Source organism: the organism of the source record quoted next, unplaced genomic scaffold, assembly GCF_019419815.1.
Source record: "Pyrus x bretschneideri cultivar Hongxiangsu unplaced genomic scaffold, Pyrus_bretschneideri_v1 Contig61, whole genome shotgun sequence".
Classification (NCBI taxonomy): domain Eukaryota; kingdom Viridiplantae; phylum Streptophyta; class Magnoliopsida; order Rosales; family Rosaceae; genus Pyrus; species Pyrus x bretschneideri.
In genome coordinates this window covers 2,216,785-2,280,421 of record NW_025999800.1, presented here as the reverse complement: position 1 = coordinate 2,280,421, position 63,637 = coordinate 2,216,785, and the positions used below count along the sequence as shown (strand labels likewise).

The window sequence follows — 63,637 nt, the reverse complement described above, 5'->3', positions numbered from 1 at the left end:
TTGAATATCTCTTCGTGGCCTTCCACCGTGGTAGGCTCCAATCGTTTGTGACTTGTACACCGGCTTCACCCTATCATGGGGGAGTACAAAGTGCATGCTTACATTCAGGAGGAGTCTATACGCATATGATGAGGTGAGTGTAGGTAACGAGGATAGCCAACATCGTATCATCGTGAGGTTATTCTTGAACCCCTACACGAACTAAGCATGGTGGGAATAACTTAACTAAGTGCAATAGTGCCAACATCGTATCATCGTGAGGAAACATTCTCTAGAGGCCAAACAAGATGGGTAATTACAAACGTTGTAAATGAGTAAAGCGTTATTCTCTCATCATTATTTTTGCTAACCAACATCGTATCATCGTGAGGTGGGCTTGGTAATGGTGAGCCTCCCATACCCTACTAAGAGTTTCCTCCAAAACTCTCGAATTCCGATGAGGGATATGGAATTTGCCAAAAATAGTGGGTGGTGCTATTTGATTTAAAGACCCGAATCAAATGACTTAAAATCAATCAATTTATATTCGTTATGTATTTGTTTACCAATATATTTGCAAACGCTATCCAAAACTTGACAAAGAAAAACCGAACGCTTTAGTTTCCGAACTTGGTACCACAATCCCATAGATTGTCTTGAAAGGATTGTAAAAGTACCTAAGTAGTCTCATCCTCACAATCTTCCTATTGATAATGTATCAATAGAAGAACATGTTAGATAAGTCTACCATGAAGAGGACAATGCAAACTCTAGTGCTTGTCTCTTTGTTACACGAACAAGGAACTTGAGAAGTAAGCACAAGGGCATGGACACTTTATGTGCCATGATTCTTCACTTACAAGATGTTGTATGAAGAAATGAGAGTTGCCTTGAACAACTCTTGAAAGTTTGTTATTATGTTTAGAACATAATGGTTGGTTGACAAAAATAGTCCATTTATATGGACTTATGATGATTTTGAATCATTGAGTGTTGAAGTGTTAAACCACTTAACGAGACGGAAACTAGGCAAGGACTTCACCTTTGTGTCCCTATCCTAATGGTTCACTAAGTTTATTGTAAACTATATAGTGAACAATAACCGCACGCTCTCCAAATCGTTTGATGTGTATAACACATTTGAAATGAGTTTCAAGAGAGATAGTGGGAGTTTAGGGACCATGACTATTGTAATCAAAAGGGAAGTCAAATGAAGAAAGCAAAATAACTCCAAGGGAACAAACTTTCTTTATGAAAGGATAGACATTGGAAGGGGTATTTGCAAGAAATGTCTTGCAAGTGTCAAGAGCACACCTTTCGAAGGTGTTGAAAATGTTCTTGAAAAGTTCACAACAGTTGGTTCTTCTACTTGAATGCATGATTCTGTATTAGTAACTATGTTTTACAATTGATGTAAAAGTGTGCTAATAAGAAGTAGAAGATTAATGAGAGAAGAGAAAGTACTTCACATTCCAAACGCGAATCGAATATAGATCTCTGCGAAAGCGGATTGTACTTACTTCCTCATATGAACTACCAAAGAAATTGGAAAATACTAAAGATTGTCTTTACATTCCAATTTTAAGGAACTTAAATCTGTCTCTATAGTAGAGATGATGTGGTAGTTTAACTGTTTAGAATACGATGATGCTTAAAACCCAAAAGGTTGCAAGGTAGTGACTAATCCCAACTGAGTTGTGATACCTCTAAAACATAAGTTACGAGTTGGTCATAGATGGATGCTTTGGATCGTTAGATCCGGATCCAATACCTTCTTGTTAAAATTGTATAGAGGCGAAATGTTCGAATCTTTATTCTTTTGGAAAGAAGAAAGAATCACAAAGTTGTTGAGGTTTATTCACTTAGATGTTAGTGGCACTTGTCCACAACATAATACTACTCATGTTGTATGACATTCACCGAAGATCACTCTCGGTTGGACTATAGTTTATTTTGAATAAACACAAGTCCGAATACTTTGCAAAAGGTTTCAAAGAATTCAAGAAATGTAAGTAGATGAGTAAGACGTCTAAAGTATTTACCTCCTTAGATTTGATCCAAGGAAAAAGTAACACTTTAGATTAATTTCCTTGAAAAATATCAAGGAAAGTAGCATCGTAAGATAATGAATTTCTCCATTAGGAGAAGAATGAACATGAATAAGATTTAGTTCGTTGGACATTATCAATTACCCATATATATATGATATATACTTCTAAAACATGTTAGTTGTAGAGATCCATCCATCATGGATCTTAGCAAGCTAGCGGGAGCTATAAGCGTCTTATGAGAAAAGATCAATTGTTTGATTTCTCATAAAGATGTAAATGAATATTTTGTTTACTAGGTTTACAAAAGATTAGTGGGAGTTGATCATATTCCTAAATTAGAATATATATATATATATACATGATATATATTAATTTTGAAAATGAAAGGAATTCTTCATCGTTAAAGTTATGACTTTAAACATTCTATAATGATAGAATGTATATGGGAGACATAGTCTATATACATAGGATGGAAATCTATAATGATAGATTTCAAGATATAATTGGATTATATCAATCCCTAAAATAGACAAGAGATGCTACGAAGTTTCTCATATGATGATAAACTTCAATTAGAATGACAATTCTAGTGAGACTAGGAAGTTGTTCTTCTCAAAGGGAATGTACCCTTTGACTCCCAAAGAAATAATGCGTAAATAGAATCCTTTATGCATACGCAGAAAGGTGATTTATGTATTTCATATTGTATGAAAACATTGATATAAGTCGTACCTAGAACGGTACAAGATGATATCAGTGCAAGCCCAGGATCAGAACCATGGCAACTGTCAAGTGAATCCTTAGGTATTTAAGAAATACTAAGGATGGATTCCTCAAGAATGAGGAAGAATTAGAGTAACGTAATGGAAGCGTAAATGTATTAGATTATGAATCTAATCCATCATAGAATATCTCTTCATTATGAATGAAGTGATAAAGAGATATCTCTTTATTATGACTAAAGAGATATTTGGGTGGAAACGTTAAAAGTAAATGACTTTAATGTGTTCCATCATGTATGCAAAATATATTGCCATATAGAAGCTTACAACATTGTTGTTTGGATGGGAAAGTTCATTCATGAACTCTTCATTCGGTTCCAACCAGAAAGTGTATGACACTAATGCGGCGATAGCTCAAGCCAGGGAATCAAGGTCTCATCAAGGTCCGAACTCAAATGAGAGACTGAACCACATGATTGAGAATCATATATAATGGTGACGTCGTTATTCTCAAGGTTGCTTCTATGGATAACATATAGATATCCATTGTTTAGGCCTACTACTCAGCCATTTATGAAATGAATTACAGAAGAGGTATCATCAATGATGACTAAGCTGATTGGCTCTAGTGCAAGTGGGAGATTGTTGGAAATGTGCCCTAAAACCAATCATATGATGATACTTTACGGACATTTCAAACTAATGTAGTTCATTTCAAACTAATGTAGTTTAAATGTAAAGCGCAAAGATTATTGTTTGAGCCGTCTAATATAAATGTTATATGCTTAAACGATAAGTCCAAGGAATATGTGATTGGAAGAATGCGATCTAAAGAAGTTAGATTCATGAGACCATTCTTTCGTTGACACATCCTAAACGTTCCTGATCATAGGATTGTCAATTGGGCATTGACAGTCCGTTAAGATCAGTACGTGCTATGTCTTCTCTCAGGGAGAGTGACTAGTCTCGAGTCATTGGTGTGTGTGACATCAAGACAAGTACGTAGGTGCTCAATAGAGAATGAGTTCACTGAACACGATCAACGAAGAGTTCTCATATTCATGTCACATGAGAACTCATGGTTGGGATAATGCAAATTAGTCTTTTGACCTGAGGCATCACAGTTGCCTTGTGGTTAGGTCCTTAATCTTTGATTATGTCAACGTCACTCTATCAGGGTGTCCACGGCATCGTTGGGGTTAAGCCACTTAGCCATGGAGGCAAGTGAATGCGCAACAAGGGATCTCTAACCTTCAAACTGTTTGAGGGAGAATACTCTATGATATGATTTAGAATCTCTGGCCAGAGTATGAATGAGATGTTGGAATGCGTTCCAGATCACATTCAAGGTAATCATATAAGTACAAGATTCACATTGGATAGTAGACATGAATAAACTATCAAACCAAACAATGTGGTCAAGAGTATTGTATTAGAGAAAGACCGTATTGCATTTGTAATCCTAAACTGAATAGGTTCTCCACCTCTTCTGATTAGCTTGGGTAACCATGATATGCTGCTAGGTGTCACTCATGGTTTGTGGAAGCCCTAAAAGTGTATTATCACTAACGGGAGAATTGAAAGTAAGTTTCAATTCACAATCGATTTGAAAGAGTTTGAATCGCCCACTGCCTCGCTAAAAGGAACCTAATGGATCGTACACCGTGTAAGGTAGAGATTGAAGATTCAACGGAGATGAGTAAGAATAATTAAATGGTTTAATTATTTATCTAAGGCTAGGATTAATTAATATGTTAATTAATCAAACGAATAAGTTCGTTAAAGACCTCGGGTTAGTATTGGGCCGCAAGGCCCAATGAGATTTGAATGTCAAGCCCATTAACTCAAGTTGTATGACAACTTGAATAAAACAAAGGGCTTGAAAGCCCAATAAACCTATAGGCTAGCCATGTGTAAAAGAATAGGGCTTTTGGTCCATTAGGTCACTTATTTGAAGGGACTATATAAAGGACTTTATAGCCTAAAATTTACTAAGGGTTATTTTTGGGGGAAAGGATGAGAACACAAGCTCTCCTTTCTCTCTAAAATTTCGGCCAATCTAGAGGGGAATAGCTAGCAATCTTACTTCCTCTAGGTCACTCATTTCTTCTTCAATATACCTTGGTGTGGAGACTTAGAGGTTCTCAATTTTGGGAACTTGGAGAAACCTTTTCATCCATCCAAATCCATGGATCCAAGATGCAAGGAATGAAGGCCCTCTCTTTGGGTGATTAGTCTTTGCTTATGCAAAGAGGAATCTACAAAGGTATTGATTTCTCAACTCATTTTGTTTTGAGTTGAGTCTTGATTCACCTATCTACTAGGCTTTGAATTTCATGGGTAAATGTTTTGTTTTAAGTGCATACAAGCATGATTCCGCCTTTAATTGTTAATTGCATGCTATTGATGTTGCTTAAATGAACATGTTTTTCACAAATTTTCCTTCAGGTCATGCATTGTTACATATATATATATATATATATATGCATAAAAACATCTCTTAGACGACCTACATTTTGTGGCATTGACACCATTTTGATGTAAAATGGTAGCACAATGAATCAAAGGGGATGCTCCACACTTTCCATAAATGAACTCAAAAATAGGACATTGTCATGAACACTTCACAGAACATCACATGGGAGTCTCCTTCAATTACGTCACTACCCTGTTAGTAACTATATGTTCAAATACTGCAGGGGAGAGGGAGATAGAGAGAGAGAGAGAGAGAGAGAGAGAGATGAAAAACTTTGAACAGAAGTAGTACTCTTGGGGAGGTCAGAAAACAAATCTAGATAAAAGGGCAATTCAAAAATGCAAGAAGCAAAAACATGAGGGTCCTCTCATTTTGTTTTTTCTCTTCATAAAGACCATGACCTTCCTCTCCTTTTTCTTTTCTTTACATGAAAATAAAGCTCTTGAGTGCAACTTCTAGCATAAATGGATCCCGCTCAAAAACCTCCATTCATAAAAATAGGCCACTCTCCAAATACCCTTTTAACACCATCGCACACACACACCTTCCCTTTTTCCCATGCATGAAGAGATGGACGGTTAATGGAGCAAGAAAGCAACACACATCAATGAGAACAACCAATAAAAAATAAAAAAAAATAAAAAAATAAAAGCACAAAGAACAAAGAAGCTATGTAGACCATTGGATTCCCATCCGTTTTTTTTTTTTCAAAAAAGAAAAAAGAGAGGAAAGCCTTCACGTGGGTGAGGCTTTTGTCCCACACAAAATCAATTTCAGCCCCCATTTAAGAGTCCCTACGATGAGTCCCTATCTGTGGCGATTTTTGTGTGTACTCCAGCGAGACACTATACTATTGGGACAGCTACTCCACCCCATTAGAAGTCCTACAGTCCTTATATATAGGAACATATGGTGGTAAAGACGGCTTTGAGAACTCATATTGGAGATACTTTAAAACCTAAAAGAGAATCTTGTGTTCTAAAAAGAATATTGTCTCTAATAAAAAAAATATCTATAATGCATATCTTAAATTCGAGATATATATTATTACAAATTTCATATCAAATTTGGACCGTTGATTTGTAATAAAAAAAGAAAAAAAGAAAAAAAAAAGCAGCAAGTGATCGCGGGACTCATGCTGCAGCTGCGTCAACAGTTGTGCGAGACCGTTGATTTGTGTAGAAGAATATCATCATCTACTCCAAATGAAAATTTCCTAAATTTTAAAGAACATGGCACGAATTGGATGAAGTTGAATAATTAATTATTATTTATTTGTTTGGTAGGACAAGGGAAAGGCATCTATTTATTCATATGTTTCTCGCATCTGCGACTTTTGCGCTTAGCACAATTATTTGAAGGGTAGTGGACTCTTGGTTAGGGATTTCCTTCTGCGCTTGCGAGCGCGTAGACACGTTTTCAGAAATGAACTTCATCTCTAATTTCTTAGAACAATGATAAGTTCTTTGAATTTGTTTGGTGAATGTTCTTAATCTTGAGTTCTAGACACCTTGAAGACAATAATCTGGATGAATGGCTCGCAGAGGAATTGGACAATTGCCCAGGTATCCGCACTAGTCCACCTGTTTTGTTGAAATCATATTTTGTCATGCATTGTGGTTGAGATCTATTGATTGAAATGTGGACCACCGACCACAATAAGGTTAAAGTTTTTCATGAATGATATTATTGCTTCATTATGAGGGAAAAAAACTATATAGTACTTGCTAGGTGACATGTTTTCTAACTTGACAGTAGCAAGTCTCATACAAGTAAAAGCACAAATTATGTCGAGGCTCCTAGTTTAACGTCCCATTCGAAACAAGCCTCATGCTTCGGAACTTCGTGGAGTATCTGCAGCGTTAAAAAGAAAAATGATAACACGATATGAACATCTACGATGCAAAAGTAAAAGCTCTTGAAAAAACTCTACATAATTAAGGAAGCCTTTATTCAGAATCTGTTCGAAGAAAGTTAAAAAGCACCCACATGATTGTGAATTGGGTAAACATGTGATACTGATATGTTTTAGTAATCTAAAGTTATATACGATTATACATAATTTCATGCAAACTCGTTCAACATGGGTGTTGAATTGGTGTTGAATTACCTGTTTGATATAATTTTGGTGTTTTTTTTTTTTAAAAAAAAAAATTCAATGCTTGTCACAATCAGCTTTAGAGCCCTCCGGCTGTATACAATTTGACAATTTTGGGGATGAATGAATTTTGGAATCGCAAGCGGAAATTCAGCAATTTGTTTTCAAAGTTTGAATCTTTACCCAAGTTGGAATCGCAAGTTGAATAATTTTGCTACAAATTGAGAAATATCGATCATCTATTTTGAATGTGAAATTTGCTAAATGTTATACTGTTGTTACCAACTATTGCACTTAAACGTCACAAGTTGAATGATTAATTATTATTTATATGTTTTCTAGGATAAGGAAAAGATGTCAATTTATACATATGTTTATCGAATTACAACCCTTACACTTTAGTAGCACAATTATTCGAAGAACATCAGTGAACTCTCAGTTAAGGGTTTCCTTCTCAGAAATTCACTTCGTCTTAAATTCTGCTGAACAGTGGCAAGTCTCCTCGATGCATTTGCAGTGATAACCCAACTTGTTGCAATCCTTAGCGACTTTGCATGAAGGGTCGAACTGGAATTTTGCTTCGACCACAAATTGTACACCTGCATAATATTTAGGGTTCTATAGATATAAGTCCATGCAACACTTATTTCGTTGACCAAAACTCATCTCATTTTAAACATCCAAATAAAACCCAAATTTGAAATAAACTTCCATGTAAACAAATAAAATACCTATTATTTTCAAAATATTTACAATTGTGCCACAACACCCTAATTATGTTGATGAATTTAATTATTCACCTTAATTATAGCAAATAAGTGCTTTATTATTACAAAAGTATCTACTTTATACTTGTCTTACCATCATCTATTCCATTTCTTATATTTGTTTGACAATCATTGTAGGTGAATTATTTTGCATGTATACATTAGGCACATTTTGTTATTATTATATCTGTGTGAAATAAATTACCTTTATTTTAAAGTAGAATATAGGTAATAAATTAACTTTGAATCAATTGGCTAAAAACATCCTTTTATTTTGTAGGTAAATTATTTTGCAGATATTATTACATATACTAGGCACATTTGTTATTATTATGTGTTGCTTGCAATCAATCAACATTCATTTATTCTATAGGTAAATTATTTTGCATGTATTATTACATATGTTAGGCATGTTTTGATATTATTATATATATGTGTATGCAAATAACTTAATTAACTTTTGAATCAAACAATATTTATTTATTTATTTTGTAGGTAAATTATTTTGCATGTATTATTTTACTTGGAACTTATATTGTTATTTTACTTGGAGCTTATATTGTTATTTTATATATGTAAAATATTGGTAATTTTGAATAAAATAACATTTGTACATTTGTGAAAAATACTAATTTACCTGTTACAATTATTTGAAAAGGAAAAATAATGCTCATTTTTACATAAATGTGAAAACAACTATATAAGGAATCAAAACTCTAATATCATATCATTTTTGTTATTAATATGCATTGAAATCATGACACTAAAATTTTTCTTTTCCAAATCTGCATAAACATTTCAAAATGTTTAATTGAATGAAATAATATAAAATAAATGTAGATAAGAAGTAATAGACCAAAGTCAATGATATTAGGGGTAATTTAGACATCCAAAAATACCAATTTTGCCAAGTCATACTTAATTATGGATATTGCTTAGTTGGAGCCTAGTCATTGGGTTTTTATTAGAAAATTTTACAATTATGGGTTTTAGTTAAAGAAAATTGAATTCCAAGGGGTATACTCATATTTTCAGTAATATTTACTTGATTATTAACTAGAAAATATATGTGCATGTGGAAAAGATAAGAAAAAGATGGAGAAAAATTGTAAATAAATGTATGCATGGTTATCTACTATTTTATATTAGCAGAGAATTGATATTCTATTGTTCAATTGGATTCACCAAAGCGAATATATTTTTTAGAAACAAAGCCGTGAGAACAGTATCTAAAAACTAAAGAAAGTTGGTGAGAGAACCCATCAGCAACAAAGCCATCGAAGGCAACAAGGCCGTCGAAGCAAATCCATGAGAGGTGGTGGTGTGAACACCCGCACCAAAACTCTACATACTTCCCGCGTCAAAACGCGTTCATGGAAAGTGGCAACATATCCGAAATCATAAGGTTTTGAGGAAATCCATGGAGGTGGAGGGTGGGAAAAATGGGGAAGGGAGAATGGAATTGATGGCTGAGGATTTTGGAGGTTAAGGCACAGATCGGAGACGATGAACGAAAAAAATGCAGGGGAAACTAAACTTGGAAAAAAAAAAAAAGAAAAAAAAAACTCTCACAGGAGAAAGACTCTCACGAGGGAGAGAGTTAGAGAACTCTTAATTTTTTATGTTGTCATGGTTCTCCTCTAAAGAGAGATTGATGACCTAAGAATAATGATTATAATTCCCAGAATTTTGTCTAGAAAATTATTTTCATTTTGGTGTTGGATAATCCATGGGTACAAGAACAACAATTATTGTCTGCAGCTTGAAGCATGAGAACGAAATACTATGATTTGGTCTCAAAATAATTTAGAGGGAGAGGGAGAGGGAGGGAGAGAAAAAAGTGTCGTGGAGAAAAGCGATTTTGGATGGCAGCTTTTGCTTTTCACAGTTCGGCTTTTGAAAAAGTCTTCGGGAATAACTGTCTGCTGAAGGTGAGAAGAGGAGAGGATGTGTGAGATTGTTAGCAGATAGTGCCTTGTGGAATCTTAAAAAGCTCCCACCATTTCCAGCGCAAAAGCTACCAAAATTATGATTAAAAAAATTATTATTAGTATTTTAAAAAATATAATTGTACATTTTAAAATTTTTATATAAAAAAATACTTATATAAAGATTGCACAATTAAATTTTTGAAGTGTCGATAATAGTTTTTATGAAAAATATCCAACATATAGTAATATATTTAAATATATATACATATTGATCGTATTACCAAATGATTTTATAATAGAATATCAACTTTCTTCATAATATCAGAGCAGACTGTCATGCGTGATGCTCAACGTCTACACGTGCTCTATAACATCTTTGTGTTGTCCACATGTTCGGTACACTTAAGAGAGCATGTTGAGAGTATTAATCTCACATCGGAAAACAAAAGACTTTACATGTGCTTACAAATAAATATATTACTTTCTATATTTTCAATTAATTTTACGGAAAATCTGATTTTTTTTTTTGCATATATAAAAATACATATAATATAAATATTCGGCATGATGTAAACAAAAAATTCAAAACAAAATTGTAACAAAGATCCTATCATGGTGGTCATGGTGGTTGGTGACCAAATCCACCATTACTTTCATGTCCTCCTCGACATTCTCACATTCTCATATTTCTTGAAAAAAGAAGATGTTTTTGTAATTTTACTGAATGGCCAAGCGCAGGGAATGTTGGATTCCTTATGGTCTCAGACTCTCAAGCAAGGCATTTCCCTGTTCCACATACTGACCGTTTTGTGTCCAATATTTGAGAAAAATTCAATAAATATCACCGGATAAAATTTAAAAAAAAAAAATGAAATAACACCCGTCGCTAGGTAAATGATATGTATGACTCATAGAAATTTGGTTCTATTTGTAGGAAAGTTTATAATATTATTCAGCATTTTATCTTTTGTTTTCTTGATTACCCAATTAGCGCTCTTAATCGCAGAAGATACAAATTCATTGCTTTATTTTTAATTTTTTAATAATATTTGTCATTCAATGGGGATTATGAGATTATCTTTACAATAGAGAGATTATGTTATGTATCAATTTCAATCTCATTGTTTGTCTATCTTTTTTATCACGTAATTAAAAAAGTAAAATAGTTACGATAAAGATTTACCCTTAGAGTGCTAGAAACAACCAATTTTCTTGCAAGGATGCGAGCACCAAATGGTCCAGGAATGGACGGCCATAGTTAATCCTTGAGATCTAATGGCTGATGGAAATAGAGAATTTTTTTACTAATTTAAATCCATTGTAAAAACGAAAAAGTAGTGTGCATAGTTTCCAAAAAGAAAAAAAATAGTCTGCATTGTGATGAATGAGTGGAAGAGCCCTCAATAAACTTGTAAAGGCTGTAAAAGCAATATATAGGCCATGCATGTGGTATCGTGATGAATGACTCAGCATGGGGTCCTCTACGAATTTACAAATTTTTTTAGTGGTCTTTTTGGGACCGTCTTTGGATTGGTGTTTGTCAAGCTGACTGTAAGGGAAATGATCCAATAAGCTTGTATTTGGAAACCAAGTCCAAATACATACATGCGCTTGCCTTGGCCCTTGGGCTTAGTGTTGGTGTTCTGTTCTAGCATTTTTCTTTTGGATTTAAAAGTGCGAAAACTTAGTGATGTGTTATTACATTATAGTGATATTCATCTTTATTTTGTTATCGTCAAAATCGAATTTGAATCAAATTATTATGACTTGTCCATTATTAGATTTAGCTCACTCTCACACTCGTTAGTACAGGTAAAGTTAAATGTAGCAAAGAACATGAACACTCAAATTCGACTCACGTAAATAACAAAACAATCGACTTATATCTGTTTTAAGTTTGATACCTACCTGTCCCATTAGACAGCGTAGCCTAAATCTACCACTCACCATGTTTTCTTTATTTTGTGCAAGAACAAATAGAGAAAGAAAGCATATTTGGGCTCAAACAACTTTATCTAATTCAAGCAAGGAAGGAAGAGGACATTTATGAAAAACGGAGCCGAGGTTTGTGAGTATCTGCTCACCTCGGGCTTTCAGTTAGGTCCATGTGCAGAAAGAAATTCGTACAAGGAAAAAGTCAGTGGAATCTTTGCCATATATTTATTTTAATATTTCGCCGGGTTTTTATAGTAAGACTTGCTACTGCCTTGAAAGTCTCTACATGCCACCAAAAATAGTAGCTCCACCGATTTCTATCTGACTCGCTTCAACCTCTCTCTCTCTCTCTGTGAAAGAAGCAGAAGCATACAGTCACCGCCTCTCTCTATAAATTCGAGCAGAAGCTCCCCATTAATCACCACTAACCTTCTCAATCACCCTCCCCTCTCTCTCTCTCTCTCTCTCTCTCTCTCCCCCCCTCTCTCTCTCTCTGTGTAAAGAAAGCAGAAGCACAGTCACCTCTCTCTAAATTGGAAGCCGAAGCCCACTCACCTTTAGGCAATCACCCTTCCCTCTCCCTCTCCCTCCGACCCCTCCAGATGATACCACATGGCTTCACTTTTGGTGTTCATAACCTTCTTGTTGCTCCGGCTCTGCACTGTCCAAGCAGTGGTTCTAACGCTGCGGCCTGCAGTCTCCCCCATTTATCCGGTCGACTTACGCCAGGTTCGCCTACGGGATCACGTAAGACCAGTAGTAACTTTTTTTACCAAGTCTCTGTGTGTCCTTACCACTTCTTGAACTACTGAAATTTTGTTTTGTTATGTGTAGGTAAATATCGCCATTTTAAAATCTGTAACTACCGGTATTGGAGCAGGGAGACAAATCTATGAAGTCCCCAGTTTCATCAGGTTTGCCTCTCCCCCTCTCTCCCTCTCTTTCTATCCGTCTTAAATAAAAATCAGAGTAACAGTTATGTCGATTGTTTTTCAGCATGGCCAACGCATTTCCTCCAGTCAGTTTAAATTTTCCCGGTGGTGTGTCCATGTTGCTGAAACCGCAAGAGTATCTTCTGAACACCAGCTTTTTTGTAAGTTTTATCTCCCAGCTCCTGCTGTAAAAATTCTTTTTCAAAGGAGTTGCAATATACATAATTATATTAATTGAAATTGAAGGTTGTTTGAAGTTAATGTGATGAACTTTGTATCGTTTCAGAATGGTGTTACTACTTGGGAGACTGCATTTCAGAAATCTCAGGGACCGGTCACAATCTTTGGAGGTTAGATCCGAATTACTACCTGGTTGTTAAGTTTTAAGGGAAAACACACCTGCTGTTTGTGAAATCATATAGTATGATGTTTTTGCTTCTTCCATTGCAGATATTATTCTCAAAGATAAGATAATCGAATACGATTTAGCACGACAGCGCTTGGGATGGCCAACCCGAGATCGTACGTTTATGAATCTACATGAACTGTTTTTTGTTTTTCTGATTTACGCTGGACTTTACGCTGACCATGTTTTAAAATTAATCTTTCTCAGGTTCCTTGCCTATGGATGGATGTGAACGTAAGTTTTGGCAAAAATGAAGGCAGTAACTTGTTAAGGAACGGATGTACCAACTTGCTAGTTGGATTACTGGAGGTGCAATTGTATTGGATTTTATGTAAATAAACCTCAAAAGTTATAAAACTTCCACTTTCTGTTGTTGAATCTGTCTGTCTGCCTCTGCCCACTTCTGCTAATAATACTCATATACTGTCGATCTTATTAACCAAAATAAACTGAATTAGTTGGAATCAGGTGGGACTTATCTTCAAAACAGTTAGAGGTAGTTGGAGTTAAGTGTAAAGGGTCAAAATGTAAAACTGTGCAACATAGTCTCTATATAAGTATAGTCTTAGAGACTTAGAGACTGAAGATGTAATATTTCCTTTTACTCAGAATATATGATTGAAAGCTCTCTCTCCTCTTCTTCGATTCCTTTAGTTTCTTCTTCTTTAAGATTTCTGTAATTCAATAGCGTTAATAGATCTTGCCATCGATGTACACTTCACAGTCGCGGACCGAATCTTCATTTTCATCAAGAAAGTAATTTGAGGAAGAAAAGAAAAGATGATGAATATATCGATTGAAAAATCGGATTGGAGTGTTGATTGCAGTAAACACTCCAATGCGAATGTTATGGGATCAATAATCGTAAAGGAAGAAAAGAGGGAGAAGTAGAGAGAAAAGGGGAAAGGAGATGAACTAAAACATTTATATTTTCATTCATAATCCTCCAAAAGAGTAAAAGAGACTAAATACATAGAGCCTGAGCAATCTACAACCCGAAATATGTGAATGGGACAACTATACTAAATGGAATAGGCCCAATAGAATGAGGAACCTAACAACTCCATCCCGCCCCGAAAATAGGCTTGTATTCAAGCCTTAAGGGTAAGTACCTGAGAAGGACTGAAGCACCTGCCCCTGATGATTCCAATCTGTTTTTTCTGCTGCCCAGTTTGTGTAGAAAACCAGAATGATACCGGACTTAATTGAATCGCTCAATTCACCAAAGCTCAAGTGGCAAGGTAGCCAATGATTCCATAGCCCAAGCCAGAAGAATAATACCAATCCATTCATTAATGGTACCATGGAGTGTAGCTATCCACTCAATTTCCTCACCCCGCAAGCACTGGGAGTAAAGGAGGAGACTTGGGCTTGGTACCACTACCAAGCTTCTTTTGTAAAAGATAGAATGGATAGAAGGAGCAAGTAAATTCACCTTGGTGAGCAAGGTCAATTGACTGGGCAGTTTGTGGTTGCTCTTTTCAATGGTTTGTGTAATCTTCCTTATCCTCCTGCTCAACATTTTCTCAACATTGTCAATATTTCTCACAACCATGTATATTAGACGCAAACTCATTCCCCCAAAACCAACATGCTTTGAAAGTGTGTTATCAAGTGCTTCCATGGGTATAGCAACAGACTTTTTCCAAATTGATGCAATGAGCAACATTATGTGTTAATCTACTTGTGTGAGTGAGGTTAACCTGTTGACCTGAACGTATTGCCTCTAGGTTTCATATTGTGCTACTGATCAAGAAATATTGATCATCTATTTAGAATGAAATTTGTTAAATGTTGTACTGTTGTCACCAACTAGTACACTCAAACACTAAAAGTTGAATGATTAATTATTATTTATATGTTTGCTAGGATAAGGAAAATATGTCAATTTATTCATATGTTTATCGAATTACAACCCTTGCGCTTTAGTAGCACAATTATTCGAAGAACATCAGTGAACTATCAGTTAAGGGTTTCCTTCTTCAGAAATTGACTTCGTCTTAAATTCTGCTGAACAGTGGCAAGTCACCTTGATGCATTTGCAATGATAACCCAACTTGTTGCAATCCTTAGCAACTTTGCAAGAAGGGTCGAACTGGAATTTTGCTTCGACCCCAAATTTTACATCTATTTTGGATGGCAGCTTTTGCTTTTCACAGTTCGGCTTTTGAACAAGTCTTCGGGAATAATTGTCTGCTGAAGGTGAGAAGAGGAGAGCATGTGTGAGATTGTTAGCGGATGGTGCTTTGTGGAATCTTAAAAAGCTCCCAACATTTCCAGCACAAAAGCTACCAAAATTATGATTAAAAAAATTATTATTAGTATTTCAAAAAATATAATTGTGAATTTTAAAATTTTTATATTACAAAAAATACAAATATAAAGATTGCACAATTAAATCTTTGAAGTGTCGATAATAGTTTTTTTGAAAAATATCGTACATATAGTAATATATTTAAATATATACATATTGATCGTATTGCCAAATGATTTTATGGTAGAATATCAAGTTTCTTCATAATATCAGAGCAGACTGTCATGCGTGAAGCTCAATGGCTACACGTGCTATATAACATCTTTGTGTTGTCCACATGTTCGGTACACTTAAGAGGGCATGTTGAGAGTATTAGTCTCACATCGGAAAACAAATGACCTTACATGTACTTACAAATAAATAGATTACTTTTCATATTTTCAATTAATTTTACGGATAATCTGATTTTTTTTTTGGCATATATAAAAATACATATAATATAAATATTCTGCATGATGTAAACAAAAAATTCAAAACAAAATTGTAACAAAGATCCTCTTATGGTGGTCATGGTGGTTGGTGACCAAATCCACCATTACTTTCATGTCCTCCTCGACATTCTCACATTCTCATATTTCTTGAAAAAAGAAGACGATGTTTTTGTAATTTTACTGAATGGCCAAGCGCAGGGAATGTTGGATTCCTTATGGTCTCAAGCAAGGCATTTCCCTGTTCCACATACATACTGACCGTTTTGTGTCCAAGATTTGAGAAAAATTCAATAAATATCACCGGATAAAATTAAAAAAAAATGAAATAACACCTGTCTCTAGGTAAATGATATGTATGACTCATAGAAATTTGGTTCTATTTGTAGGAAAGTTTATAATATTATTCAGCATTTTATTTTTTGTTGTCTTGATTACCCAATTAACGCTCTTAATCGCAAAAGATACAAATTCATTGCTTTATTTTTAATTTTTTTAATAATATTTGTCATTCAAAAGGGATTATGGTATTATCTTTACAATAGAGAGATTATGTCATGTATAAATTTCAATCTCATTCTTTGTCTCTTTTTTTCATCATGCAATTAAAAAGATAAAATAATTACGATAAAGATTTACCCTTACAGCGCTAGAAACAACCAATTTTCTTGCAAGGATCCGAGTACCAAATGGTCTAGGAATGGACGGCCATAGTTAATCCTTGAGATCTAACGGCTGATGGAAATAGAGAATTTTTTTACTAATTTAAATCCACTGTAAAAACGAAAAAGTAGTCTGCATAGTTTCCAGAAAAAAGGAAAAGAAAGTAGTCGCATTGTGATGAATGAGTGGAAGAGCCCTCCATAAACTTGTAAAGGCTGTAAAAGCAATAGGCCATGCATGTGGTATCGTGATGAATGACTCAGCGTGGGGTCTTTTTGGGACTGTTTTTGGATTGGTGTTTGTCAAGCTGACTGTAGGGGAAATGATCCAATAAACTTGTATTTGGAAACCAAGTCCAAATACATACATACGCTTGCCTTGGACCTTGGGCTTAGTGTTGGTATTCTGTTGTAGCATTTTTCTTTTGGATTTAAAAGTGCAAAAACTTAGTCATGTGTTATTACAGTATAATGATATTCATCTTCACTTTTAAGTGAGAGGTCTTTCATTTGTTATCACCAAAAACGAATTTGAACTAAATTATTATGACTTGTTCATTATGAGATTTAGCTCACTCTCACACTCGTTAGTATATGTAATGTTAAATGTAGCAAAGAACGTGAACACTCAAATTCGACTCACGTAAATAACAAAAACGATCAACTTAGTTTGATACCTAACTGTCCCATTAGACAGCGTAGCCTAAATCTACCACTCACCATGTTTTCTTTATTTTGAGCAAGAACAAATAGAGAAAGAAAGCATATTTGGGCTCAAAACAACTTTATCTAATTCAAGCAAGGAAGGAAGAGGACATTTATCAAAAACAGGGCCGAGCTTTGTGAGTATCTGCTCACCTTGGGCTTTCAGTTAGGTCCATGTACACTTCATTTATCTGAAACTGAACCCGTTAAAGTATTAAAAAAAAAAAAAAAAAAAAAAAAGTAGTCTGCATTGTGATGAATGAGTGAAAGAGCCCTCCATAAGCTTGTGAAGGCTGTAAAAGCAATAGGTCATGCATGTGGTATCGTGATGAATGACTCAGCCATAATGATATTCATGTGTTATTCATTTTTCTTTTGGATTTAAGAGTGCAAAAACTTAGTCATGTGTTATTACAGTATAATGATATTCATTTTCACTTTTAAGTGAAAGGTCTTTTATTTGTTATCGCCAAAAACGAATTTGAACCAAATTATTATGACTTGTCCATCATGAGATTTAGGTCACTCTCACACTCGTTAGTATAGGTAATATTAAATGTAGCAACGAACGTGAACACTCAAATTCGACTCACGTAAATAACAAAAACGATCAACTAGGTTTGATACCTAATTGTCCCATTAGACAGCGTAGCCTAAATCTACCACTCACCATGTTTTCTTTATTTTGTGCAAGAACAAATAGAGAAAGAAAGCATATTTGGGCTCAAAGAGACTTTATCTAATTCAAGAAAGGAAGGAAGAGGACATATAAGAAAAACGGAGCCGAGGTTTGTGAGTATCTGCTCACCTTGGGTTTTCAATTAGGTCCATGTGCAGAAAGAAACTCGTACAAGGAAAGAGCCAGTGGAATCTTTAACGTATATTTATTTTAAAATTTTGCGGGGTTTTTATAGTAAGACTTGCTATTGCCTTGAAAGTCTTTACATGCCACCAAAAATAGTAGCTCCACCGATTTCTATCTGACTCGCTTCAACCTCTCTCTCTCTCTCTCTCTCTGAAAGAAGCAGAAGCATACAGTCACCGCCTCTCTCTATAAATTGGAGCAGAAGCTCCCCATTAATCACCACTAACCTTCTCAATCAACCTGCCCTTTCTCTCTCTCTCTCTGTGAAGAAAGCAGAAGCACAGTCACCTCTCTCTAAATTGGAAGCCGAAGCTCCACATTAATCACCACTCACCTTCAGTCAATCACCCTTCCCTCTCACTCTCTTTCCGACGCCTCCAGATTATACCACATGGCTTCACTTTTGACGTTCATGACCTTCTTGTTGGTCGGGCTCTGCACTGTCCAAGCCGTGGTTCTAACACTGCGGCCTGCAGTCTCCCCCATTTATCCGGTCGACTTACACCAGGTTCGACTACGGGATCACGTAAGACACGTGAGAATATTCGAACATTTTATCGGCGGCTGGGTCAACATAACGATGTCCTATGATGTTGTGTTCGAAAACATCGGGTATGTACATTGCTTTAACTTATATTTTTATACGTACTGCCCATCTACAACTTTTGATGTAAACTTGTTTCTTATTATGTAGGATGTATTTTACTAAATTGGAGTTGGGCTCTCCTCCTCGAGAGTTTGAGGTGTTGTTCGACACCGGCAGCGATCTTAGTTGGGTTGCATGCAGCTCCTGTGCCGATTGCCCCCGGTCTAGTGGGCTTAGAGTAAGTCGCAATTGAAGAGCTCTTTTAAGATAGACTAACTCATATTTTTTTTTACACAAAAACCCCCGTATTAATAAACGTCAAAATAAAACCCAAATTTTAAATAGGTTGCCATAGACATATAAGTGACCTATTGTTACAATTTATTTACAATCTATACCACAAACACCTATTATTAAATTTGTTATTATGCCATTAAATAACCCACACAATCTAGCCAATAAAAGATAGTTGGCTTCTTTACGTTTTTTTAAATGTTTGTATTACTTGTTCAACAATTATACCTGCAAGGCTACATATATACATTAATCTATGCATTTTGAGCTTATCGTAATTTACCTAGATGTACACTAATTTACTTATATTGTGTGTGTGTGTGTGTGTGTGTATTCATTAATTTGCTTAAATTGCATATTCACTAATTTACCTATTAATTTTGTTTGGCATTTTGAGCTTATAATGATTTACGTAGATGTACATTTTTTGAGTAATTCACCTACATTAATTTACCTAAATATTGCATATTCACTGAGGCTGTAATCATTGTATAGGCAATTTATTTACCTTTTTTTTTTCTTTTCCCAATATTAGTTTGTAGGTACCTAGTACACTTATAATATGGTTAATTTACCTATATTTTCATGTACAACAATTTACTTAGCACCAATCTAATCCATGGCATTTTACGTGCCTCAGATCCCAATAAATTTTTATGATATTACTAGCTCACAGACTGCGAAATTGGTGAGTTGCTCGCGCCATAAGTGCAATGGCTTAGGAGCCACGTGCTCTAAGACTAACCAGTGCAATTATCATGTCAAATATGGAGATGGAGATGAGGTTGACGGTTATTATGTTTCCGACGTCATCCACTTTGACATGTTAACCTCCCAATTTAACTCTTCGGAGTTCATTGTTTTTGGGTAAGCTTTTAACTTTATTGTTTTTCACCAACTTTTATTGAGTAGGAAAACATAATAAGAGACTTACATTAATCACAATTGTTTTTTAATTGAAATAATAGGTGTACTGAGAATATGTCGGGTCTATTAACAACCAACAACCTTGCATTTAGTGGAATAGTTGGGTTCGGCCCTGGACAACTATCCGTTATTTCTCAGTTATCCTCTCGAGCGTCAACTCCGAAAGTTTTCTCTCATTGTCTGAGGGGAGACAGAGGTGCAGGGGGTGTGCTTGCTCTCGGCGAGGTAATAGAGCCGAGAATAATCTACACTCCTCTTATCGGATCAAGGTAAGTCTTTAGCTAACTTACTTATGTGATTTTCTTTTACTTAACTATTTTTTTTTCTTTGACTAACTCAATTGACTTCTTACTGGATTTTTAGGCACTATAATGTAGAGCTCGAGAGTATTTCGGTCGATGGGAAAGTGTTACCTGTTGATCGAAAAACATTTCGAGACGTACTTGTTGATTCCGGTACAACACTGGCTTACCTTCCTGAAGTAGCCCTCACTGCTTTCATTACCGCTGTAAGTTTACTAATTAACTTTGCTTTGATGGGTTTTTTATGGTTTAGCAATGGCAGAAAAGTAGTAAATTTTTTTACCAAGTCTCTGTGTGTCCTTACCACTTCTTGAACTACTGAAATTTTGTTTTGTTATGTGTAGGTAAATATCGCCATTCCAAAATCTGTAACTACCGGTATTGGAGCAGGGAGACAAATCTATGAAGTCCCCAGTTTCATCAGGTTTGCCTCTCCCCCTCTCTCCCTCTCTTTCTATCCGTCTTAAATAAAAAATCAGAATAACAGTTATGTCGATTGTTTTTCAGCATGGCCAACGCATTTCCTCCAGTCAGTTTAACTTTTCCCGGTGGTGTGTCCATGTTGCTGAAACCGCAAGAGTATCTTCTGAACACCAGCTTTTTTGTAAGTTTTATCTCCCAGCTCCTGCTGTAAAAATTCTTTTTCAAAGTAGTTGCAATATACATAATTATATTAAATGAAATTGGAGGTTGTTTGAAGTTAATGTGATGAACTTTGTATCGTTTCAGAATGGTGTTACTACTTGGGAGATTGCATTTCAGAAATCTCAGGGACCGGTCACAATCTTTGGAGGTTAGATCCGAATTACTACCTGGTTGTTAAGTTTTAAGGGAAAACACACTTGCTGTTTGTGACATCAATAGTATGATGTTTTTTCTTCTTCCATTGCAGATATTATTCTCAAAGATAAGATAATCGAATACGATTTAGCACGACAGCGCTTGAGATGGCCAACCCGAGATTGTACGTTTATGAATCTACATGAACTGTTACGACTTAGAGACTGAAGATGTAATATTTCCTTTTACTCAGAATATATGATTGAAAGCTCTCTCTCCTCTTCTTCGATTCCTTTAGTTTCTTCTTATTTAAGATTTCTGTAATTCAATAGCGTTAATAGATCTTGCCATCGATGTACACTTCACAGTCGCGGACCGAATCTTCATTTTCATCAAGAAAGTAATTTGAGGAGGAAAAGAAAAGATGATGAATATATCGATTGAAAAATCGGATTGGAGTGTTGATTGCAGTAAACACTCCAATGCGAATGTTATGGGATCAATAATCGTAAAGGAAGAAAAGAGGGAGAAGTAGAGAGAAAAGGGGAAAGGAGATGAACTAAAACATTTATATTTTCATTCATAATCCTCCAAAAGAGTAAAAGAGACTAAATACATAGAGCCTGAGCAATCTACAACCCGAAATATGTGAATGGGATAACTATACTAAATGGAATAGGCCCAATAGAATGAGGAACCTAACAACTCCATCCCGCCCCGAAAATAGGCTTGTATTCAAGCCTTAAGGGTAAGTACCTGAGCAGGACTGAAGCACCTGCCCCTGATGTTCCAATCTGTTTTTTCTGCTGCCCAGTTTGTGTAGAAAACCAGAATGAAACCGGACTTAATTGAATCGCTCAATTCACCAAAGCTCAAGTGGCAAGGTAGCCAATGATTCCATAGCCCAAGCCAGAAGAATAATACCAATCCATTCATTAATGGTACCATGGAGTGCAGCTATCCAATCAATTTCCTCACCCCGCAAGCACTGGGAGTAAAGGAGGAGACTTGGGCTTGGTACCACTACCAAGCTTCTTTTGTAAAAGATAGAATGGACAGAAGGAGCAAGTAAATTCACCTTGGTGAGCAAGGTCAATTGACTAGGCTGTTTGTGGTTGCCCTTTTCAATGGTTTGTGTAATCTTCCTTATCCTCCTGCTCAACATTTTCTCAACATTGTAATATTTCTCACAAAAATGTATGTTAGATGCAAACTCATTCCGCCAAAACCAACATTCTTTGAAAGTGTGTTATCAAGTGCTTCCATGGGTATAGCAACAGACTCTTTCCAAATTGATGCAATGAGCAACCATTGAAACATTATGTGTTAATCTACTTGTGTGAGTGAGGTTAACCTGTTGACCTGAACGTATTGCCTATAGGTTTCATATTGTGCTACTGATCGAGAAATATCGATCATCTATTTAAAATGAAATTTGCTAAATGTTGTACGGTTGTCACCAACTATTGCACTCAAACGTCACAAGTTGAATGATTAATTTATTATTTATACGTTTGCTAGGATAAGAAAAGATGTCAATTTATTCATATGTTTATCAAATTACAACCCTTGTGCTTTAGTAGCACAATTATTCCAAGAACATCAGTGAACTCTCAGTTAAGGGTTTCCTTCTTCAGAAATTGACTTGGTCTTAAATTATGTTGAACAGTGGCAAGTCTCCTTGATGCACTTGTTGTGATAACCCAACTTTGCAATCCTTAGTGACATTGCACGAAGGGTCGAACTGGAATTTTGCTTCGACCACAAATTGTACACCTGCATAATATTTACTTGATTATTAACTAGATAATATATATGCATGTGGAAAAGATAAGAAAAAGATGGAGAAAAATTGTAAATAAATGTATGCATGGTTAACTACTATTTTATATTAGCAGAGAATTGATATTCTATTGTTCAATTGGATTCACCAAAGCGAATATATTTTTTAGAAATAAAGCCGTGAGAACAGTAACTACAAACTAAAGAAAGTTGGTGCGAGAACCAAGAAAGCCATCGAGCAACAAAGCCATCGAAAGCAACAAAGCCGTCGAAGCAAATCCACGAGAGGTGGTGGTGTGAACACCCGCACCAAAGCTCTACATACTTCCCACGTCAAAACGCGTTCATGGAAAGTGGCAACATATCCGAAATCATAAGGTTTTGAGGAAATCCATGGAGGTGGAGGGTGGGAAAAATGGGGAAGGGAGAATGGAATTGATGGCTGAGGATTTTGGAAGTTAAAGCACAGATCGAAGACGATGAACGAGAAAATTACAGACACGTGTCATTTTCCCACTCTTCATCCGGTGTCCACGTCTTTGATCGAACGCCCCATATAAACCGACACCCTGCCATCTCCAACCCGTAAGCGATCTCGTCCATCTGATCATCCAACAATGGCATTTGTGTACCAAATAACATGTAGGTCACCACACCAGATCCGTCCTGCTTATGGCCAAATGTCAGACACGTGGTCAACCCATTTGATGCACACGACACGTGGAATGTCATTTGGAAGACACGTGAGCAACCCATGCATTCCACACGACAGGTGGAATGTAAAATGATAGACACGTGTCCAACGTCCAACTGCGGAAAAAGTCTGAGATTACACAAAGTTGGCGGGACCCACCGTCAACCATCTCATGGAGAAGGGCTTCAAATCGTGGTTTCATTTTCTCTTTGCCGGTGGCGAAGGGAACCCACAAGTCCATTGAAGGAAGGTCGGCGGTCTTCTCACAGCCCTCCGGAAGGTCCAGGACGTGTGGAAACGGAATGACGGAGACGACGATGGACGCCTGGTTTGAGAGTTTGGAGCGGATAAACGGTGCGTTTATTTGATGGTGACGATGGTGACTTTTACGCCACCGTTTGATAGTTCCTTTGATATGTCTAGTAGTGGAATGGTGTGGACTTGAGCCATGAAGGGGAATAGCACTACGTGGGGCGGCATTGGAGGCGGCGGCGGTGAGGGTGAGGAAGTAGCCATGATCTCACTACAACCATCAGAATTCGAATGAGTGGGAAAAGATTTTGAGTTAGGTTTTTTATAGAGTTTAAATGTGTTGATTTGTTCATAGGATTTTGTAGAGAGTTTAAGACATAGATTTTGTGAGGCGCCACCTTTGTATTTCAATGTATTTACAATTAATCTAGGATTATATAGGTTTCGATTCTCTATGCGTATACTTTGCCCTATTTTTGCTGAGTGAGTAGATTCTCTTTGCCGATGTGATTACAATTCACTGCACCTAAAGATGATGAAACAAGAATAAAATGTGATTAATTAGGACACATTTTAGTATGTTTCATGGACTTTTCATGGATTCAAATTTGAATTTTTTTGCAACAAAGTATAGGAAAATACAGCAAAGTTGATAGTTTATATCATGTGTGGCACGCTAATAAAACCTAACAAAAAACAAATGCAAACATACGAGGATTCTCCATTTCTTATTGAGCAATTTTTTGATGTATACATCCGCCTGACGTTTATAATTTTTGTTAATATATCTGTTAAAGTGAGACATATTAATTATGTCAACAACTCTTATTATAATGTGTTGATGGCACACTATGAGTCGTGTTATCTTTATACAAATAAAAATTGCTCCTACTTTGTTTGGTTTTTTTTCTGCATTACTTCAATTCTTCTGAACTCTGGTATCAGGACCTTTTTGCATAACACTTGGCATCTTGAATAATACTTTAGGAAGAGATCATCTACTTGAACCATATTTTGTAAACTATATATATGATATAATAGTTTGGTGGTTCGGTTCATTCTTTAAATCATCAATGAGAAAGAATTCAACCATTAACTGCCAGTTTGCAAAATATTATCTAAAAACATGATCTTCAAGGCATTTTCCTACTATATAATATTTGGGGCCGTTGCACACCAGATGCCTGAATAAAACTATGTCAAAATCGACTATGGTGAATATTAAATTATTTTTCCAAGTTCAAATTGGAACTCGTAAAGTAGGAACGATCGTGATGGAGCTGCGTAAGGACAAAAGCTCCTACATCATTCAATGATTTGAAGATATAAAGTGAGGGTTTAGTGATTTGTTGTGTTATTATAGCTTGACGTGTTTTGCGATGTTGGATTTGTTTGTACAGCGGAATATTTCAAGTGAAAAACTTGCTTTTAGAGTGTTTTCGCCCCTCCAAATTGCACCACGTGGGTGATTATATTTTTCAGACTCTAGGTGATCGTAGGACCACATGGGTCCTTATTTCCATCCATGCCTGAGTTCTAACTACTCCAACAGGTGAAATATTGTAAAGATATGTTCCTGTTTACTTTTCTTTCTTCAAACGGGAACCTCATTCACACTTGTATCAATTATATGTGATTAATTATGTATGTTGTACACCTCTCCCCAAAACGTAACCTCTAGTCACGATGGACTCTAAAAACAACTCCCTTACAAGCATAATGTATCTCAATATGGCTAACACTCTTCCTTACATCATGAACAAGTAAATTTTTTTTTTTTGGTAAATACAACTAATTTCTCTGTAATTTATGGCGGTCATGCATTGTTACATATATATATATATATGTATATATGTGCATGCGTAAAACATCTCTTAGACGCCCTACATTTTGTGGCATTGGCACCATATTGATGTAAAATGGTAGCACAGTGAATCAAAGGGGATGCTCCCCACTTTCCATAAATGAACTCAAAAATAGGACATTGTCATGAACACTTCACAGAACATCACATGGGAGTCTCCTTCAGTTACGTCACTACCCTGCTAGTAACTATATGTTCAAATAATGCAGGAGGAGAGAGAGAGAGAGAGAGAGAGAGAGAGAGAGAGAGAGAGAGAGAGAGAGAGAGAGAGAGAGAGAGAGAGAGATGAAAAACTTTGAACAGAAGTAGTACTCTTGGGGAGGTCAGAAAACAAATCTAGATAAAAGGGCAATTCAAAAATCCAAGAAGCAAAAACATGAGGGGTCCTCTCATTTTGTTTTTTCTCCTCATAAAGACCATGACCTCTCTCCTTTTTCTTTTCTTTACATGAAAATAAAGCTTTTGAGTGCAACTTCTAGCATAATTGAGTCCCATTCAAAAACCTCCATTCATAGGTCACTCTCCAAATACCCTTTTAACACCATCACACACACACACACACACCCTCCCTTTTTCCCATACATGAAGAGATGGACGGTTAATGGAGCAAGAAAGCAACACACATCAAACCCTCTTCTGTTTTCTCCATCCCTCTTTATATTTCTACTACTTCCTCTCCTCCATTACTATATAATCCAACCAAGCTAGGCAGATAGATACACATATATAGTAAGCATATTTCCAGACTATCGTCCTTACAAAGTAAATAATGGAGGATTTGTTGGGCGATGGTTGAGACGTCCATTTTTGCTGTCCTTAGATACCAATCTCTTTAACCAAAAAAATTACCCACTTCCCACTTCTGCAATTCTTCCTTCCTGTTGCCAACTGCAACCCCAAAAGAAAAACTCAAAGTCGAGAAGTAATTGTATTCTTTTTGTGTATATATCCCTAATCTTCCATTCCTACTTTGCTTTGTTTTCTTTTAAAAGTTGGTTTACTGGTCTTAAACAAAAATAAAGCTCACACGTAACTCAATAGGTTAATCTATGTCTATTGCTTTATTGCAAATATGGTTGTCAACTGATCTTGATCATGCTTTTAGCTAGAGAGTGGTTTTTTGGTTTTTTCTTGGCTAGCTAGCTGACAGAAAGAACCACAATTCATCTATTTGAAGGGGTTTTTGCCATTTTTCATCAGTGCAACAATGGAGTACACAGTAAGAGGATATTCAGATCCTTAAAAGAATATTGTCTCCAATAAAAAGTCCTTATATAGTATATCTTTAAATGTAAGGACTAAAAATTAAATAAATCGTTATTATTTTGGTTGGAGTATGGTTGTCATTGATCTAAAAAAAAATAAGAACAAAAAAATAAAAAAATATAAAAAAAATAAAAAAAAAGCACAACCCTTGTGCTTTAGTAGCACAATTATTCCAAGAACATCAGTGAACTCTCAGTTAAGGATTTCCTTCTTCAGAAATTGACTTGGTCGTAAATTCTGCCGAACAGTGACAAGTCTCCTTGATGCACTTGCAGTGATAACCCAACTTGTCGCAATCCTTGGCGACTTTGCATGAAGGGTCGAACTGGAATTTTGCTTCGACCACAAATTGTACACCTGCATAATATTTACTTGATTATTAACTAGAAAATATATATGCATGTGGAAAAGATAAGAAAAAGATGGAGAAAAATTGTAAATAAATGTATGCATGGTTAACTACTATTTCAATTGGATTCACCAAAGCGAATATATTTTTTAGAAACAAAGCCGTGAGAATAGTAACTACAAACTAAAGAAAGTTGGTGCAAGAAACCATCAGCAACAAAGCCATCGAAGGCAACAAAGCCGTGAAGCAAATCCATGAACACCCGCACCAAAGCTCTACATACTTTCCGCGTCAAAACGCGTTCATGGAAAGTGGCAACATATCCAAAATCATAAGGTTTTGAGGAAATCCATGGAGGTGGAGGGTGCGAAAAATGGGAAAGGGAGAATGGAATTGATGGCTGAGGATTTTGGAAGTTAAAGCACAGATCGGAGACGATGAACGAAAAAAAATGCAGGGGAAACTAAACTCAAAACCGCTACTAGGATTAGGCTTGCTCAAGCTTCGATTCCATTTTACAGTAAGTGAAGAAAAAAAATAAGTGTTCGGATTGTATATGTTACCGCTAGATCCAGCAAGGAAGATGAGCGCGATGATGAAAGCTACTTTGAGACTTTTCTCCATCTCTTCAGTTGTTGACAGCAAAAGCAAAAGAATCTGATAGTTCTGCTTTGAGTATAATTTTCTGCAAGTATAAGATATATATAAGAGCTTTAAGTGAAGAGGAAATTGAGGAATGGTCCCTTAACTATCCTAGAATTGCAGCTTAGTCCCTACACTAAAAAATCATTATATTTGATCCTTGAACTTGATAAGATGTGGAGGGTTAGCCCTTCATTATCAATTCCGTTAGTTTCACCTATATATATATACATATATTTATATAATAGAAAAGATGAAAATCACAACAAAAATTGCAGGCCTACCTCATCCACCAACAACCGCAGCCGACCCCAACCTGTAGCCCGCGGAGCACAGCCTTCACCCAAACCCCGAACCTGCATCCCACAAAATTCTTGAATCTTACCTTTCGAGACAGCGTGGATGGATGTCATTGTGAATTCGTTTACCAAGGGAGACGTGTTCGAAATTTGGATTAGAAACTTTCATTTGTTTTGGTTGTTTGGAGAGTGCTAAAATGCTGTGGCTGGGGTTTGGAGGAGGCGAGGCAGGAGGGAAGACGGGAGAGAGAGAGAGAGAGACAGAGAGTTAGGTATTATTTTTTTATTTTTTTACTTTCTCTATGTTTGTATTTATTTTAATTTTGAATTTTTAAGCCACATGGCATTTAGTTAACAAAAATACGGAGCCCACAAAGACCACGTCATCAAACTAACAGAAAATCTCACGGTGTTACCGTGTTAGTATGGAGGGACCAATGCTCTACAATTTGTTAAGTTCAAGGACCAAATCTAATGAATTTTAAGTTAAAGACCAAACTACATTTCAATCATAGTTCAGGAACCATTCCTCCAATTTCCTCTTAAGTTTAACTCCATGTGTCAACAAAAGAAGTAAAGGTAAAAAAATTAAGTTGAATTAGATTGCAAATATGCCTAAAATAATCAGGTGTTTAAATCTAGTAAGATATGAACTAAAGATAATTTTTATTTAATTATTGAAGTACTCGTGCTTTCCATTTTCCAAACCTACAATCAAAATATAGCTGAAAATGTAAATTATTTTCTATAAATAAATTGTTTACCGAAGGCTAGATTCAACGAATGAAATGCATCATGAACTTTCTATACTATATATTAATACTTTCTATAGCCATTATTTCTTACTGCATCTATTATTTACGGTAGTACTATCAGCGCATTCATTTTTATTTTGCACACCGTTCTCTCAATTTTCAACCGTCGGATTATCGAATGAATTAAAAAAATTCAATAAGATAAGAATAACAAAGACGTGTGAGATATAAAAATAGTTGCGTGAACATCATTATCCCATAGAGAAAGACCAAATGATACATCGATTTCTTGTTGCAGCTATTACTTCCGGGAGAAGAATCAACAGTTTCCAAATGAAGGGTCCAGATTCATTTTGTTTTCAAATTTCTTTTACAAGTTCAACTTGAAAGCTACGGTTACTGCTGCTCTCTCTCTTGTTTCAAATGGCTAGATTGATGTTTTTTCAATTTGGCCGTTGCTCTCTTTTTTTAATTAAAAATAATTTATTAATCAATTAAAAATAATTTATTAATTAATTATTTTTCCAAGTTCAAATTGGAAGGAACAATCGTGATGGAGCTGCGTAAGGACAAAAGCTCCTACATCATTCAATGATTTGAAGATATAAATTGAGGGTTTAGTGATTTGTTGTGTTATTATAGCTTGACGTGTTTTGAGATATTGGATTTGTTGTACAGCGGAATATTTCAAGTGAAAAACTTGCTTTTAGAGTGTTTTCGTCCCTCCAAATTCCACCACGTGGGTGATTCTATTTTTCAGACTCCAGGTGATCGTAGGACCACATGGGTCCTTATTTCCATCTACGCCTGAGTCCTGACTACTCCAACAGGTGAAATATTGTAAAGATATGTTCCTATTTAATTTTCTTTCATCAAACAGGAACCTCACTCACACTTGTATCAATTATACTTGATTAATTACGTATGTTGTACACCTCTCCCCAAAACGTAATCTCTAGTCACGATGGACTCTAAAAACAACTCCCTTACAAGCATAATGTATCTCAATATGGCTAACACTCTTCCTCACATCATGAACAAGTAAATTCTTATTTTTGGTAAATACAACTAATTTCTCTGTAATTTATGGCGGTCATGCATTGTTACATATATATATATATATATATATATATATATATATATGTGCATGCGTAAAACATCTCTTAGACGCCCTACATTTTGTGGCATTGGCACCATATTGATGTAAAATGGTAGCACAGTGAATCAAAGGGGATGCTCCCCACTTTCCATAAATGAACTCAAAAATAGGACATTGTCATGAACACTTCACAGAACATCACATGGGAGTCTCCTTCAGTTACGTCACTACCCTGTTAGTAACTATATGTTCAAATAATGCAGGAGAGAGAGAGAGAGAGAGAGAGAGAGAGAGAGAGAGAGAGAGAGATGAAAAACTTTGAACAGAAGTAGTACTCTTGGGGAGGTCAGAAAACAAATCTAGATAAAAGGGCAATTCAAAAATCCAAGAAGCAAAAACATGAGGGGTCCTCTCATTTTGTTTTTTCTCTTCATAAAGACCATGACCTTCCTCTCCTTTTTCTTTTCTTACATGAAAATAAAGCTCTTGAGTGCAACTTCTAGCATAAATGGATCCCGTTCAAAAACCTCCATTCATAAAAATAGGCCACTCTCCAAATACCCTTTTAACACCATCGCACACACACACCTTCCCTTTTTCCCATACATGAAGAGATGGACGGTTAATGGAGCAAGAAAGCAACACACATCAAACCCTCTTCTGTTTTCTCCATCCCTCTTTATATTTCTACTACTTCCTCTCCTCCATTACTATATAATCCAACCAAGCTAGGTTGGTAGATACACTTATATAGTAAGTATATTTCTAGACTATCATCCTTACAAACCAAATAATGGAGGATGCATGTGTTGGGTGATGGTTGAGACGTCCATTTTTGCTGTCCTTAAATACCAATCTCTTTAACCAAAAAAGTTACCCACTTCCCACTTCTGCAATTCTTCCTTCCTGTTGCCAACTGCAACCCCAAAAGAAAAACTCAAAGTCGAGAAATAATTGTATTCTTTTTGTGTATATATGCCTAATCTTCCATTCCTACTTTGCTTTGTTTTCTTTTAAAAGTTGGTTTACTGGTCTTAAACAAAAATAAAGCTCACACGTAACTCAATAGGTTAATCTATGTCTATTGCTTTATTGCAAATATGGTTGTCAACTGATCTTGATCATGCTTTTAGCTAGAGAGTGGTTTTTTGGTTTTTTCTTGGCTAGCTAGCTGACAGAAAGAACCACAATTCATCTATTTGGAGGGGTTTTTGCCATTTTTCATCAGTACAACAATGGAGTACACAGTAAGAGGATATCCAGATCCTGAAAAGAATATTGTCTCCAATAAAAAGTCCTTATAGTATATCTTTAAATATAAGGACTAAAAAATTAAATAAATCGTTATTATTTTGGTTGGAGTCATTGATCTAAAAACATTAAGAAGAAGGAAAAAAAAAAAAAGAACAAAGAAGGTACCATTGGATTCCCATCCGTTTTTTTTTTTTCAAAAAAATAAAAAATAAAGAGAGGAAAGCCTTCACGTGGGTGAGGCTTTTGTCCCACACAAAATTAATCTCAGCCCCGATTTAAGAGTCCCTGTATGTGGCGATTTTTGTGTGTACTCCAGTGAGACACTATACTATTGGGACAACTACTCCACCCCATTAGAAGTTCTACAGTCCTTATATATAGGAACATATGGTTGAGATCTATTGATGGAAATGTGGACCACCGACCACAATAAGGTTAAAGTTTTTCATGAATGACATTATTGTTTCATTACGAGGGAAAAAAACTATATAGTACTGGCTAGGTGACATGGTTTTTGAGTTGACAGTAGCAAGTCTCATACAAGTAAAAACACAAATTATGTCGAGGCTCCTAGTTTAACGTCTCATTCGAAACAACGCTCATGCTTCGGAACTTCGTGGAGCATCTGCAGTGTTAAAAAGGCATCTGAGAGATGCTCTAAAACAGAATAATCAAGCAACTTAGAACCAAAAATGATAACACGATATGAACATCTACGATGCACAAGTAAAAGCTCTTGAAAAAATTCTACATAATTAAGGAAGCTCTTGTTCAGAATCTGCTCAAAGAAAGTTAAAAACACCCAAATGATTGTGAATTGGGTAAACATGTGATACTGATATGTTTTAGTAGTCTACAGTTATATACGATTATACATAATTTCGTGCAAACTCGTTCAACTTGGGTGTTGAATTGGTTTTGATGTATCAAGCTTAGAAAGAAACAGTCAAAGTTATTACCTGTTTGATATAATTTTGGTTTTTTTTTAATTTCAATGCTTGTCACAATCAGCTTTAGAGCCCTCCTGCTGTATACAATTTGACAATTTTGGGGATGAATGAATTTTGGAATCGCAATTGGAAATTCAGGAATTTGTTTTCAAAGTTTGAATCTTTACCCAAGTTGGAATCGCAAGTTTCATATTGTGCTACTGATCGAGAAATATCGATCATCTATTTAAAACGAAATTTGCTAAATGTTGTACTGTTGTCACCAACTATTGCACTCAAACGCTTCAAGTTGAATGATTAATTATTATTTATATGCTTGCTAGGATAAGGAAAAGATGTCAATTTATTCATATGTTTATCAAATTACAACCCTTGTGCTTTAGTAGCACAATTATTCCAAGAACATCAGTGAACTCTCAGTTAAGGGTTTCCTTCTTCAGAAATTAACTTGGTCTTAAATTCTGCTGAATAGTGGCAAGTCTCCTTGATGCATTTGCAGTGATAACCCAACTTGTTGCAATCCTTAGCGACTTTGCATGAAGGGTCGAACTGGAATTTTGCTTCGACCCCGAATTGTACACGTGCATAATTTTGCTTCGACCCCAATTTGTGGAATCTTAAAAAGCTCCCAACATTTCCAGCACAAAAGCCACCAAAATTATGATTAAAAGAAAATTATTATTAGTACTTCAAAAAATATAATTGTGCATTAAAAAAAAAATACTTATACAAGGATTGCACAATAAAATATCCTACATATAGTAATATATTTAAATATATACATATTGATAGTATTGCCAATTGATTTTAAGGTAGAATATCAATTTTCTTCATAATATTAGAGCAGACTGTCATGCGTGAAGGTCAACGACTACACTTGCTCTATAACATCTTTGTGTTGTCCACATGTTCGGTACACTTAAGAGGGCATGTTGAGAGTATCAGTCTCACATCGGAAAACAAATGACCATGCATGTGCTTACAAATAAATAGATTACTTTCCATATTGTTCATTAATTTTACGAAAAATCTGAATTTTTTTGCATATATAAAAATACATATAATATAAATATTCTGCATGACGTAAACAAAAAATTCAAAACAAAATTGTAGCAAAGATCCTCTCATGATGGTCATGGTGGTTGGTGACCAAATCCACCATTACTTTCGTGTCCTCCTCGAGATTCTCACATTCTCATATTTCTTGAAAAAAGAAGACGATGTTTTTGTAATTTTACTGAATGGACAAGCGCAGGGAATGTTGGATTCCTTATGGTCTCAAGCAAGGGATTTCCCTGTTCCACATACATACTGACCGTTTTGTGTCCAATATTTGAGAAAAATTCAATAAATATCACCGGATAAAATAAAATAAAAATGAAATAACACCCGTCTCTAGGTAAATGATATGTATGACTCAAAGAAATTTGGTTCGATTTGTAGGAATGTTTATAATATTATTCAGCATTTTATTTTTTGTTTTCTTGATTACCCAATTAACGCTCCTAATCGCAGAAGATACAAATTCATTGCTTTATTTTTAATTTTTTAATAATATTTATCATGCAATGGGGATTATGAGATTATCTTTACAATAAAGAGATTATGTCATTATCAATTTCAATCTCATTCTTTGTCTATCTTTTTCATCACGCAATTAAAAAAGCAAAATAATTGCGATAAAGATTTACCCTTACAGTGCTAGAAACAACCAATTTTCTTGTAAGGATCCGAGTACCAAATGGTCCAGGAATGGACGGCCATGGTTAATCCTTGAGATCTAATGGCTGATGGAAATAGAGAATTTTTTTTACTAATTTAAATCCATTGTAAAAACGAAAAAGTAGTGTGCATAGTTTCGAAAAAAAAAAAAAGAAAAAAAAAAAGAAGAAAAGAAGAGTAGTCTGCATTGCGATGAATGAGGGGAAGAGCCCTCCATAAACTTGTAAAGACTGTAAAAGCAATAGGCCATGCATGTGGTATCGTGATGAATGACTCAGCATGGGGTCCTCTACGAATTTACATTTTTTTTAGTGGTCTTTTTGGGACTGTTTTTGGATTGGTGTTTGTCAAGCTGACTGTAGGGGAAATGATCCAATAAACTTGTATTCGGAAACCAAGTCCAACATACATGCGCTTGCCTTGGCCCTTGGGCTTAGTGTTGGTGTTCTGTTCTAGCATTTTTCTTTCGGATGTAAAAGTGCAAAAACTTAGTCATGTGTTATTACAGTATAGTGATATTCATATTCGCTTTTAAGCGAGAGATCTTTCATTTTGTTATCGTCAAAAACAAATTTGAACCAAATTATTATGACTTGTCCATTATGAGATTTAGCTCATTCTCACACTCATTAGTATAGGTAATGCTAAATGTGGCAAAGAACGTGAACACTCAAATTCGACTCACGTAAATAACAAAAATGATCGACTTAGTTTGATACCTAACTGTCCCATTAGATAGCGTAGCCTAAATATACCACGCACCATGTTTTCTTTATTTTGTGCAAGAACAAATAGAGAAAGAAATCATATTTGGGCTCAAACAACTTTATCTAATTCAACCAAGGAAGGGAGAGGATATTTGGGCTCACCTCGGGCTTTCAGCTAGGTCCATGTGCAGAAAGAAACTCGTACAAGGAAAAAGTTAGTGGAATCTTCGCCATATATTTATTTTAAAATTTCGCGGGGTTTTTGTAGTAAGACTTGCTGCTGCCTTGAAAGTCTTTACATGCCACCAAAAATAGTAGCTCCACCGATTTCTATATGACTCGCTTCAACCTCTCTCTCTCTCTCTGAAAGAAGCAGAAGCATACAGTCACTGCCTCTCTCTATAAATTGGAGCAGAAGCTCCCCATTAATCACCACTAACCTTCTCAATCACCCTCCCCCCTCTCTCTCTCTCTCTTTCTCCCCCCCCCCCCCCTCTCTCTCTCTGTAAAGAAAGCAGAAGCACAGTCACCTCTCTCTAAATTGGAAGCCGAAGCCCACTCACCTTCAGGCAATCACCCTTCCCTCTCCCTCTCCCTCCGATCCCTCCAGATGATACCACATGGCTTCACTTTTGGTGTTCATAACCTTCTTGTTGCTCCGGCTCTGCACTGTCCAAGCAGTGGTTCTAACGCTGCGGCCTGCAGTCTCCCCCATTTATCCGGTCGACTTACACCAGGTTCGTCTACGGGATCACGTAAGACACGTGAAAATATTCAAACATGTTGTCGGCGGCGGGGTCAACATATCGATGTCCTATACGTTGTGTTCGAATTAACTTTCATTACCGCTGTAAGTTTACTAATTAACTTTGCTTTGATGGGTTTTTTATGGTTTAGCAATGGCAGAAAAGTAGTAAATTTTTTTACCAAGTCTCTGTGTGTCCTTTACCACTTCTTGAACTACTGAAATTTTGTTTTGTTATGTGTAGGTAAATATCGCCATTCCAAAATCTGTAACTACCGGTATTGGAGCAGGGAGACAAATCTATGAAGTCCCCAGTTTCATCAGGTTTGCCTCTCCACCTCTCTCCCTCTCTTTCTATCCGTCGTAAATAAAAAATCAGAATAACGGTTATGTCGATTGTTTTTCAGCATGGCCAACGCATTTCCTCCAGTCAGTTTAAATTTTCCCGATGGATGTGAACGTAAGTTTTGGCAAAAATGAAGGCAGTAACTTGTTAAGGAACGGATGTACCAACTTGCTAGTTGGATTACTGGAGGTGCAATTGTATTGGATTTTATGTAAATAAACCTCAAAAGTTATAAAATTTCCACTTTCTGCTGTTGAATCTGTCTGCCTCTGCCCACTTCTGATAATAATACTCATATACTGTCGATCTTATTAACCAAAATAAACTGAATTAGTTGGAAACAGGTGGGACTTATCTTCAAAACAGTTAGTGGTAGTTGGAGTTAAGGGTAAAGGGTAAAAATGTAAAACTGTGCAACATAGTCTCTATATAAGTAGAGTCTTAGAGACTTAGAGACTCATGATGTAATATTTCCTTTTACTCAGAATATATGATTGAAAGCTCTCTCTCCTCTTCTTCGATTCCTTTAGTTTCTTCTTCTTTAAGATTTCTGTAATTCAATAGCGTTAATAGATCTTGCCATCGATGTACACTTCACAGTCGTGGACCGAATCTTCAATTTCATCAAGAAAGTAATTTGAGGAGGAAAAGAAAAGATGATGAATATATCGATTGAAAAATCGGATTGGAGTGTTGATTGCAGTAAACACTCCAATGCGAATGTTATGGGATCAATAATCGTAAAGGAAGAAAAGAGGGAGAAGTAGAGAGAAAAGGGGAAAGGAGATGAACTAAAACATTTATATTTTCATTCATAATCCTCCAAAAGAGTAAAAGAGACTAAATACATAGAGCCTGAGCAATCTACAACCCGAAATATGTGAATGGGATAACTATACTAAATGGAATAGGCCCAATAGAATGAGGAACCTAACAACTCCATCTCGCCCCTAGGATTCGGCTACTAAACTCAAAACCACTACTAGGATTCGGCTTGCTCAAGCTTCGATTCCATTTTACAGTAAGTGAAGAAAAAAAAAAAAAAAAAGTGTTTGGATTGTATATTTTACCGCTAGATCCAGCAAGGAAGATGAGCACGATGATGAAAGCTACTTTGAGACTTTTCTCCATCTCTTCAGTTGTTGACAGCAAAAGCAAAAGAATCTGATAGTTCTGCTTTGAGTATAATTTTCTGCAAATATAAGATTATATAGAGCTTTAAGTGTAGAGGAAATGGAGGAATGGTCCCTTAACTATCCTAGAATTGCAGCTTAGTCCCTACACTAAAAAAATCATTATATTTGGTCCTTGAACTTGGAAAGATGTGGAGCGTTAGTCCTTCATTACCAATTCCGTTAGTTTTAGTTAAAAGTGTTTACATGTTAGTTTCACACACACACATATATATATATATATATATATATAATAGAAAAGATGAAAATTACAACAAAAATTGCAGGCCTACCTCATCCACCAACAACCGCAGCCGACTCCAACCTGTAGCCCACGGAGCTCAGCCTTCACCCAAACCCCGAACCTGCATCCCACAAAATTCTTAAATCTTACCTTTCGAGACAGCGTGGATGGATGTCATTGTGAATTCGTTTACAAAGGGAGACGTGTTCGACATTTGGTTTACAAACTTTCTTTTGTTTTGGTTGTTTGGAGAGTGCTACAATGCTGTGGCTGGGGTTTGGAGGAGGCGAGGCAGAAGGGAAGACGAGAGAGAGAGAGATAGCTTTTATGTTTTTATTTTTTTACTTTCTCTATGTTTGTATTTATTTTAAATTTGAATTTTTTAAGCCACGTGGCATTTAGTTAACAAAAATATGGAGTCCACAAAGACCACGTCATCAAACTAACGGAAAATCTCACTATTTTACCGTGTTAGTATGGATGGACCAATGCTCTACAATTTGTTAAGTTCAAGGACCAAATCTAATGAATTTTAAGTATAAGGACCAAAACTACATTTCGATCATAGTTCAAGGACCATTTCTCCAATTTCCTCTTAAGTTTAACTCCATGTGTAAACAAAAGAAGTAAAGGTAAAAAAATTTAGCTGAATTAGATTGCAAATATGCCTAAAATAATCAGGTGTTTAAATTTAGTAAGATATGAACTAAAGATAATTTTTATTTAATTATTGAAGTACTCGTGCTTTCCATTTTCCAAACCTACAATCAAAATATAGCTGAAAATGTAAATTACTTTCTATAAATAAATTGTTTACCGATGGCTATATTCAACGAATGAAATGCATCATGAACTTTCTATACCATATATTAATACTTTCTATAGCCATTATTTCTTACTGCATCTATTATTTACGGTAGTACTATCCGCGCACTCATTTTTATTTTGCACACCATTCTTTCAATTTTCAACCGTCGGATTATCGAATGAATTAAAAAAATTCAATAAGATAAGAATAACAAAGACGTATGAGATATAAAAATAGTTGTGTGAACATCATTATCCCATAGAGAAAGACCAAATGATACATTGATTTCTTGTTGCAGCTATTACTTCCGGGAGAAGAATCAACAGTTTCCAAATGAAGGGTCCAGATTCATTTTCTTTTCAAATTTCTTTTACAAGTTCAACTTGAAAGCTACGGTTACTGCTGCTCTCTCTCTTGTTTCAAATGGCTAGATTGATGTTTTTTCAATTTGGCCGTTGCTCTCTTTTTTTTTTTTTTTTTTTGCTTTTTCATTATTCTTATAAATACTAAATTCATCTAACCAAGTTTACCACAACTTCATTTTATATACTTATTATATATAATTTATTTTGCTTAGTTTGCTGATTTAGTTTACCATCAATGACAAGTTCAAATGAGGCTTCAAACAAAGGTGAAAATTACTCAATTTATGAAGATGTTGCTTGATGTCGTGCTTATACAACAATTAGTGAAGATCCTATCATTGGGAACGACCAAGCTTCGATTTAATGACATTAGGAAAACACGTTGTAGAGGTATTTAATGGGATAACCCAATATTGTAGCCATTTTGGGCGAGAATGGCCTGAGGCCTGAGGCCTCACTTAAGGCTATTTGACGTTAGGACTTCACCCACGTTATGTTTTTTTTTTTTTTTTTTTTTTGCACCAGGCAACGGACCCGTGCTGTAGCAAACTCTGAATCTAGATCGTTGGATTTGCCAAATCCAACGGTCCCTTTATAACTTGTTTATTAAAAATTCAAAAAAAAAAAAAATATATATATATATATATATATATATGTAAAAGACTTCTCTACGCGGCACAACCTGGACTCTTGGATTGGATAAAAAAAAAGCCATCCGACGGTCTATATGAATTCTATTATTAAAAAATGTTTAAAAATTATAAACAAATACAAAAAAGTGCAAAAAAAAAAAAAAATAAAATAAAACTAAGAGAATATGAACCGTGGCATGATCGGGACAAGATTGTAATTTCAGATAATAACATCTGGCTTGACATGATTGGTTAAAAGTCTTACTCGAAATTAAACGTAATATTAATTGTTTTTCTTCTATGCAAAGTAATTTTTTATTGTTAAATGCACCGGCAATTCAATTAGGGGTAGAAATACACTGTTTACTGTTGACTTGATCAATGTGCTAGTCTAAATTATCTGGTGTGCCACCATTTGTTCTTCGTATCAAGTCGGAATTCACGTGACCAAATAATTTTGATCCTGATGCACAAATCAAATTTCATGAAAAAGTAAGTGATATTTTTTTCCATTGGTATTTCCATTCTTGGCTGACAGGCCGTATTTGAACACCTCACATAATATCTTCTATCTGTATGTGAATGCTGCTGCACCAGGTGAAATGTAAAGTTACGATGCTCTATACTTTTCTCTCTTTAAATGGCAAAACAAAAAATGAAAATATATGGACATGCAGAAGTAAAAGCTCTTGAAAAAACCATACATAATTAAAGTTCTTGTTCCGAATCTGCTCGAACAAAACTAAAAAACACCCACATGATTGTGGATTGAGAGAGCATGTGAAACTTATATGTCTTATAGTAGTTTAAAGTTATATACAAAATTTTGAAAGTGAAAAAAACTTCACTATTAATTTTGTGAATCGATCACTCTCACTAGCCACAAACTATTGCCTTGTATTGCATAGAGAAATATAAATCGAAGACAGAGCCACAATCTAAGTGCCAAAATGGTCTTTTAGATTGTCAACCCTCACTTTGACCCTTGAGATTTAAACCAACTGAAATGACGTCTTAAATTATCCACCATCAATTGTTTCAATCTTTCTGTGAAAAACTCTGTTAAATTGAAGAAACCACCTGTTCAAGTGGAAGGGTTGATTTGATAAAATATCCTCAATTTAACGGAGATCGTTTACGGAATGACTAAAATGATTGACGGTAGACAATTTCAATGACTACTTTTATCGATTTCAAATGTTAGAGACCAAAATGATGAGTTAGTCTACATGATAATATATAATTAAATTTTTAGAACTCAATTATATGTCACATCATTGCATAACATAATTTTTAACACGATACGATGGAGGACTCCCTTGACTGACGACCCTCATTTTCATGATATAGATCAATTTTTAAGTTCAAGTGTCATATTGATGAAGTGGGTCACTTTAAGTGAGCATTTGTGGCAATAATCCTATTTTCATTCATGGCCAAAACAATGAATTATATCAATGGGAGAGTATTATTAAAAGCAACCGATTTTTTACAAGGATCCGAGTACCAAAACCAAGCGCTCCAGCAACAGATGGTCATAGTTAATCCTTGAGATCTAATGGCTGATGGAATTAAAGAATTTAACTAATTTAAATCTGTTGCACTTATACCACTTAGTACTACGGTTTAGTGATATTTTTCTTTATGTGAAATCTTTAAATTCGGTTTTCATCAAAGATAATTTAAACCATATTATTACTAATTCATTACAAAACTAAGTTTAAAAAAAAAAAAAAAATCCATTGCACTCATAATTGTAAAAGCAATCTGAATGCATGTGATGAATGATTCACATCACGTGGTGAGGCCCCCATACAGTAACTATTTTTTTTTTGCTCGTCTTTTTTTTTATTTTTTTATTTTTTTACTGTTTTGGGTTTGGTATTTTCAGGGGGAAAGGATTAAGGATCCACTAAACTTGTATTCCAAATACATACATCCGTTCGCCTTGGCCCCTGGGCTTAACGTTGTGTTCCTTTAGTGCAGAGTAAATGAGATTTGAGAAATTGGAAGCTAAATACAATGTACATATAGGTAAGCAAACCATCAATACTACAATCTAGTATTACTTTGTTGAAAAGTATGAATACTAATAACTTAATATTACGATTTGGTGGTATTCTGTTTACTTTTAAGTAAGAGACCTAAGGTTCGATTGAATCAATTCTCACCAAACGCAAATTCAAACCAAATTATTATGATAGTCCATTGTAAATCATATTAAATGTAAAATATGATTGTAGTAAAAACAAAAGATATGCAAACCCTCAGTTTTGACTAATCACATGAATTTGTATTATGTTCAATATCTAATCATACATTTCAACTAGATAGCGTAGCCTAAATCTATTGCGTTATCTTCTATTTTTGTGTAAGAACAAAAAGGGGAAAAAAGCATCTTTAGCAAGGGAAGGAAGAGGACATTTGTGAAAAATGGGGCCGAGGTTTGTAAGTATCATCTGCTCACCTTCGGCTTTCAATTAGGTCCATGTACAGTCATTTACTATTTCCCATGTAAACTTGCTGAAACTCAAACCTGTTAAAGTAAAAGAAGAAACGCGTGCGAGGAAAAAGTAAATGGAATCTTTGCTATATATTCATATAAAACTTTCGCGGGCTTTTTGTAGTAAGACTTTCTCCTTTTTCCACCCGACTCACCCTTCAACCTCTTTGTCTCTCTCTTTCTTCAACCTCTTTCGCCTTACTCCGATTTCTACCTGACTCACCCTTCAACCTCTTTATCTCTCTCTCTCTCTCTCTCTCTCTAAGAAGCAGAAGCATACAGTCACCTCTCTATTTATTGGAAGCAGAAGGCTCCACAATCACCATTAATCACCCTTCCCTCCAGGGCCGGCCCTGAGAATTTGAGGGCCCTAGGCGAGCCTTTGAAGTAGGGCCCTAAAATTCTCTGATATCCGGTTTTTTGTATATTGATTTGTAAAAAAAAAAGAATTCGCTAAATACATAAAAAGTTATATTTTCACATCAAATATCATTAAAAGTTAATATCAAAAGAAGATAAATATACAAACATTATTTAAACATAACACGATTCACGTTTTTAGACATAAATGTATTAAATATTTGCAGTCAATTGTTTAAGATTGAGAGTGAATAACAATAAAACTTGATGATCAAGAGTGTTTTAACAATACAACTTGATTAACGAGTATAATAAATTCAACGCCAATTGTTTCTCTTATATTTTTTGTTTTCTTCTAAAATCAACATCACACTAACGAATTGAATAATAAAATAATCTATTGAATAAAAAGTTATTGAAAAGAAAAATATAAAATTCAAAGTTTTGATTACCTTAAAGTACAATCTTTAAGACTATATGATAGTTGGTTTAAACATTCAATAGAAATGAATAGAATGAGAAGTTGAAAGAAAAAATATTGTAAAGAGACTTGAGTTTTATAAATTTATATGCATTTTGATAGATGGATTGGGAGTAGGACAAATGGATTAACAGTAAATTTGAAAAACAAGAAAAATTAAGAAAAAATCTAGTGCTTGAAAGGCAGCTTCATGTTTTGAACTCAACAACCCAAAGAAAAATGAAGCCAACATTTCCAATGCACTAGCAAATAAATTATAATATTTTTTACTTTTTTTGTATTTATATGTTAATTATAGAATATAAATTTTTTTTTGAGACCCTTCCGAAATGGGGTCTTAGGTGGACGCCTGGCCAAACCCTCAGGGCCGACCCTGCTTCCCTCCCACTCGTTTCTTCCCCGAGCCACACACAGGCACCACCTCCAATTTTCGACGATTTTAACCACCAAAACACCATCACAGTTTCACCACGACTCCGTAATCACCATCAAACCCGCTGTTTAGCGAGATTCAAAGACGAATCCCTGGAACCCTGTTAAGGGTAAGGAACAGATGGGCTAGATTCCGATATCTTTTGGCCGTTTCCGGCCACTCCCACCTCTCCGGCTACCTCTTCAACGCGGATAAGGTAAAAACGAACCCCTCTCTCTGCTCTCTTCTGTCATGGCTCTGTATTTCTTCTCTCTTTTTTATCGGTGGTCACTACCTATGACTTACTGGTTGTCGAGAATTTCAATGTTGGGTGTGTAATCTGCGAAGATTTCAACTAAAAATTCACAAGAAAAAAACAATTTTGAATATGTACCGTTCCTAACTTTCGAAAATGGGTTTTGCCTTTTTGGGAGTCGCCCATATCTGACATTTTTTTTTAATAGCCACCCAAATTTTACTTCTTGCTTGGGCTGGTTTTGTGAAGAAGCCGTTTGATTTCTGGGGACTTGTTGCAGACAAATTTTCTGCAGGCCTTGTTTTTTTATGGGGTTACAAATTATCTTCAACGAACTTGAACTTGTGAATCCAAATCTTCGTTGGATGTTCAACAAAGATTCCTAGATAACCATCAAACATCAAACTCCCAAAGTTTTGCTTTCTATTTTTAAAGGGAAGAAATGAAAATAAAGAATTTTAGCCTAAAAGTTTGAAACAAATTGCAACACTTTCAGTTTTTTTTCTGTTGACAATTAGTGAAAGATGGAAAATTATTTTAATATTTGCAGACATCTTGAAGCTCTGAATCTTTATTCAACAGATGGTGGGAGAATTGTTAGAGAGAAACAATAGAGAAGACGGTTTTTTGGTGAAAAAATTACCAAAAAAAAATAAAAAAAATAAAAAAAAAATCATAATTGATTCCTAGTCTGTATGAACGGCCAAGATTTCGTGATCAGGAGGCTCTGCATGGCTAGATCCGGAGAAGGCGAGACAGAGGTAAAGATCTGGGGCTTTTATATAAACTACAGTCTTAATTAAATTTTGTTGTATGGATGAGATGAAAAAGAAAAACTGCGTATAATTCATAATCTTTTCATTCAATTTTTCTGTTTTTTTTTTTTTTTTTTGGCGTTAGATTTTCTGATTTTCAGCTTGTAAAAAGGTTAGCTTTTGGCTTCTGGCTTTTAGCTTTTGGATTTTGGCTTTTTAACCTTTGATTGAAAATCCCATCAAAGAATTTGCATTTCGAACTTAGTAGCAAGAATTGAATGCTTGGTTTTATGCTTCAAATACCCAATTTAGCTCAAATAATCTTGTTGTTCGTCGTTGCAGGGGCGAATAAAGAAGATACAATGTTAGTAATTAAGTCTAGTTTGTTGACAGACGGCATGAATTATTGAATACTTTTGCAACTCTGCCCATATTCCTGATGCTCTTTCCTCTTGCGGGTTTGAACTAGCATAAAAGATTAATTATGCAAATTTTTAGTTATATTCGTATGTCAATGATATTACGATTTGTTTCCTTATAAAAAAAAAAAGAAAAGAAAAAGAAATATGAAACTCCAATCTGGATGCCATACGAGGCACTATTTTTTTAAAAACACAATTGCAACATTTTTTGATAAATCCTTTCCGCAAAAAGGAAAACATTTTTTATTCCATAATATAATTTACACATCAAAGGCCCACATTCAAATATAAACAAAGAAAAATTGGACTCTCCTAAGCTAACCAAACCGAGCCCAACGAAGAGCCCAAAACCAGAGACAAAACAAAGGAAGGTATGAGATTCCTGCTACCACCGCCGCAACAGTAATTCACGATCAACCCGATTCGACTTCCCCAACAAACGCCAATAATTCAACCAAGTAAAATCGCAAAGATGAAAAGAAGGTAGATCATATCATTCAGATACAAACGCCGCTTTGATCTCAGCCAGAAATTGAAAGATGCCCGTGAGATTACCACAAAAAACACTGCCAATAATTCAACCAAGTAAAGCCGCAAAGATGAAAAGAAGGTAAATCATATTATTCAGCCACAAATGCCGCTCCAATCTCTGAAAGAAGCCCGTGGGATTACCACAAACAACACTGCCAATAATTCAACCAAGTAAAGCCACAACGATGAAAAGAAGGTAGATCATATCATTCAGCCACGAATGCCGCTCCAATCTCAGCCAGAGACTGAAAGAAGCCCGTGGGATTACCACAAACAACATTGCCAACAAAGGCAGACATGGAGAAAGTAGTGGTGTTGTAAACACCTGAGCGGGTATGAACACCAGAACTCTACACACACTCTCAAATAATCGCAACAAGTTGAGTTGAAGACTGACTGCAGACCAGAATGAAAGTGGTTGAGGAAGATGGATGCCCATGAGGTGTGAATGATAAGGCAAATATGGAAAGAAAGCTAGGGGTAAAGGTAGGATAAGGAACTAAAGGAGGAAACAAAGAGAAAAGGGAAAGATCTGCCATCGATCCCCTCCACAACGAGGACTGATGGCGACAAAATCAGATAAAGGAGAAACCACTCACACAATTGTGGGAACGACTCTAACACGAAGAGAAAGTCACACAATTTACAACTTAATTTGACACCAATGATTTAAGTTGACATTGTTTTCAGATGACACCGATGTATTAAGGGTAACTATTGTTACAATACATAGAGACTTCTACATAAGACATATACTTCTATTTAGGAGCTGCACGGTGACAATTGAGGTTTGCCATCAATGTCAGTGCCCACTCTTTATTATAGACACCAAAGGGAAGGTGTTCTGCCTTCTTCTCCCTCTCTCTCTCTCTCTCTCTCTCTCAAGGAAGGAGTACAGTCACCTCTCTCTATAAATTGGAAGCAGAAGCTCCACAAACACCACTTACCTTCAGTCAATCACCCTTCCTTTCTTTTATAGTGAAGCAGTTAATCACCCTTCATTCTTTCTCTCTAAGAAGCAGAAAAAAACCATTTTCCAAACATGTGGGTTTTGTGTATCCCGTATTCCTTTCTCGTGGTCTCGTGTCTCTATTTCCATCGTCTCCCCTTCTCGGCTTTCTATCTCAACTCTCATCTTAGATCATACCGTCTCAACTGCATATCCATTTGACGTCATTGTCTTCCCCATCGACCGACAAAGGTATTCTCCACAACTCACGCCGACGCCTCCAAATGATATCATGGAGTCGCTTTTCGTATTCGTCACCATGGTTCTAATTTTGCGGTCTGCTGTCTTCCATGTTTATCATGTCGAGTTACACCAGGTTCAACTAGGGGTCGTTTAAGACACGCATGACTATTTAAACACATCGTCGCCGGCGGAGTAAACATATAGGTCTCTGATTTTATTTTCCAACACGTCACGTATGTCAATCTTTTCTTCTGAGAATTTCATATTGCTTTAGCTAGTATTATTACATGTATTGTCTCCAAGGATGTGTATTTGTGTTTCATTATACACACACACACGATTTATTTGACTAAAGTGGAGTTGGGCTCTCCTCCAAGAGAGTTTGAGGTATTGTTCGAAACGGGCAGCCACCTCACTTGAGTTGCACGCAATTTTTGCATTGAATACCCCTAGCTTAGTGGGCTTGGAGTAAGTCTCCGTATTTTATTTCTTGTTTGCTGTAATTATCTTCCACTAATGTCTTCAATTTTTCCAAGTCCATAACAGTATTATCCATACCCTATGAATAATTAAGATGGTTCGAACTAATTTTCAAGCTAGGTTATATATGAATGCACATTATAGATATAAGATATTATTTATGCCTGAAAAAAAAAATTTGAAATCCAACAATGGAAACCCTGGAAAAAAAAATGACACAAATAATGTTATAATGGCATGACTAAAGAAAAATGTTTTTCGTGTCCAAATTCATATAATAGAACACGTTGAAGAAGGTATTAACTGAAGTTGACTCTTTTTTTAGGATAAAGTACAAAAAACTACCTCAATTATTGGGGTTACGACAGTTTCATACCTCATCTTTTAAAATTGACAATGTCATACCGCATCTTACGAATTTGTGACAATGTCATACCTCCGTCAAATTTTCTGTTAATTTTTCTGTTACGTGCTGACGTGGCAAAAGACAGAGACCATTCACTAATCCAACTGAATTAAAAAATAATTAAATATATTTTTAATAATTAAATATTAAAAAAATTAAGAATAAAAAAACAAAACAAAAAATTTCCTAGGGGTGCGGGGACCCTTTCCCCTCTCCTTCTTCTCCTTCTTCTGGTTTTTTTATTTTTTTCTAGGTTGCAGTTTTCATTTTTTTTTTCCTCCTCCTCTTCTTCCTCCTTCTTCTTCGTTCCCCCTTCTCCTTTTTTTGGGGGGGGGGGGGGGGGATGTGGTTGGGTTTTCAATTTTTTTTTTTTTTCCTCCTCCTCTTCTTCCTCCTTCTCCTTCTCCTTTGGGGGGATGTGGTTGGGTTTTCAATTTTTTTTTTTCCTCCTCCTCTTCTTCCTTGGAGGGGGGGGGGGGTGCAGGTGGGATTGGGTTTCCAAATTTTATTTTATTTTATTTTTCCTCCTCCTCTTCTTCCTTCTTCTTCTTCTTCAGTTCTTCCTCCTTCTCCTGGGGGCGGGTGGGGTTGGATTTTCAAAAAAAAAAATTTTAATATTTAATTTACTTTTATTTATTATTTTAATATTTAAAAAAATATTAAATTTTTTTTTAGTTTTTAATAATATTTTTAATAGAAAGTGGTTCCAGTCTCTTGCCACGTCAGCACTTAACAGAAAAGCTAATAGAAAAATTGACGGAGGTATGACATTGTCACAAATTCGTAAGATGCGGTATGACATTGTCAATTTTAAAAGATGAGATATAAAACTATCGTGATCCCAATAATTGAGGTAGTTTTTTGTACTTTACCCTTTTTTTTAACTACATTGATGGAGATTTCATCAGACTCTAAAAGGGAAAAAAAGAGTGCCACGTTTGCTTTCTAACAAAAGAAACAAATGTGTCACAACTACCAATGGAACTGCAAATCGGATTCAAAGTAGGGAGTTTGAATACCAACGGCTGACAATTTTCTCTACCCTTTCTCTCACATTGGTTTTTATTTTTCTTACTCGTTTAGGCTTTTAAAGTATATTTTGTCACATCCTAAACCGGCTCCACCGTAGCACGATATTATTTGCTTTAGGCCACGTCCTCACGGTGCTATATGGAGGTGGGCATGTACATATAAGGTGCATCACCCCTTCTCCATTGGTCAATGCTGGATGTTAAAATCCACCCCCCTTAGAGGCCCGACGTCCTCGTCGGCACACTCGCACCACAGGGCAAAGTGGCTCTGATACCATTATGTCACATCCCAGACCCACTCCACCGTAGCATGATATTGTCCGCTTTGGATCACGCCCTCAAGGTTTTGTTTCTGAGAACTCACACTAGAACTTCCCAGGAAGGTCACCCATTCTGGGATTGTTCTCGCCCGAACTCACTTAACTTCAAAGTTCCGATGGAATCCGAAACCAATGAGTTCACAAAAAGCATCGCTATATGGAGGTGGGCATGTACATATAACGCACATCACCCCCTCTTCGTTGATCGATGTGGGATGTTACATATTTTGTGACATTTTGGGATTTATGCTTGAGCTGGTCCATTTTTCACATAACTAATCTATGGCATTTTACATGCCACATATTCCAATTAATTTCTACAATATTGTAGCTCATCGACTACGAGACTGATGAGTTGCTCACACTAGAAATGCACTAGCTTAGGAACCAAATGCTCTCAGAACAACCACTGCACTTACCATAGCATATACGAAGATGGAGACAAGGCAGATGATTATTATGTTTTCGACCTTGTCTATTTCGACATGTTAATTTCGCAGGTTAACTCTTTCAAGTTCATTACTTTTGGGTCAGCTTTAACTTTATTGTTTTCTAGCAACTTTTATTGAGGAGGAAAACATAATAAGACCTATATTTACAACAATTCTCTTAATTGAAATAGGTGTACTGATTAAGAGTCTGGTAAAATCACACACAAAAATCTTGCATACACTGGTATAGTTGGGTTCGGCCCGGAAAACTATCCATTATTTCCCAGTTATTTTCTCAAGGGTTAACTCCAAAAGTTTTCTCGCATTGTCTGATGGGAGATGAACATGCCGCCCTCTCATTACTTACCGCAATTTTTTCTTGAATTGCGGGGGAGTTAACATTTTTTCTAGCGTTCCTTTTTATTGATGAAGAGGTTACCTCGTGCTCTTCAAAAAATGAAGGCAAAGACCGCCCGGGCCGAGTTTACCAAGGGGATCTTGGAGAGGCACCAAATCAAGGCCACCACCCTCCCCCTTTAAAGATAGGGGTGCCAAAAAGTCTTAAAAGAGGTGTCGGGGCCCCAAACTCATCTGGAGTTGGAGAATAAACAAAATTCTCAACAGGAATGCATCAATTAAACTGCCCTTCCATACAGATTTACAAAGGCCGGAGCTTAGGACTGAACCCGAGGAATTCTCGTGATTAGGAGAAAAAAACTCCAGACATGCTCACCTCAGAGGTGAGGACCGAACAAATTGAAGATTATCCCAGGTTGTCTGTGTCCCTTCAGATAGTGAGAGAAATCTTTTGGAGTTAACGCTCGAGAAGATAACTGAGAAATAATGCATAGTTCTCCAAGGCCGAACCCAACTATACCACTATATGCAAGATTGTTGTGTGTGATTTTACCGGACTGATAATCAGTACACCTATTTTAATTAAAAAAAATTGTTGTTAATTTAAGTCTTATTATGTTTTCCTCCTCAATAAAGTTGTTGGAAAACAATAAAGTTAAAGCTTACCCAAAAAAAAATGAACGGGGAAGAGTTAAATTACGAAGTTAACATGTCAAGATGGACAAGGTCGAAAAAATATAATAACCGTTTGCTTCCTCTCCATCTCCGTATGTGACATGGTAAGTGCAGTGGTTGCTCGAAGAGCATTTGGTTTATAAGCCAGTCCACTTCTAGTGTGAGCAACTCATCAGTCCCGCAGTCAATGAACTACCAATATCATAGAAACTAATTGGAATTTGTGGCATGTAAAATGCCATAGATTAGTTATGTGAAAAGGGGCCGACTCAAGCATAGAGCCCAAAAGGCCACACCAATATATTTAAAGAAAAAACCTAAATAAATGAGAAAATAAGAAACCAACGTGTGAGAAAAGGAATAGGAAACTGTCAGCAATTGCCGACAGTGTTCAAACTCCTCAATTTGAATCGGATTTACAGTTCCATTGGCAGATGTGACACATTTGTTTCTTTTGTTAGAAAGCAAATGTGACACTCTTTCTTTCCCTTAGAGTCTGATGAACCTCCATCAATATAGCTAAAAAGACATATTCCACTTCAGTTAATACATTCTTCAGAGTGTTTTATTATATAAATCTGGATGCTCTTAGGATTTGTTATTTATTTGTAAGTGTTATACACTATGAAAACATTTCTTTAGTTTTAGCCATTATAACGTTTTTTGTGTCCTTTTTTCCAACTTTTTAGCCATTGTTGGATTTCAACTTTTTTTAGACATAAATCATTATCTTATATATACTGTGCATTCATATATAACTTGGCTTGAAAATTAGTTTGAACAATTTTAATTATTCATAGGGTATGGCTAATACTGTTATAGACACGGAAAAATTGAAGACATTGTTGGAAGATAATTACAGCATGCAAGAAATTAAAAATGGGGACTTACTCCGAGCCACTAGGCAGGGGCATTCGGTGCAAGAACTGCATGCAAGCCAAGCCAAGTGGCTCCGAACAATACCTCAAACTCACTTAGAGGAGAGCCCAACTTCACTTTAGTCAAACAAATCGTACATATATAATATAAAAAAACAAGTATACTCCATAGAAGACAGTATGAATAATAATACTAGCTAAAGCAAAATGAAATTCTCGAAAGAAAAGATTGACATACCCTGTTGGAAAATAAAATCAAAGACCGATATGTTTATTCCGCCGACGACGACGTATTTGAATAGTCGTGCGTGTCTTACATGATCCCGTAGTTGAATCTGGTACAGCTTGATGAGGTAAATAGGGAGATATCAAGCTGCAGAGTTAGAACCACGGCTTGGCCACAAATGACGGTGGAGATCCTGAGCACCACCAAGGTGACGAATACCAAAAGTTATGCCACGATATTATCTGGAGGCGTCGGCTTATATGTGGAGAAAACCTTTGTCGGTTGGTGGGGAAGACAGCGACGTCAAACAGATCTGCAGTTGAGACGGTATGGTTTAAGCAGGGAGCTGAGATAGAAAGCCGAGAGGGAAAGACAATGGAAATAGAGATGCGAGAACGCGAGAGAGGAATATGAAGAAAACGGGATACGCAAAATTCACGTGTCTGGAAATTGATTTTTCTCTGCTTCTTAGAGAGAAGGGGATGGGTGATTGACTGCTTCACCATAGACGAAGGGAAGGGCAATTGATTGAAGGTGAGCGCTGAAGCATAAAGCCCAAATGATCAAAAAAATATATTTTAAAAAAAAAGCTTAAATAATTGAGGAAAAAAAAACTAACGTGAGAGAAAAGTTCCCTAAAGAAAACTGTCAGTAGTTGCAGTCAAGATTCAAACTCCCACCTTTGAACTATATTTGCAGTTCCATTGATAGATGTGGCACATTTGTTTCTTTTGTCAGGAAGCAAATGTGAAACTCTTTCTTTCCCTTTTTGAGTCTGATAAAACCCGTCAATTTTATTAAAAAGACATATCTTAAACTTCTTTTTAAAAAAGGTTAGTGGTTTCGTCATGGCAGTCCACCTTTCCGAAAGTTGGGAAGACTCACAGAGACATTTCGACCTCTCCTGACCACCATTGCGCGATTCACGAGCAGCAGGAATCGAACTCAATACAAGCCTATAATTTGTCTCCAGCCACTAGGCCACCATGTGGTGGTTAGACACACGACTTCAACTTCAGATAATACATTCTTCAAAGTCCTTTTTTATATAAATTTGGATGCTCTTAGAATTTGTTATTTATAATTGTTCTGCACTATAAAAAAAAACATTTTTCTTTAGTCCTGCCATTATAACGTTATTTGTGTGCTTTTTTCTTTTTTCTTTTCTAGAACTCCGATTTTTGGATTTCAATTTTTTCTCCGGTATAAATCATTCTCTTATATATAATGTGCGTTGATATTAACTGTATGTTTGGTTGCTGAGAAAATGTTTGCAATGCAATTAACATTTCGTGATGATTGAACCCAAATTCGTGATTTGAACTGTTCTTGTTAACAAGTTTTCGTTGCTTCATGGTTGAATCACTTGTTCAAATTTACCGAGATCAATATGTTCATTAATTGAGGAGTATATTACCGTGCTGGTTTGCAAAGGGAAGCATCAATATCCAGCAAAAGAGGATTTAGAGGTGTTTCTGGGCGAAGTGGCTGTAGATTTTGTATCCTGACTATCAAACTCTCTTGATTAGCTGCAATTTTCTTTTTTACATGCTAACTCAGTTTGAATAGCGGATGCTAATCCCATTGCACCGCTTATGTAGGTTATGAATCTTATATTGGACTATGCTGGTCAATCTTCTGCATACACTAGCTTATTTTATGTAGGTGAAGTTGCTGCTGTTAGTTCCCGAGAGAGAGAGAGATTGAGGGTAGGCCTTACGGAGATTGACTTGGTTGAGAGTACTAAACCTGATACTCAATTGTTCAAACTTTACCATGTTCATTAGGCAGAGGATGCATGTTAACAATGCTACATAATTGCTCTTATCTGCCTTCCGAGACCGAAGAAGGAACCAAGTTGGGAAAGATATTATAGATTGAATAGCTTGATAATGTTGAGCTTGTAGTGCTGTAGGAGTTTCTATTTCTGATCAGTTATCCCGCAAGCTCATTTTTTAGCTTTTGACTTGTAAACTTTTCGTATAGGTTCCAATGACGGCAGAAGCAGCTTCTGCAGCATCAGCTCCAAACCAGATTTCTGCAAAGACTTTCCACGCACGTGTACTACATGGCAACAAATCGCTATTCCCAAAAGACCACGTTTTGTGAGCTCCAGTCTACAACGGCATAGAGAACCTAGCCGTGATCCATCAGGACCATCAGCAGCAGCCCTCAAACATCTTTCTGATTCAGACAACAAGGGGAATGCTTCATCAACAGAGCCCGCTGCAACTGCAGGCACTTAATTCTTAGCATCTGTCTTCTTCCTCTTGAAGATCATAGAAACTCCTTTAGGAAATATTGAATTTTCAGAGTAGCATAGAATGAAGGTGCACCTGTGTTGGTTTGTAAAGAGTGGTTTGGCAGTTTCACTTCTGCAATTACGTCGTAGATTAAATTACGGATTATCAGATTGGTGATTTTTTTTATGGGAATGTAAACCTTCGTTCATCAAATTGACAGAATTTAACTGCAATTTCAAGTGCTCATAGTACTTCCAGAAGTTGTTCTCGTCATCAATCGATTTAGTTTTATGTGATCCCACTCGAAATTCTTTTTGTTGAAGTGCTGATGAAAATCAGTTGGCACAAACTTTTCCTTTCACAAATCAAGAACATCAATACGAATGAGAATGAAGAAGTTAATAGGAAATCCAAGAATAATAATTTAAATCAATACATCTTAATTAGTATGTGTACATATGTACAAAGAAATTGCTAATAGAAATCTATAACTGTAAAATGTAGTTTCCTAGCATTACCCTATGAACTCACACTGCTGTAAGCGTAACACGAAACTGATTGGTCACTACGTTTTTCAACCTACCAATAAAGCGAGTATGTTTGGTGCTGCAATACTTGCTAACCTGGGGCTGAAAAAGTGAACTCAACATCTTCTCCAAGCTTTGTGTAGTGTGCTTCACATACTTTCTAGCACTTGCATCTTGTTGCACCAAAACTCCATACTCCTGCATGTAACTGCTATAAACAGGTACAACTGCCTGCACCAAAAGTTGGCATACCTTCTGCCTCAAGCAATCGTCTGAAATGACCCAATTCGAGTGCTTCTTGTACCTTTCGTCGAAAGCCTCGTTGAATGCCTTGAGCCTTTTCTTATTGTCGATGCCCTGATGATAATCCGTTGCTCCCCCGACAGGAAGCGAAATCCAACACTTTTGGGTTAGAAGAATCAGAAGCTTTCCCCAACTCTCTCTCAAGTAGAGAGCTGCATAGTAGTCCTTGTATTGCTCATGTGCTCCTAACCAAGAATTTCCCATCAAGTCCCCAAGCTTTGTGCCCTTCAATTGACTGAAATGGCAGTGATTGTTCATCATGAAAAGATAGGAGAGGGAGATGTCTTCGTAGGTCTTCGACCATGCATCCAAATTTAGTCTGATTTCCTCCATCGTGCTAAAAATTTGATTCGAAAGAAGATCATCATCATCTTCATGTATATCGGTTTTCCAGCTTTGATGGATCTGCAAGACCTGGATCAATATTGCCCTGTAATTATCTCCTAGCAGTTGATTGCAGTAACTAGTTATAAAGGTCACTAGCCCAGGAATGCTACCATCCGAAGGAGGAGAAAACCACCTTTGCAACTCCACTTGATTAGGAAGTTCCCAGAAAATCTCACAAGCACCATTGACAACTTTCTTGATTAAATCCCTTGTGAGGTTTTGGATTTCAGCGCAGGCCTCCCCGCCAAAAAGCCTGTTAAAATTCAACCTTAGATTTTCCAGAACCGTGAATATATCTAAGAGCTTTAACAGCTTTAAGGGGCCCTTCTTGATCTTGGTGACACTCCTGCCAAATTGGAGGAAAGAAACAAGTCGAAACTCTTCAGTGAATCTTGCAATGCAGCGCTTCCAAGCGTCCAATCCTGTCTTCTCAAAGACATTGTTGCAGAGTTTGTACTCAAGCTCAAGAAAATGCTTCACAACCAACTCCAAATGCTCGCTCCATTGGTCGGAGTCGATGCTTTGCAAATCATCAAACTCTGAGACTTCTATCTCAAGGTAGTCGAGATCAAGAGCCTGCAAGCTTCTTCTAGCATTCAAACTCCGCGCGTCAGCGTACAACAAAATGCACTTTTCAAGCCGATCAGCAGCATTCAGTCTCTCAACTATGGCTTGAAGCTTTTGAACTACCGGCACAAGTAATGGAGATGAAGCAATGCAGGTTGCAGCATTTTTCTCCATTAATAAACTTTCAAATTCAGTTTCCAGCTTGTTGAATGCAGCATTGAGAACCCCTCCATCAAGGCGAGCGTAACCCTTGATTGCACGCAACACCCATAGTATTCTCACAGCTTTCTTCAAATTCAAGAGGCTTTGATCATTGGCCAATGTGTCGCCTTCCAGAAACTCAACAATGTCCTGCAGCCACTGAATGGCCAGCCCACAATTGCCAGCAAGAAACCTCAACGCTTCTTCTAGCCTTTTCATGACCGAAAGATAAGCGGGGAGATCCGAACATGATTTGAAAGAGAGCGAATTCTCAAGCTCCCGAACGACATCATACACTTTGAGAACAGCAGATGCAGTACCGATGGCACCATTTATTTGGTCCCTCATTGCAAAATATCCACACTTTTGCGTCGCAGCCGGCTTAATTGCAGCTTCCAAAGATGACAATCTCTGCTTCATGCCATCCAACCTTGACGAAGCGTCATCGATTTCCGAAGAAAGAGCTGTAGATTGCTCCATACTAGCCTTCAACAATTTCTGGGCAGCTTTTAGATTCTCAAAACTTTCAACATCAGCCATTTCCAAAAAAAAAAAAGAAAGCACTTTCCAATCTCAGAATCCCAACCAATCTGACTGAACCAAAATTTGGGTTACATTGTTTTATAGTGCACCAAAAGATTGCAGAAGAGTGCAGTAAAAAATAGAGTCATGGTTTCTTCCACACCACTCAAAAAATAAAAAAATAAAAATTCACTTCACACCAAACAGTACCAAATGAAAACAAAGAGAATTACCAGATTCAAACCAACCTTCAACCTGCAAGATAAACACCCCGTAAGAACCCTCAACCACCATGCCAAGAATTTCCTTTATTTAACAAACAAATTAAAAAACATATAACATCATAAACACACAAAAATGAAGACTGCCTACTGAATCCTGTTGAACTTAAAGTTGTTTGCCCATAAATTAACCTTCCAAGAAATCTCTTAAATTTTGTTGGAACATCAGTAATATAATAAGGATGGTTAAGACAGTTAAGTTGGTTAAAAGCAGTGTGCTCCAGTCCACACTCCGCACCCGAAGTTCGAATTCCCCGTAATTTAGATTAATTAGTGTAATTACCCAGTCGTTTGTTAAAAACAATAGGGGCAGTTAAGATTCATGGAAAGTTTATTTATTTAGTTACTATTATTTTGTTTGTGTGTACCTTGGAGTAAATTGCTTCTTTTGCGTAACGAGAATGCTGGTTTCTTGCTTTTAAGGTACCATAACAGACTAATTTGCTTGCTTTTAAGACATGATAAGTTGTTAACTTTAGAGATTGTGTGTGTGTGCACACTTTACCTTCATCCCACAAAGGGAAACTAAAAAGGTTGTTAACTTTTCCCCAAGGGGGGTGAATGTCGATTGATGCAAAAAAGTAAAGCAAAGCGACCCGGTAAACTTGAAGGTGAAATATGCAACGCAACGGGCAGAAAATACTGGCACAAATACTGTGGACCGATAGCAACAGCTAGTACAAAGTTAAAACACGAAATGTTACATTTGACAATAGAAATGTGTAAGGTTGACATCACTACAACTTTACTTTGGATATATCGTGGATAGCAATACGTCCTATCCACGCACTTGCTGCGAAAAATCAAAGGAACAAAGCTAAATGTAACATCCAAGGCAAGGACATAAGAAACCAAACTATAACAAACTTGATCCTCGGGAAAAACATGACTGTAAGAGCAAGATGAAAAGATATAGGCTTATGGCTGCAAGCAGACTCGTACTCACAAGGTTGAGGAAGAAAAAAACAGCTGCAAAATTAGGGTTAATGTCCGATCAAGGGCCGCCTTTCTGTTTCAAGGTGATTTTGTCCCCCAGACTGAGGGCAATGCCTTGAGTCTTGCTTCTAATTCTGATGTATCCACTTAGCTTACCATCTGCTTGTTTCTCAACGCTCACATTCACCAAAGCATCCTCCCCGAAGACACTCTTTGCATACAGATTAGCAGCGAGGACTCCACACTCTCCTTCCAGTGCCGATCTAATGCCAGTAAGGATGATCAGGAATTAATGAACCATCAATGATCCACCAAGAATGCATAGGAAATCAAAAGGAATTCTTCCTACTCTTAAGATGCATGTGTAGGACACTTGTAAGAATGGCCAACATCGCACTAAAATAGACAACTATGCCAACTACTTGAATGGTTGTTGTATAATTATATATGCACGTATTAATGCTCCGCATGCCCGCATATGTCCATAGCTATGTATGATTCTGTGCATCTATTTAAGTAATAATTTCACACGTAACAGAGTTAATAGTCTAAATCTTACGGTGGAGTCAGGCACTTCATGTTAGTCGCTTTTACAACGTGGTTCAGAAATTCCTTCTCGTCTTGAATAACAGTATTTACGGCAACCTGGGGAAACACGACTGTATTAATGCATAGTAGAATCCAAATGTATCTATCAAGGAACAAAACCAAATATCGACACATATGATGCACATTGCCTTTTGATGTGAGAATGAAAAATAAATCCATGAGAACTATATAATCATAAAATGAGCAACACATTTATGAAAAGATGATTCATGAGCTAGCAACCAATGACAATTCAGAAACACCGTCTAAATTATCCCCTTTATGACATAGGAAACATAAGCCAAATTTGATGTCCACCAGGGATTATATAACATTAAAGAAATTGATAAATTTGCATAATTTAAGGTGCAACAACCACAAAACATAAAATTGAATATAAATAAACAAATATATATATATATATATATCTACTAGAACGACAAAAGTGATTTCTGAGGCTTGACAGCTGTCCTATAGAGAGTTTAACTGGGATCAATGTATGTGACTTGGCTAAATGAAAGAGTTGCCCACGATGCATCATATCTTTGAGGGTTGGAGACAATCCTACTACCATTAAAAAATAAGGACAACTAGCAAGGTGCTAGCACATGGCAGTAATCATCACCAACGTTTACCACCCATTGACAAACAGTACAACAACCACCGCAAATATTATATACTTTTCTAGTTTACTACTAGCACAACATCATCATAATCAATATTCATAACCAGATACATCAAACAATTAAATGTTAATAAAGTGGTTCATCATATGAACGCATGTCTCCTAAGCCTTATCGCAACATCAATATCTGTCCACATAAAATATCAAATGATTGTTTAAAGAAGTGAGATCCTTTAGAGTCATTGAGAAGCCATTTCTCCAAGATGCACCAAATGATCATATCAATGAAGCACAGAAAATAATGTAAAAATGTATCAAAACCAGTGTACCTTATTCTCCCACTCAAACTCAGCCCACATTGCCCTAAATGCTACATCAGTGCATGATGCAGGAGAGATGTAATCCATTATATCGATATGGATGTCATTGAGGACAATAACCGTTCTATCAAGCACATTTGAAGAACTCTCGTACACAATGTTACCAAATATAACTCCCGTTTCAGTTGAAGAGACCTTAATGTTTGCCTTTATCTGTTTGCTTGATTCCGGAGCTAGTGTATAGTTTTGCGGACGTTCAACAAGTTTGAGATCACCCATTGTGGCCAACTCCAAGCACAAATTCTGAAGGGTTTCCTTTGTTCGATTGATGACAGTAACATCAAGAACAATGTCATAATGATTAACTGTAACATAGGCTTCAGCATAAACAGGATCACTGAATCCTGTGAGCTGAAGAATGCGGTTGAGCTTGTTCGCGTCATCGTTATCCTTTGTGAACTCTCCAGTAGCACGTTTGAGATCATCTTGGACCTCATCTTCCAACTCAAGCTGGCTCATGCCCTGAAAAATATATGCATATAAGAAAAACATTCAAAAGTATGTGATACAAACGATGGTTTTGGTGGTCGATCTGAACTACAGTTTACAGGTTGTTTGTACCACAACTTTATAAACTGCTAAATTACCATTAAATAGTTAAGAAAAATAATCTGCCTCAATATCTAAAGCAAATCAGAACATGACCAAAAGTCTATCATAACAAACTGAAACGAAAGAAAAATCCATAAAGAAACAATATCAAACCCTTGATAGGATATTAACTTTACTGAATGCAAAAGACGAGAAGCATAAGTCTTCCTTACCTTTCTGCTCTTGAGATGGTAGAAATCAATAAGGTCATCAGGTTGTGCATTCAATATCTGGGCCTTAGCTTTACTTTCTTCTGTTTCCCGGAGCTGCTTATCTGCAAGCATTTTCACAAAGCTTTGTCTACATGACTCCAGCCATATCTTCTTTACTCCTTCACCTTTATGGCATAGTAATCGGATGCAAAGAACAATTCTATCTTGAGAATCATTATCAATCGGATGTGGAAGGACTGAGGATTGTCCCAGTTGCAGCATAGAGACCATGATCAACAATGCTTGTGTGGTTGCCTTGTTCACTTCAACCTTTGAAGGCTGAACCTCTTCCAATCTCAAAACAAGCTTCGTTAATGTGCAAGCCACAACTGACTCAAGGAAAAAATCACCCGAGAGAACCAATGACCTCAAGTTCCCCACAGAAGTCAGAGATCCTTGAACAAGGACAGGTGCAGACATCGCAGTTTCCAGAGCAGCAGACTGGGTGGCATAGGTCCCGTCTGCAAGGACCACAGGCCTCCTAGAAGACACAGTGCTCGAGCTTACCACCTGAGAGTTCTTTGAAGCATCTTGTGCCTCCTTTTCCTCGGAAGCAGTGTAGAATGGAAGCTCCCCAAGACACTGCTTAATGGTTGCAATCCCACTCTCAACTTCAGAAAGCGAGTGAGCATACTCGCCGATAATCCATAGAGCATGAGTACACACCCTGGAATTGCGGATCTGGTAGAAAGTATCCAGCAGCCTCATTATTATAGAAACACGCAGCTTGGGGTTGGTTTCAATGATCTCACGCACAAAAACAGCCACGTCCAGGGCTGAAGCCACATTCGAATCGCCCAAGAAATCCATCAAGGGGTGCACCACTGTGCTAGCCACCTCAGGAAACTTAACAGCACATGCGTATATTGCTTGCACCAACATCTGCCTATACTCCCCATTCTTCTCATGTTCCCCACTCTGAGTCTTCACAACCTCCTTCTTCAACATCATCACAACCTCATCAACATTCGCAGGAGTAATCAAATCAAGCACAATGTCAAGAGTCTTCCTCCTAATATCAACATTAGGACTCGACAATGCCCTGAGCACATCCATAACCAACTCAACCACAATCTCCCTGTGTGATGCCTTAAGCTCACTAATCCTATCCAGCACAATCAACTTCACATTGTTATCACTCTGAGACAACAACAACTGACAGTACGTGTTGGCAGCTGCCCGAATTGCAGTAGGTGCCGAGGACAATGACACAAGGGTTCCGGCACACTCATAAACAACCGCACTCGACGGGGCATTAAGCAATGATATAATAACCTTAATGTACTTCCCTTTCTCACCTTTATTAACCCTACAGACCTTCTTAATCAATTCCAACACAACCATCTGTAACTGTTCCCCCCAATCAATAATCCTATCGATATGCTTAAACAAGTAATTCACAGCCCTATCCTGCGCGCAATTAAACAGCATAAGAAAAGCATTTCGCTTACTCGAAGGGTCCTGCTCCGATGCCAAGAACCGATCTATGATCTCCGGCGCGCTGTCCAGCAACATCTCCCCCTGCGGCAGGCGGTACACGGACATGATCGCCAGGACCGCATTCCGCCGCACGAACGGGTGGCGGTGCTCCAAATTGGCGAGAATCGAAGGGATAAGAGGCTCGATAATCTCGGACTCATTCAAGCGGCAGAGAAACCGGAGCGTGACGCCGCGGATGTACTCGTTGGGGGACTGGAGGTTGTTGCGGAGGTTCTGGCAGATGAGGATCATCTCCGGCAGGACCTTCCCCTTGGAGTCGGTCTTGTCGATGATCTCGAGGTATAGGAGGAGGAGCTTCTGGATGGTGTGGTCCTCGGAGGGGAGGACGTAGCGAATGATGGTGATGAAGAGGTGAGGGATGGTGTCGCCGTTGAGGAGGAGCATGATGGCCTTCTTCAGGGCTTCGATCTTCAATTCGGTGTCGTTTCCTTCGAGGGCTTCCTTGATCTCATTGGCGAGGGCGGGGGTGCCCTTGTCGAAGTGGACCAGGAGAGTGCACGACTTCTCCATTGGGGATCCGAAATTGGGATTGGATCTCGGCGGATCCGAATCGGGGAAAGTCGGATCTGAATCGGAGAAATGTGGAGGAGGAGGAGGAGGAGATCTGGGCGTTTGTTTGGATGGTGAATGGTGGGGGATTCGGTGTTTTGAATTTGGTGTGTTGGTGGTGGCTTGGATTGGAAGTGACAGACGACTGACGAGAGAGAGTGAGGTGAGGGAGAGTGCGAGAGGAACAGTTGGACTGGGCCGATGGAGGATGGGGTTGGGTTGCGTTGGTTTAAGTTGAGTTGGATCATTTCAGTTGGGTTGCAAACCGTACCAAACCAATGGGTTGGATCATATCATTTCGGACTAAAATAAAAGGTGTGAAGAAGTTTTGTGACACACGTTTTTGACACATATTTTGACATATTTTGTAGAGCTTCTTCCATAATGTATTTTAAAGATTCAACCGTCTATCTTTTATGTATCATATCGTCTAAAAATCACCCAAGTTCGAAATTATATGACCGTTGGATTAAATTTAGTGTTTCTTTGTTGAATCGTATTCGTCTATTTTTTTTTCACTACAAATGAATGTCTTAATGATTTTAGATTTGTCTAAGTTTTTGCAATGATGATCTACGAATGATGTACTAAAATATAAACGGTTATGACCGTTGAAATACTTTATAAAATAGGCTCTACAAATAGGTGTCAAAATGTATGTCAAAAGCATGTGTCCTCAGATTCGAACCATTTGTTATATATACAATGACATTAAGGATGGGATTTGAGCTAAACCAAATGGGTCAGCTCTAATGGAATATCTTTGTTGAAAAAAGGGTTAATTACAAAAAACTACCTCAAGTATGGGTCAAATGACACTTTCATACCTTATCTTTTAAAATTGACAATGTCATACCTCATCTTACGAATTTGTGTCAATGTTATACCTTTCGTTAGTTTGGCCGTTTATTCTCAGTTAAATGCTGACGTGGCTTGATCTGGGACCCATTTTTATTAAAAAATTAATAAAAAAAATCATTTAATATTATTTAAATATTAAAATAATAAAGAAAAATTATTTAAAAAAAAAAAAAAAAAAAAAAAAACCAACGTCAGTTCTCCCTTCCCCCCCTCTCTCCCTTCTCCCCATCTTCATCTTCTTCCCCTTTCTGCAACTACAACCCAGAAAAACAGAAGAGAAAAAAAAAGAAAAAAAAAAACTAATTTGTTTTCCTTGCTCCTCACCCCCTCTTCTCCCCACATCCACGCACCCAACCTCCCCACCTTCGCACCCCAACCTCGCACCCACCATCTACAACCCCTAAAAAAAAAAAAAAAAAAAAAAAAAAAAACCCAGAAAAAAAAAACCCATTCTCCTGGGCGAGGAGAAAATGGGCAACGGGGGTCCGCGCGGGGGGGGGGGGGGGGGAGTGGGGTGGGGAATGGGTGTGGAGAGGAGAGGGTGGGTGTGAGGGGGGCGAACTGGGTTGCTGCTGTTTGTTTTTTTTTTTTTTTTTTTTTTCTTCTTCTTCTTCTTCCCCTTCTGCAGAGGACGAACTGGGGTTTTTTTTTTTTTTTTTTTTTTTTCTCTTCTTCTTCTTCTTTCTCCTTCTTCTTTTCTGGGTTGCTGGGTTGCAGGAAGATGATGGGGAAGAGAGAGGGGAAGATGCACGAAATAACCATGGACCTACAGAAAAAAACCCAGAAAAAAAAAAAAAAAAAAAAAACCCAGTTCGGCCCCCAGAAGAAGAAGAAGAAGAAGAAGAAGAAGAAGAAGAGGGAAGAAGAGGGAAGAAGAGGGAAGAAGAAAAAAAAAAAAAAAAAAAAAAAAAAAAGCCCAGTTCGGCCCCCAGAAGAAGAAGAAGAAGAAGAAGAAGAAGAAGAAGAAGAGGGAAGAAGAGGGAAGAAGAAGAAGAGAGAAGAAAACAAAAAAAAAAAAAAAAAAAAAAAAAAAAAAAAAGAAGCCCAGTTCGGCCCCCTGCAGAAGAAGAAGAAGAAGAGGAAGAAGAAGAAGAAGAGGAAGAGAGAAGAAAAAAAAAGGGTATTTATTATTTTAATATTTAAATAATATTAAATGATTTTTTTTGTTTTTAATAATTTTTTTATTAATTTTTTAATAAAAATGGGTCCCGCATCAAGCCACGTCAGCATTTAACTGAGAAATAAACGACCAAGCTAACGGAAGGTATAACATTGACACAAATTCGTAAGATGAGGTATGACATTGTCAATTTTAAAAGATGAGGTATGAAAGTGTCATTTGACCCAAACTTGAGGTAGTTTTTTGTAATTAACCCTTGAAAAAACTATAATTGGATATCAAATTCATCATTCAAGTAAATTGAACTTGATAAGCCCGCTCACAAATGAAACGAACTTGATAAACTCACTTATCGTTAGGTAGTAGTAATAGTAGTGAAAATTATAGTAGGAGCCTTAAATTGTTTCTAGTTCTGGGAGTA

At 36.6% G+C, this 63,637-nt stretch overlaps 4 protein-coding genes and 3 long non-coding RNA genes across 10 annotated transcripts; 3 read left to right on the top strand and 4 right to left on the bottom strand.

The window, feature by feature from the left end:
* Positions 1 to 7,378: 7,378 nt before the first annotated feature.
* Positions 7,379 to 10,033, bottom strand: LOC125471792. Its single transcript, XR_007253877.1, has 2 exons — positions 9,353 to 10,033; positions 7,379 to 7,925 (listed from the first exon to the last, which is right to left on the bottom strand). It is a non-coding gene; the product is annotated as an uncharacterized LOC125471792 (long non-coding RNA).
* Positions 10,034 to 12,228: 2,195 nt separating this feature from the next.
* Positions 12,229 to 13,942, top strand: LOC103942018. Of its 3 annotated transcripts, none has more exons than XM_048572424.1 (6): positions 12,229 to 12,706; positions 12,794 to 12,873; positions 12,956 to 13,027; positions 13,178 to 13,241; positions 13,342 to 13,413; positions 13,505 to 13,942. In XM_048572424.1, exons 1-5 carry the CDS (start codon positions 12,572 to 12,574, stop codon positions 13,363 to 13,365), a joined length of 375 nt encoding a protein of 124 aa, XP_048428381.1. In that variant the 5' UTR covers positions 12,229 to 12,571; the 3' UTR covers positions 13,366 to 13,413; positions 13,505 to 13,942. The 3 variants fall into 3 exon arrangements, with proteins under 3 accessions (XP_048428381.1, XP_018501720.2, XP_009350494.2); XM_018646204.2 differs by having other exon boundaries at positions 12,234 to 12,688; positions 12,956 to 13,052; XM_009352219.3 differs by having other exon boundaries at positions 12,235 to 12,706; positions 12,956 to 13,052.
* A 4,428-nt stretch (positions 13,943 to 18,370) lies between these two features.
* LOC108866863 (aspartic proteinase 36-like) lies at positions 18,371 to 21,527 on the top strand. Of its 2 annotated transcripts, none has more exons than XM_048572422.1 (9): positions 18,371 to 18,883; positions 18,966 to 19,095; positions 19,792 to 20,018; positions 20,120 to 20,347; positions 20,442 to 20,586; positions 20,725 to 20,804; positions 20,888 to 20,959; positions 21,110 to 21,173; positions 21,273 to 21,527. In XM_048572422.1, exons 1-9 carry the CDS (start codon positions 18,663 to 18,665, stop codon positions 21,294 to 21,296), a joined length of 1,191 nt encoding a protein of 396 aa, XP_048428379.1. In that variant the 5' UTR covers positions 18,371 to 18,662; the 3' UTR covers positions 21,297 to 21,527. The 2 variants fall into 2 exon arrangements, with proteins under 2 accessions (XP_048428379.1, XP_018501721.2); XM_018646205.2 differs by having other exon boundaries at positions 18,470 to 18,883; positions 20,888 to 20,984.
* Positions 21,528 to 36,673: 15,146 nt separating this feature from the next.
* On the bottom strand, positions 36,674 to 37,810 carry LOC125471796. The gene is made up of 2 exons (XR_007253882.1): positions 37,352 to 37,810; positions 36,674 to 37,078 (listed from the first exon to the last, which is right to left on the bottom strand). It is a non-coding gene; the product is annotated as an uncharacterized LOC125471796 (long non-coding RNA).
* Positions 37,811 to 42,776: 4,966 nt separating this feature from the next.
* On the top strand, positions 42,777 to 44,452 carry LOC125471791. Its single transcript, XR_007253876.1, has 3 exons — positions 42,777 to 43,080; positions 43,670 to 43,880; positions 44,217 to 44,452. It is a non-coding gene; the product is annotated as an uncharacterized LOC125471791 (long non-coding RNA).
* An 8,953-nt stretch (positions 44,453 to 53,405) lies between these two features.
* LOC103926823 (exocyst complex component EXO70A1-like) lies at positions 53,406 to 56,413 on the bottom strand. Its single transcript, XM_009335701.3, has one exon. The coding sequence runs from the start codon at positions 55,589 to 55,591 to the stop codon at positions 53,594 to 53,596; it is 1,998 nt and encodes a 665-aa protein (XP_009333976.2). The 5' UTR covers positions 55,592 to 56,413; the 3' UTR covers positions 53,406 to 53,593.
* A 123-nt stretch (positions 56,414 to 56,536) lies between these two features.
* On the bottom strand, positions 56,537 to 61,409 carry LOC103926824 (coatomer subunit beta-1). Its single transcript, XM_009335703.3, has 4 exons — positions 59,148 to 61,409; positions 58,333 to 58,845; positions 57,350 to 57,435; positions 56,537 to 57,053 (listed from the first exon to the last, which is right to left on the bottom strand). Exons 1-4 carry the CDS (start codon positions 61,194 to 61,196, stop codon positions 56,849 to 56,851), a joined length of 2,853 nt encoding a protein of 950 aa, XP_009333978.2. The 5' UTR covers positions 61,197 to 61,409; the 3' UTR covers positions 56,537 to 56,848.
* Between the last annotated feature and the right edge of the window lie 2,228 nt (positions 61,410 to 63,637).

What these genes read in the sequence shown, in the direction of transcription:
- LOC103942018 (XM_009352219.3), top strand. Translation starts at nt 12,572, where the DNA reads ATGGCTTCACTTTTGGTGTTCATAACCTTCTTGTTGCTCCGGCTCTGC. An exon ending in AGGTTCGCCTACGGGATCAC is followed by an intron (nt 12,707 to 12,793) that starts GTAAGACCAGTA and finishes TGTTATGTGTAG; the next exon opens with GTAAATATCGCCATTTTAAA. An exon ending in GGGATGGCCAACCCGAGATC is followed by an intron (nt 13,414 to 13,504) that starts GTACGTTTATGA and finishes AATCTTTCTCAG; the next exon opens with GTTCCTTGCCTATGGATGGA.
- LOC108866863 (XM_018646205.2), top strand. Translation starts at nt 18,663, where the DNA reads ATGGCTTCACTTTTGACGTTCATGACCTTCTTGTTGGTCGGGCTCTGC. An exon ending in TCACTGCTTTCATTACCGCT is followed by an intron (nt 20,587 to 20,724) that starts GTAAGTTTACTA and finishes TGTTATGTGTAG; the next exon opens with GTAAATATCGCCATTCCAAA. An exon ending in TTCTGAACACCAGCTTTTTT is followed by an intron (nt 20,985 to 21,109) that starts GTAAGTTTTATC and finishes GTATCGTTTCAG; the next exon opens with AATGGTGTTACTACTTGGGA.
- LOC103926823 (XM_009335701.3), bottom strand. Translation starts at nt 55,591, where the DNA reads ATGGCTGATGTTGAAAGTTTTGAGAATCTAAAAGCTGCCCAGAAATTG.
- LOC103926824 (XM_009335703.3), bottom strand. Translation starts at nt 61,196, where the DNA reads ATGGAGAAGTCGTGCACTCTCCTGGTCCACTTCGACAAGGGCACCCCC. An exon ending in ACCATCTCAAGAGCAGAAAG is followed by an intron (nt 58,846 to 59,147) that starts GTAAGGAAGACT and finishes TATATTTTTCAG; the next exon opens with GGCATGAGCCAGCTTGAGTT. An exon ending in ATGAAGTGCCTGACTCCACC is followed by an intron (nt 57,054 to 57,349) that starts GTAAGATTTAGA and finishes TACTGGCATTAG; the next exon opens with ATCGGCACTGGAAGGAGAGT.